The 72089-nt window shown below is 37.0% G+C and overlaps 2 protein-coding genes across 2 annotated transcripts; both read left to right on the forward strand.

The window, feature by feature from the left end:
* The first annotated feature begins 2207 nt into the window (after positions 1 to 2207).
* Positions 2208 to 58413, forward strand: LOC116166175 (probable G-protein coupled receptor CG31760). The gene is made up of 9 exons (XM_031481037.1): positions 2208 to 2332; positions 12157 to 12357; positions 44563 to 44631; positions 44993 to 45102; positions 45532 to 45746; positions 52963 to 53101; positions 56968 to 57073; positions 57121 to 57217; positions 57281 to 58413. Exons 1-9 carry the CDS (start codon positions 2327 to 2329, stop codon positions 57817 to 57819), a joined length of 1482 nt encoding a protein of 493 aa, XP_031336897.1. The 5' UTR covers positions 2208 to 2326; the 3' UTR covers positions 57820 to 58413.
* A 7490-nt stretch (positions 58414 to 65903) lies between these two features.
* Positions 65904 to 68067, forward strand: LOC116166080 (monocarboxylate transporter 12-like). Its single transcript, XM_031480912.1, has 8 exons — positions 65904 to 66081; positions 66126 to 66215; positions 66317 to 66587; positions 66646 to 66872; positions 66918 to 67059; positions 67106 to 67414; positions 67464 to 67658; positions 67708 to 68067. The coding sequence occupies exons 2-8, from the start codon at positions 66129 to 66131 to the stop codon at positions 67836 to 67838; spliced, it is 1362 nt and encodes a 453-aa protein (XP_031336772.1). The 5' UTR covers positions 65904 to 66081; positions 66126 to 66128; the 3' UTR covers positions 67839 to 68067.
* The last annotated feature ends 4022 nt before the right edge of the window (positions 68068 to 72089 follow it).

A 72089-nucleotide genomic window follows, 5' to 3' on the forward strand; every position in this document is an offset into this window, starting at 1 on the left:
TCCTTCTCTGCATTGCTCTCTTCGGATACTGTGTAATATGTAGAGACGAAAAGGACTGTATAGCCGTGGAAAAGCACTACCGGGTGATAATAAGCACCAGAGAAAGGAAGGATCAGGTAAATCTATAAATAGAGAATGATAGCTCGACCAGGGCTAAGGAGAAAGGGTTTAGTGGGTGCAAGCCACACACTGCCACGACTAGGCATTCCCCAATTCCCCAAAAATTGTTTCCAATTTCTTCCAGATCAGATCTTGAAGGGGAAATCTAGTACAAAATTTAGAAAAGCTGAAATGAAAATCCCACGTAAACTCTTTTTGGAAGTTTTGTTCCCGTTGCTTCCACATGAACACACTTATTTGGGAAAAATGTTTGTTTTGGTTCCCTGGGCCACCCAAGGACGTGTGGACTACAGCCGTGCATTCAAAGATATTTGAGACAAGCGTCACATATTTAAACGCTTCTTATGCTTTTGATAGTACTCCAGAGAGTACTGGAACGTTCTTGTAATGGGACGTCTACCAAACTGTGAAAGATCTAGGAAGCTTTCAGATGAGACCATTTCTGGAAAGGGATCTTCTGTTCTCAGTTCTAAAGGATAGTTCCATAGTTCTGGAAAGCTTAAACAAAATTCCAAGAACTTACTGGAAATGTCGGAGCTCGGTCAACGACTGTTCTAAAAAAGATCTAAGTGAGTTCTAAATGAGAAGAGTAAATTCCGAAAAGAGTTTTGCCTTCCGTTTTGAAAGAAATGCTCGCGAACGTAAATTTCGAAAGCATGACAGACTCAGCCGACGTTTCCTGTATCTTTTACGTTGACTATAAACGACACCCCTAAAGATAGGGAATCCTTACATCTCTCTTTGTTATACCGGGATATTCACCCACAAAACCAGGAAGTTGGCCGCAGGGAGCGAAGTAGCGCTAAAATACTAGAGGTACGATTTTCAACCCATGTGATAAAAGGGCACGTTTTAATTATTTCAAAGGGGTAATGTTTAATCTTTAAACAATTAAAATGTTAAAATAATATTTGGAAAAATAAATCTCATAAGATAATTAAAGGAATCAACAAGTGTTCTGTACAAGGTTCGGTCGTATGACTGCTAAGGGCTGCTGTGTAGGAAAATCAAACTAATTTGGGTGGTCCAGTTAACTTCATTTGAAATTGTATGATCCCATTTGGGAACAATGGCGTGTGTGATAAGCTCCGAATTTATAAAGATTCGCATTGGGGAATTGTTTAACCGGTCATAACTTGTTAATTGTACAGTTTAAATGCGGCTTTTTTTATTTATTGCGCTATTAAGCCAAACAATAAACAAAATCCTCCCATTGCGATTGTATTGTGTACGTTTGTAGACCAACAAAAGGAAATAAATAAATCTTATCACACGTGACTCTCTTAAATTCGAAGCACTGCATCAAGTAATTGTTTTGTTTATTTTTTGGCTGAGATTGCAGGGCGGTTTATGTTGATTCAAGTTTTGATACAATATCACCTTTCGGTATGCTTGGAAAACGCGCCAATGGCACTATTTATGAGTCGTTGGGTTTTGTTTTATGTGACTGTGTACTTGGTGCTACAGTTGCGACAATTAAACTGATAAAATCTCTTTTCAAATGCACTAATAAAACGGTGTTTGCCGTACAAGGAATGTTTCTTTTATAGATATGCACTACATATTCCTTGCTCAGGTCCCATTTAACAAATAATGCCAAAAAATTGTTGTGAAAATTAAAACGCAGAGACACCAAAAATATTTGGGCTTCAGCTGAAAGGTGGTTACTTGGTTCTCTATCACCCAATTCCTTTGAAATACCCACTTAATTGACACACCTGTACCTATGACTTTTTAATATCGCTTTATCTTTTTCGCTAAATAAATATTTATTGAAACGCAGTATAATATAATAAATTAAATTACATTAAAATTAATTAAAACGAGTCTATACCCACCTAAGTAATTACAACGATTTCACTAAATCCGTCCCGACGGTTTTGTTTGTCATTCCTTTCGATCAGCCAGTTTTGTGGTATATATAACTTCTAACAGTGGAATATATTCCCATATTTTTTGTAACGCAACACAAGGAAGTAAATAAACAGACGAGAGGTCTTTGTGTTATTTTCCTACGAATCACGTTTTTAGACTAAGAGCATTCACTAAAAAATAATTTTATTTCAAGTGTGTTCCGGTCTCCGGCTTGGGATTTCGAAGGGGAAGTTACAAGTGTGTGTGTCGGCTTGGTTTCTACTTTCCTGACACCAAAGCTGAGCGAAGATACTACAATGGAACCGTTATCGAAGAGGAGTATGAGAAACTAATGCTGGTAAATATTTCAAATGTATTATTTTGCGTCGAGCTTTGCGCGTACAGTGAATAAGGGAAATTTTGCTATACGGTTGTTGTTATAATATACGGTGATTGAGTTGAACTAACCTTCATAGCCGTACATTTGGGCCATACTTAATGAGAAAAGGAATTATATATCAAATTACTTTAAATTTGGAGGGTCATTTACGTGATATGAAAATGCATCCCCTTTTCCTTCATAATTAATAATCATGGCGGTCTCATTTCCTCTCACATTTAGCGAAATGGAATTTTTAGTTTCACCATCCCTATGCTTCAAGAAAACGCAATTAACCTAATAATAAACAAGTTTAAACTTAGTTTAGAAAGATTCCATTAATTATCCACTTTGAACTATACATCAAGTTTTAGACGTTCCAACCACACTTATGCGTATATAAGTGGAAACCATTCGTTAAAGACAATGTGCTATCATCCATCACTATACACTATTGCGCAAAATATTGTAAAGTTTTTAAAAGAGAAACTTCTCCAGCTATTAGCATCGTAGATTGCATATATTGTAAACCCGGTAGTAAGTAGCCCATCAGAGCAGTTCCTTGGGTTTTTACACTGATAAGATTTGTACCAAATACCAATCTCTCCAGTAGGGTAATTAACGAATAGCATAACCACTGGTTTTAGAGAAATCAAGTACGCTCAAGGTTATAATTAAACTAGAAACTCATATGTCCTATTTAACCTTCGTGATACGAGTTCAATTTTAGAATGTCTAGAGAAAAGATTAATTTTTGTATTTAGCTATTACCAGAAATAGTATAAATGACATTACACATAGTCATTTCATTTAAACTTATTAAAATTTTAATCTAACCCCTTGGGGACACTAAGGATTTTATAGTTATGGTGTGTTGAGGTCAATGATTTGATAACAAAATCCTCTTGTTGACACTCCATATACCACCCTCAAAACTGGAATCATTATCGCCAACTCCTCGTGCAGGAAGAACTTGGTGACCGCACTCCTTCCCAGTTTCTCCGCCATTTGCGCTCTCTGGTGGACAGCGCCACTGTTTAAGGCAGCCTTCTCCGCACCAAGGAATCTTGCAGGTCTAATCTGGTCAAACTGGCCTTAGTCCAGATACTCTTGCAGCCGACAAGATTATGGAGATCCGGTCTGTTACACCAGCTCTTGCGTTATCCACACTTACTGATATAAACACCAATCCGCCATCAGCTGTATCAAACCAGCTTACTCAACGACTGGATGAATTTTCAAGGCAGTTTTCGTGCGATGCAAATCTAACCTTCCACGAAGCCGTAATGTTTCTGCTGACCGTAGTCGTGACCGTTACCGATCTACAAATTCCAATGGTGTTTGTTGGTACCATCGCCGTTTTGGAAATCAAGCAACCAAATCTTGTCTTATTGTTCGTTTCAATCATACTCCACTGGCAGTCAGTAATGGCGGCAGCTGATTGCCCTACAAGAGGGCACAAGTTTTTGTTAGACACCGACTTGTTGTTTTCCTCGGAAATTATTCCCCGAGCGTCGATGCCGTGTCAATTATTAGACCCTGTGGAATTTACCAGACCCTTAACATTTTTCAAGGCCTACCTAAAAGTGTAAGGTCCTTTTCCAAACAATCTTTCGCGCCATCGACAAATACCGGAAATCCGTCAAATAAGATACAATTAAAGCATTTTTATTAATTAATTAATTAATTAATCTCATTTTCCCAATATTTGAGGTTAGGATCGAGAGTTTGAAAAACGTTTTCACTGGCCTCTTTGGATGTTATTTGGATACTTTTTTTTCATAAAGAAAAAGTTACATTCTATTTGATTTGTTTGATTTTTTTAGGATTTTGAGTTATAGTGTCAAAACTAGCCCTCTGGCGGAGAGGGATTCAACTAAATTAACTATATTTTGGTTCATTCTCATTGCCCAAGGAATGCCCTTTTCAACCATACCAAATTTGTTAAAATCGGTCAAACGGTTAAGAAGTTAAAGCAGGTTATTGCAAAAACAATTGAACGCCTCACACCATCTTTGTTTTTGAAATGACTAAGTTTTTGTTTTTACGAAAATTATAGATAAACTGGTTCTGTTTAAAAATTTTTAGCTTATTATGCGAAATTTAAAGAAAATGCAATTTTAAAATTTAAGAATGGCAGTTGGTAATTTTTAGAACTTGAAAGTATTTTCCAGCGATTCTTCATGACCGATTTACCTAATAATTTTTTACCTCTAAGTCATATGACGAACGGTTCTCAAGATATGGCCGAGGAACGATCTTATTGGGTCACCCGGTACTACAGACAGTCGACATATTCATGGAACTGCCAATATCGTTCTATCTATTCTATCTATGCACAGAGGAGCTCGACCGGCAAGCACCAAAGGCCCAGTGTGCGTATACCCCCTTTCTTGCGCAACTAGATTCAGAGCCCAGTCCTCTCAATAAAGGATAGGACCCTGTTTAGCCTAAGTTGCTATACCCTCACCGGTTCCAGATACCTGTCCCCAAGAAGTTGATGTCTGTCTCTTTACTTTCGAGTGTATTGTTTTTTTTCGTTTTTTTATTTTTTTTTTCGTTTGTCAAGGTCAATGGTAGAACGCTTGATGCAGACCTTTCTGCATTTAGGCGAATTGATCTTTTTGGCTGAGATTGTTTACTTACACATTATATATACGTCTTTTTTTTGTATTCTACATATATTCAGTCAATAAAGTGCTATTATTATTATTATATGAAGGCGTCACAGTGACAGATCACATGCACCGTAGTTTCATTTGCCTCGCCACAGAACCTGCACGTGGGCTCCTCTACAAGCCCAATGTTACGCAGGTTGACCATCCAGAACACCGGCGATCTTCTTAATCTGATTCTATTCAGTTTTAGAGGCTTAGAAGACCCAGTTTTGGCAAAGAGCCCTGTTAAAAAGAACCTGGACTGTCTGAGTCCGGTTGCTTGGTGCCACTGAACTTGGAGTTGACCCAGTCTTTACCCCTGACATAACGGAGGGAGCAATTCCTAGGGTAGGCTCGGGTCCGATGAAGACCCCACCACTGTTTTCACGAGTGCCGTAGCCGATCGGAACCTGTCTGCTGACAAAACGTTCAGCGCCACGTGACTGTCACTGCATATGTATAATTATACACTGCTTACGGTAATCTCTGCGGAGGTTCTCCTGTGCAAGGTCATGATGGCTAACATCTCAGCCTGAAACACGGCGCTATGCTGACAAGGGAGAAGCTGACGTCAGCTCTCGGTCGATCACCGTCTGTAAACCACACGAGTCCCTCAGATTTGAGGAACGGGCGACTACAGCCCAAGCTCTGTGTCGGGGAGAAACAGTTTATAACTCCTTGGTCTTAATAAGACAGCCCGGATCACATCCCTTCTTGCGAGGAAGGGTTCCGACCTGAGGGTTTTCCCTCAAATCCACTCATGCCCGAGGCTGTCCTGTTCCAACCACTTGTCCCAATCGTTTAGCCGTATGTAAGCCTTCCGAGCCTCTGCCTCCACAGCTATGTATAAAGGCTTTAGTCCCAAAAGTTCCTCCATGGCCAAAGTTGGCGTGGTTTTCAGGGCTCCAGTGACTTTCAGATAGGCGAGTCTCTGAATTTTTTCCTGTAGGATGACCTGCGCATAGGAGCGTACCATACAAGTGCACCATACAGCATACAGTAGAGGGCTCAAGCCCCATGTATAACCAAAATCCATTCTACATGCCCACAGACATACAGTGGCTTTTTTGCTGATTCGCTCAATGTGCCCTTTCCAGGTCAAGAGGGAGTCTATGATGACTCCCAAATATTTCACTGACCTGGTCAGAACCAGTTGACTTCCCCGAAGAATTCCGTTCTCTTTCTATTTGTAAATGGAACAACCTGCTTCTTTTCCGGGTTAATGAAAAGACCGTGGCTACCGCACCAACTAACCACCTGCTTTCACAGTGTTTGGAGTAAGTTTGGAGCAATAGGTGGCCTGAAGTTTACTCTCAACAAACGATTACTGCAGAAGAAGGCGCGGGACCGATTGTAACATGCTGCTGTCACCACAGATCAAGGTTGCCAGTTTGAGTCTGATTTGTTCACAACCCTGAATAATATTTTTGGAGTCCTGATCCTGCAGATACCATCCCTGTGCCAATGGTATGGTTGAACGTGTCCATACAGTTGAAAGCAGCAGTGAATCTTGGCTCGAAGCTCTTCCAATTGTATTGCTGCATAACTCGTATACGGACAGACTGTCGTTACCTGGTGAAGTGTGAACTCCCCAGACCGAAGCTATACGACAAGAGGCGTAACTAGCTTCGTAGTGTGTCTGAGACGGTATATGAGGCTGACCTTCGCCCAGTTTCTGCTTTCCACCATTCTACATCCAAAGTTTTTGTTTTTCAAGATCTTGCAACATGTTCCCATGTTTTTCTGAGGGATTGGAAAATAGAGAAAAAATGTTTCAAAACCCACTCGTGAGTGTTGCCGCGTAACACAGCTGTAGAATGATGAGGAACGGGCAAATGTTGACCATAGTAGCTATCAATTAGCGAAAACCCGAAGTCTCTAGGTGGCCCAGGGGCAGAGATCTCGATGGAACAGACATACAGACAGACAGACGACGGAAAATCGAGCACATAAGCATCAACTTCGTTGTGTTACGTAATACAAGAGTTGTAAGTAGGGAATGCAATACCGGGATGGCCCGAAATACTGGAATCCCGCCGCTTTTGTGCGGATTAATCCGCAGGTACCGTTATTCTCACAAACTATGGAAATATTGCAGCGAATATTCTAGAAATCCAGATAGACATGGAGGAGCCATAAAGGATGACTCACCGGCGACAAGAAACTAAGGCGGATGTGACGCATTCTTTCTGGGAAATACAGAAAATTCGAGAATATTCGGTTAACCGCACAAAATTGCTTATTTCTCAATGTCTTTAAAAATCGCACTTAATTTTTTTAACCTCAAACTATGTGCAATAATTTCAAATGGAAGTGTCTTGAGCGTGAATATTTTGGTATCTTTAATAGCTACCCTGTATATCTCCTTGCTAAATGTGGTCATTAGTACCTACTGTTGAGAGAGTAATACCTACTTATATTAACAAAATATTTTTTTCTTGTAACTTTTTAATTAAAGAGTCATATCTTTCGGCATCTTTCGCGTCAAGGTCCCAGAAATGCATTTAAATATTAATCCCTAAGCCTTCATAAGCCTCCTCATGGGATGAGGTAAAATTTCATTAATAAAAATTAGGCTTTTAAAAGAATTTCAGGAATTATTTGAATACCGAGGGTTTTTACTAACTAAATCTGAAAAGCTATTCGCTTTAATGTTTAAATTGTTGGTTTCCGAGATAACGGAATTTAGATCATAATAAACAGATGATGGAGCGCGTGTCTTGTGCTATTTTTGCTGTTCGTAATTTTACGGGTATCACCCTAGATTATCGTTAAGATTGCACGTATTCTTATAATCTCTGGAAGTCCGTAGATTGCTTCTCATCTGTAATTGTAAGAAAAGAAGCTTAATATTAAACTTATTATCAAGGGAATACGTCACATATTCAACGACGAGATCGTATTTTTGTCCACGTGAACGTTACTTTGCGTATCAGTTGATATAGTTTTTCGTTCAATATTGGCCGTTTTTATTTTGGAAAATGTATTAGTGACTTTTTGTCTAATATGCTTTTTAGGGGAATTTTTCGAAAGAAAAAAAAATCCCCCTTATGTGATGGTTTTGCCCGTCTGTCCGTCTGTTCCTCGTCTAACTTGAGAACGAAAAGAAACATGGATGTCAAAAAATCTTCCCCAATCGATTTCTACGAATTGAAGGATCAGTGCTGTTGAATATGAGCCGGATCAAAAGTCTGGTTTTCGAAGACGAGCGGAGCGACAAAAAATTCCTCTACTGAAAGTCATATTCGATTCTTCGTATCTTGTTTACAGATTCAATAATTGGTATCGATACAGTCTTTTAATAAAATTTGGTCCATTTTTAAATCAAATGGTGCATTACAGCATTTTATGTCGAATTGACGTTTTAAAAATCGTCGTGAATTAAGCATAATTTCCATTCGATTCTGGGCCATTGGGAGAAACAAAACGTAACTTGATTTTGTGTGCTTTATAACTGTCGTCACAATAATTTGTTTAGGGATTCCATTGTGGGAAAAGTATTTAATAAGATTATCCTAGAGATTATCAGAGATTTCTGTGCTCGAAAGTGAGATTAAATTATAAACTTGCGCATATTTAGAAAAGCTATCGATTATTGTTACGAGTTTTTATTGTTCAAAAGTAAACTAGGAAGGACCGAGTGGCTTCTTTCGTACTTACATTTTTGTATAATTCACATCATTAATATACGTTTGACTTGAGATTTTTATTGCGGGTCAATAATATTCTTCTTTTATTCGATTTACGGTTTCGTCAATGCCGCGATGGTTTGATTTTCCTTCGTGATAATTTTGGATGATTTCCTTTACTCAGTTCTTATCGGTTACTTACATTTATTAATCATCCTGCATTCATTTTTAATTTTACGGGAATGTATTTGTCAGCGTTCAGTTGAACTACTGAAAATCTTTCATCCAAATTCATTATTAAAGTTAATTAAGTACGTCAAGATCAAAATTATTTTCTGAAAATTAAACTTTTATTCTTTGTTTGCTTTCGAATAAGACTGTGGTTACTGGTGTCGAGAGGGAATATAATGGCAGATTAATGAAAATTCGGTTTTTGGCGTAGTTGCGGATAATCAAATCGTACGTTTAAAATGACTGAATTCTAAAAGGAATCGGTTTCTTTGGTGTGAATTTCATGAGAAAGGGCATCGCCATTTGTGTTAAATTTCGGGCAATAAAATGCAGTCTGAAATATTTTGTCCCCCATACTGTGGCTCAGAATTTTTTTTCGATTACTGAATACTTTTGTTCTGAGTCGTTGAATGTCCTTTTGGAACAATTTCACCTAAGGCTTACTGTACTCAAATTAAAAGGTTTGGAAATGGAAATGGAAGAATATTTGTCGTTCAGTTCGATTTCAGCACCTTTTTTCAAATATTTTGGTCTCCACGACTCTCTATCCTCTGCTCTTCTCTTTATCCTTTTTCTCCCTCCTTCTGGTCGTCAACCAATTTCTTTCTTCTTCCTCTTTTCCTTTCACCCTGAACACCTCCCTCCATTACTTCCTTCAACAAACAGTTCTTTCTTAGTAAATGTTCAATCCAGTTCATTTTCTTTCGCTTTATGATCTTTAACATACATCTTTCTTTACCAATTCTACTTAATACTTACCTTAACAGTCCATTTGATGTCCATCATTTTTTTCCCTATACACATTTCAAAATCCTCCTTTTACTACTATGCGATCAAAAATGAGTTGCTGTCACCTTTGGAATTTTTGTTTCCATGGGAAATCGTACTTAATTTGAACTTCCAAAGGCGACTCGACAGCAACTCGTTTTTGATCGCCCGTTATTAAATGCCTATCCTGACGCTATCCTGGTCTTAATTTCTCTTTCGCTTTTCCAACTTTGTGTTATCTTTGTACCTAAATACCTATATCTTTCAACAATATCTCAAGTTCTTTTTCACTCTCGACAAGTACAATCATGTGATCTGCAAATCGTATACTAACAATCCTTCTCCCTCGGATGTTCTTACCATATTTTCCCCTTTTCCAACGTATTTCCGCCATATCTTCTACATATAAATTAATCATAGTTAGTGATAAATAGCATCCCCATCTAACACCTCTTTCCATCATAAACCAATCCGTCTTTGTACAGGGTGTCCTATTAATAATGGCCACAGGCCATATCTATGGAACTGTTAGTTGGACAGCTTCGGGAAAAAAAGACTCTCTTCATATAAAATGTGATTCCACGAAGAGAGCTCTTTCCAACAAGACCTATTATGTGAAAATCTGTTAACCTAATCCGAAGTTACATTCAATTCCTTAAAGAGATGTTCCTCTTTCCCCATATTTTATGAGCTAGAGCAATATGTGCTGGATCAAAATGATGCGAAATTGATACAAGATTGCATGCATGTATTTTTATGCATGTTTGTTGGGTATATTTTAGGGAAAAATCATTTTTCTACTTAACCATGAATCGTACGCCCCCTAGCGGCGAAGCTAGAAACTTGAAAATAATTTCCAGCGATTTCTCTTGGCCCCTTTTGTTAACAAATTTTTTTTCCCGAAGTTGTGCAATATTAACGGTTCCATAGATATGGCCTGTGACCATTATTAATGGGACATCCTGTATAGCCAAGCCCGATTTTTACTTTCTGTTTCATATATGTTACCGCTAATGTTAGAAAAACGTTAATGTGCACATGAACGGATTAATCTACAGATTAACGGTTGTGATTCGTTAACGTGTGAAATTTCTCGGCTTCTTCCAGGTCTTGGTAAATTCTCTCTCAGCCTCGAGAGTTTCTTCTCCCAGGTCTTCTTCCGTAGCTTCGTCTATCATCAGTAAATCAAAAATCTTTTCATCCAACCTTGCTAATTCTTCAAGTAAACAATTTAATCTTACGTGTCTCTCCATTGTCCAATTCCTTGGCTATTTTTGCATCATTTATGGTTTGCATGACGATGGATCCCGACATTCCTCTTTTCTTGCATAGCAGATTCTTATCTTCACTTCAATCTAGGTAAATGAAATTACCTGAAACGTAATGAGGTGGTGTCATGATCAATCCTTTGTTAGTGTTAACGTTTTCTTTCTTTCAATAAAATAAATAACTTATCTTCAAGAAATCTAAGTTTAATCAATATTTTTACAATGTATTATGTGCCAAGCTTTTTTTCTATTACTTGATTCCAAAGAGGGAATTGCAATATTTACCAGCAATACCGAAACTGCATCGGCGTTCTCAAAAGAAGACGTGGGTGACGTCTGCACAAGAAATAATAAAATCGTCACAACTAGGAATGGACTTTCAGTGGATGCATAACTGTCCGCGTAAACCTATTGTTTTGGTGCCGCTCAGCACTTTACTTGGATCGTTACGCTTACGCTTAAAATACAAAACAAATTTGTTCAAAAAATTATTCGATAAATAAATTGCAAATTTTCAATTCATTGTTTTTTTTTATCAGACTTTACTGGGGGTCATAGATTTTCTGCTCCGATACAAGATCAATAAACGTAATCAAACGTGCTTCTAGATGCAATCTGTAATTGGCAGTTTGTCGTATTTCTAGGAATGATTTATAAAAAACTTTGATATCTAAGTTTTTTATGTCGAAGAAATTTTCTTTTATTACTTTCGCTACATGCTTTCGGCAAGTTCGTTCTCTGTAGACATAAACGAAAAAAATCTTTAATTATGCTCAACATCACTTTTGTAAAAAAACGATACCTTTGAAAATGAATATTTGTGTTTTTGTAGGCGATCTTTATGCGTAGGTACCATATACAAGACGCGCGCACTTCTTAAAACAATAAAAGCGTTTTTATCAATAGGCCTGACTCGTTTTCCCTAGACTAAGAAGACATTATCGACCTTACCTATGAAAACTTATTTGCAATATACAGGGTGGTTTATTTATCGTGGACAGCATGAGGATATATTTCATTTCGTCGTTATTACATAGTGTGCGCTCATTGCAACGATTGGTGTGTTTGTTTTTAAAATTGTGCAGAAATTTTCCAAAAACGATATGCCATGAAAACAAATCCAACCTTTGTGTTAGTTCTCAAAAGACCGTAGTAGATATGAAAATTATTTCTACGCGAAACTTCCTACAATGTTTTTATGTTACGCCCGAGAAGTATGTCTGAAATTACATTTACATTACTTTTTTCAGGGACAAGAAAGCCAGTATGGTGAACCAGGGGTGTTTGAGTGCTTACCCTGTGCAGAGGGGTGCGAAAGCTGCGAAGACGATCGCCCTTGTGTCGTGTCGCTTAATTGGGTGATGCGAACCGTTATACTCATCTTGTCGTTTGCAATTATATGCTGCTTGCCAATTGTCGTCCTTTTCACGTGGAAATATGGTAATGTAAAGGTACGTGTCAAACATTACATTAATTAATTAATTAATTAATTAATTAATTTATTTATTTATTTATTTATTTATTTATTTATTTATTTATTTATTCATTTATTGTTCTGTTCTGGATTTTATCTCGTTACGTAACTTTAAATAATGGTAATGCTTATATACCTAATAGTAAAATTGCGTAGTTAGTGAGCGAGCTTCCTACTGTTATTTGTCTGTATGGATTTTGAAACAAAATGCACACAGAGCCACAGAATTAAACAATTTGTTATACAAGCGTTGAATGATACGTATCTACAAGATATTTCATATTTCTTATTTTTCTTATTTTATAACAGTTGATAAAGAACGTTCTGTCAAACAATTTTTGGAGACAACGCGCCATAAAATTACTGAAAAATAAACCTATGATAAACTTTATTAATTGCACATTTATTTTGATAAATATTATCTATAAGCCACAGGTCTAAATTGCACACCTTGTTTGCCCCCCCCCCACCCCGAAAGTGGTGCCCTGCGTTATATCCCAGTTAGCCCATTTCCATTCCAATTGGAAGCAGGAGGAAGTGTGCAGTCTGCGTTTTTATGCTACTAATTAATATCGAATGAGTTTTTTTGCTGTAATAGTATATTGAAAGACAAGTGTTACAATGCGACCTATTGTAATACGACTATCTTGTGGCACGAGTGGCGACGCGAAGCGTTTTCGGCCGAAAACAGTTGTACAAAATCATCATTGAGACACCGAAATAGAAAAAATTGATTTAATTGCTCTAAAACGACTTTAGTGTATCAGTCAAGCTTTAATTGAGTACGGTCACACACACCTTAAACGCTACGTTTCAGGATTAAGACAGATCACTTAAGAAATGTTTACAGTTAATCATTTAATCATGGCCTGCGGGTACTTAAGCAAATTTTATTTTCATTTAGAACCTAAAAGGATCGATCAGGAAACAAACGATGCTTCCTGGATAGTAGAATAATGGTAGCTTTCAAGGAAAGTAGAATAATGTGCGGTGTATTTCAAGTTTTTTGCTAAATTGCCTTGTGTAACGTTTAGCAGTATTTTCACTGAGGTTTTCTAAGCGCGTAAAGGGCTAGTTACAAGTATCACTTCCCTTAATTGTTATTATTCGTACTATACACTGAGATGCAAATTTTTACCAATGAACCTCCTAATAAATTAATGTATTCAAGTCATAGTCTATATGATATGTATGGTTTTAAGCATCAGTTTGAGAAGTTTACTAGGATAAGAGTCTATACAGTTGATATTCGGACAGAAAATTAAATTAAAGGAATTTCAAGATCAAGATATTAATGTAAATGGAGAAAAGTGAAAGAGCAATATTGAAGGAATGCAACACTATATATAGTCTTTACTATATTTTTGGTAGTTTCTCCACTTTACCTCCAAATATATGCAAAGTAGCGTAAATGCTTTTCGTAGTTTGTTTACTGTACCTCTTAAGCCACACTAATATTCTCAACATGTGGACGTTTGCCAAAGGCAACATCAAGACACGGGCCATGGATAGGGTCGCGTTCAATTTGCACAGTAACCGTCCTAGTAATAGAACAAAACGCGGTTCGGGTGGCTATAGTGAGTGGACCTTTAAATGTGCTCTGCAATTAACCTCGATTTCCCGGAAAATAGCGAGCGAACGCAAGGAGTGTACCGCGGATTTCTTTTTGTGTAATTCTATTAATGCACAATAGATGAATATAAAAGGGACATGATTTGAAATTTTCAAAAAAATTATTTCACCATGTTCTCTATAATGTTCATTGGTTTCTTGGACCATTTCCCATCTCATTTAATTTTTTGTGGAACCAAAAATCGGGGGTTTTATATTGTTTCTTTTTAGAGGAAAATGAACTGAAATTAATGACTGACAAGTGTATACCAAATTGTTTGACAGAGAGTTGGAGTTTCTACCAGCGTCCCAAGTAAGTCAGGTTTAAAATTACTTCTGCTATTTGTAGTCTTAACCGTGCAGGGTAATGCTAGACCTGATTTCCTTGAAAAATTAATATTAAATATAATTACATTAATCGTTGCTGTCCAGTTCTATTAGGTAGTTAAAGTTTTCCAGAAGTGAGGAGGAGTGCTGTTTAAATACGAAAGCCTTTTGCCAATTTGGAAACCAGGTTACGGTCCGTTTGAATTTTGCTTTTTGCCAGTTCCAAGGTCGAACCGGGGTCCGTCATTAGCCACATTTTCGTCGTATTAGTTTTCGAATCCCAGTTTTCTGTTCGGTTTGTTAATAAGTTTGTTTGCCAGTGTCCAGTTTCGTTCGTTGGCAGAGTAAAGGAGTTTTGATTTCGCCCAGTTGCTAGGCCGATTACGTATTGGTTTGAGGAGAACGCTGTTGAAGTTCGAGTTTGTATCATTTAAAGACTGTCTACCTAGATTTAAATTTATTTAAACAGAGTTTTACCCTAACCACCAGGTGAACCTCAAATAGTGAGGATGAACATTCCCGTATAGGTACACGGATAGATCAAACATTTCCCTAATGAGTGTGTTACATGCAATAAGTACTAGTATGCAAAAATATCTAAGGAGGAAAATTTGTCCCAAAAAATTCACCTCTTCTGTGGAAGGGCCGTGCCCAAGAAAGTTTACTGTTATTACTGTGTGTGGCTGCAAAAGAGTCTGCGATACTAAGCAGTGTGGGTGCGGGAAAGATTCCTGGGTCGCTTGCATAAAGTTGTGCAAATGTAAAGCGAAGTGCATGAATAGGACAGGTGAAGATCATGAATAACGAAAGTCAATTTACTCTACTAAATAAATATCCTAAATACCTGTTCAAAATGTGTTTGAGCATTTAAACGTGGTCTGAATCCCCTCATAGCAAAGCATTTAGTACACTTTTTGAATTTTGTAGAATTTTCGTTAAAATATGGCCTTCTCATGGTATTTTCATGCACCAAATTTATTTTTAAGCGTTTAATCGTATTCTACGGCCCCGAAAACATAGGCATAGGCACCTAGATCGCATATATAGGGTGTAGGATTGGTTTACGCACCATAGCGATTTCAATAGTAATTTCTTTAGGTATATTATTTTATCCCCTAATTATTTGACACCAAAGTTGTAGATAAATTTTTTGTAAATTGTAAAATTCTGCATCTATTCATGTGCCCATTTGTAGTTTTTTTATTGTATGCATAAACCAGTTCTAAACCATGTATATGACCGAAAGCAGAAAAACATCTAAATTTGGCGCTATTTTGGACACCATCTCTCTTCCTGTTGGAATTTCAAGTTGCTAAATGGAATTTTCGGATTCAGCGAGGTCGAATTATGGGGGTAACCCAATTGTTACATGAAATGCTTCGTGCATTTGGATTTTTGCAAAACAAGACCCGACTATAACTTTATACCAAGCAAACTTTCACGCTATCATAAGCTACAACATTGGCATCTGGGGTGCTACTGCGCACGTGGAACGAATCCTTAAATTACAAAAACGTGCGGTGAGAATAATGTGTCAACTTACATCAACAACATCGGGTAAAATATACTTCAAAAAATTAAAAATCTTGACAGTCTTTGACCTTTACCATAGTGTAAGAATAGAACTTTACACTAAGCCTTTACATCCTGGAAACATGTTTATACGCTTTCAAAAATAAAAAAAACAGTTTATTAAATTAACACATGTCTATAGTACACGTAACAAGTTTGTACTAAATGCTGACCAGCATAGAACAGCACTTTTTCAAAATAATTTAAACTACTTAAACTGTAAGATTTTCAATGTCCTTCCAAATTACATACAAACTCTAATCAAAAAAGAACTCAAAACAGAGTTACTAAACAAAAATTATTATAACCTAAAAGAATATTTTGAATATTGAGTTATATAGGTCAACCCTACATACATCATGGTTTTTATTATGTACTTTTGTTCTATTGTATTGTTTTTAAGCATGACAATTACTACCTACTATTGTTGTTCTGCCGCAACGTTGTTGTAGTAAAATAAACATTGTTATTATATTATTATTATACAATATATTTAAAAAAATATATCGAAGTATCCTATAGACTTCAAATTTTCTACGAAAAATCAAAATTTAAAGCGGCACTTTGACCAAAACATTCCATTGAAAATACGTAATTCTTTAGATTATCCATCCGATGATATATTCAAAGCGACCAGGAAATGTAGATTGTAGATAAATCGTTTGCTGATGGACCTCAATTTAGGCCAGAGAAAATAATTAATTTATGTTTGCATTTTTGTTTTTTTGTGTGTGTGTAGTAGGGTGAGGGTGAGGGTGTGTTATGTCAATTGTAACATAAATTGTTATCTTGTATTGGATCAAAATAAACAGCTCGATTCCAGCGTTTGCCTTGTTTGGTTGTATGTACGTACATTACAGTTTTTATGAGTTTGCTGTTTCAATTATTAAAAATTTCAGATCCTCGTAAATATAACTGGGCACATTCTGCGGGGGGTTATTTTCTCAATCAGATTCAAGCTGAGTTGCTGTTCATCCACAGCGATTACGATTACTTCTTGTTCTTGTTTACAATTTATTAGTTTGTCTATTGCACATTACCCCTCGTGTTTGTCTGATTTGAGTTTTAACTTCAGTAATTACTATCAAATTTCGTATAGATACAAAGAGACATAATACAAAAGTAAATCGAATTTGTGGAACGCTAATTAGCAATTATAGACGCCACATAGCCGGTGGTTAATAGGCTAACCCACTATTGTATAATTAGACATCATGTCTATATCTCGGTATAATTCGAACAATCACGCTGTTTCATATAGTAGACTTGTTTATTTGAGAAAACTACAATCTCCAACTGATATAATTATGGAAAAGAGATGTGTATTCTTGGGTGAAAACTGCGGTATTATAAAATGGAAATTTTCACTTTTACGCGTAGGATATATCATATTTTTGTTTACAAGAACTTTTTAAGGTTTTTCGTGTCGTAAAGTTCATTGCAATAAAAACTTTGATATATGCCTCATTTTATAAACGCGTCCTGTTATTAATAGCGGTTCGCCGCATATCAAGTTTAGCGTCGCCGGCGATCAGTACTGTTAACCTACCCTTCTGTTATACTTTACATTTAATTTACGCCAAAAATGGTCGGCAGTTATCGTTCATCTTATTCATAAATGAGATTCTTATCTCCTGGCTCGCCCCAATGAACATAAGCAGGCCTTCATATTATCATTCCCTTGCTCTAAGTATACCGAAACCTTTATCCTATACTTTCACTAACCTAGATATAGCAGATGTCTCACATACGCGAAATAAAAGAAGCGCTCGTGTAGACTGAGCCTAGATGAAAATACGACACAAAGAGAGGCTTCGTAACTGTCTACCGTATTAATAAGAATGTAACACAGCACAACTATCGGATTCATCTTGGTCCATAACGGAATAATCGAGATTTATAAGTATAATAGAAATCCGACTGAGATCTACGTAAAGACAGTACAAATCTATGTTGCCATGTTTCTTCAAAATCGATTTTGTGTCTTTTCATTGTTCTCCTCGTCTTAGTTCAGGTCTTCGCGTCCTTCCTCCTTGGACCTGTAAAGTCACTGTACGGTGCTATATTGGGCATCTATATGGTAGAATGCAGCTCTTTAGGACTCGACACTTGCATTACTCTCTGGTAACTCCTTTAAATAAAATAACAAATGTCCCATTTTATTAGTTGCATTGAACCGTGGTTTATAGTTTAGTTAGAGGTTTTCGATTTCTATGTTTTGGTAGTTCTCTTGTATATCTTTGAGTTTCTTCTCCATGCATTTTCTTTTTGTTCTTAATATCTTTTTCGTCCTCTTCCTTTGTTTTTTGGTATGTGTCTTTTGCTTTTGTTGTTTCTTTTGTCAGCATCTCAAATCGAGTTTACTTCTTTTTTCTATCTCCGTTTGGAATTCGTTATTAAACCACTCTTTTTTTCCTTTTGTTACATTCTTTTGATGCGTTACTTAACAGTTGTTTATTATTTTCCCAGTCTTCTGTTTTTTGTCTTTCTAAGTGTAATTGATTGCTCGGAATTTTACCCGCTCTCTGTCTCGTACCGGAAGCGAGGTGTTGTGGGCGCGCCAACTCTGAGGCCGCTTTTGTCGAAGAGGTTTTTATAGTTGTATTAGTTTAATTTTAGTTTTTTATCGTTTACTCACTACTAATAATAGATAATAGTTAGATGACCATTTCAGTATCTGATTTGCATATATGATAATTACTTATACCTGGACCTCAAAAGGTAGTTTTAAAATGTGACAAGAATTTGAATTCTTTTTGTTGACTGGTAGAGGTTTATGGTATAAAACTTCTTTTTTAATGTCGGTTGTAACAAAATTAATGCGAATATTGCACAAGTTTAAAAGCTATTATCTAAATCTACCTCACTTTCTTCTGAATCAGGATCACCAATATTGATGATAAGGGGTTGCACCTCAGCTACAACTTCGGTTGGATGATTTTTCTCCCAATAATGGTTTTAAATTTTTTGGGCGTGCTTAATGCAGCTTTTCCACAATTCGGGGGTTACTGACCATAGTGTGTCTTTACAAATGCATACTATTTCCATTTGTGGAGGCAGTTTCTTTATTAATTTTTGATTTACTACACATACGCCCATATCAACTCAATGGCAAGGGCTGGTAACCATATTAATTTTACGTCTGGACGCATTTCCTTGCGAATACAACGTCTAACCTTTTTTACGGGGTAGTAAAAAAATGTTTTCCAAGAGAACAGCTTTAGTTAAACATTGAAAATCAGTGGCATACGATGGAAGTGGGACTTGTTTTCTTTCGAGTCAAGCCATCATGGTTTTTTTTGTAGAAAGTATGATATGGGACTTGATCTGTAACCATTGCAGACTTTTCTGAACCATTCTTCAAAATGTTGCGCGTTCATTTCATTGCGGTATTCTGACGTTCCTTTCTAATCAACAAAACATAGTTTACCGTCTTGCAAAAACCCATCTTCTCTTCCTATATGCAAAATGATAACTCGTTTTCTTGCTCCAGATAGTGTTTTAAATGCACCAAATTGCTTGCAAATGGAATCTATAATAATCATAGTTCTCGTGAAGAGACTCAATAGATTCCATGCCTTTTTTTGCCATCCATGATTTTGGCTACGCCAGGTAAATTCCAATAAAACAGGTTTTCTCTGAAGCCTTTTGAAGCGGAATCCTAAATGATGCACTAATTTTCGTAAAATGTTGAGGCACATCATTTAGATTCTCTTCCAGTTTATTCTTTAGGACTTATATTGTAGGCAATTGTTTATTTATATAAAAATTGTGAAGAGTTCTTCGAATAACCCCACAAGTAAATTCATCGAGTTGGATTAATAGGCGTTCATTTTGCACACGTGGTCTTTCTGCAATTTCATCGTTTGTAGAACTGGAACCATACGTTTTCACTGATCTTAGTGACACTCCTAAACTTCTTGATGCACTGAATAACGTTTATCCTCGCACTTTTCTCTCCCAATCTTGAAAAACGCAACTGCACTCAAAATCTTTGCAATTGCACCTTCTGTAAAACGTGATCTGGGAGGCATTTTTTAAAACGGCTACTATCACGATCTTAATAAAAGTGTAACTAATGATACTATATGGTAGACCATATATACAGGGTGGAGCCTTGTGTGACGCAGCAATGGTAATTTCTTTATAATCAATTACTAGGTCCCCTAATAAATTATTTTAGAGCAAAAGTTTAATTACGTTTTTTTCGAGAAAAAAATACTGCTTCTATTACTTATAATTTTCCGTTTTTCAAAACCGTAGCAATCGACAAATTAAAAAATTACATTTCTTTAAATGAGTGATGCTTTGGAATCTTTAACAAACTACAAGCGCATCGCATCTACCATTAAGTTAACGATTTTCATATTTAATTCTGTTTCAACTAACTGACTCAAGAAAAAGCTTCTATGGGGTAATGTTTTTTAGAGAATGTAATGTTGCATTTGCATCGTATACTATTTGTTTATAACTTTCCGGAACCAGTGTACATAATCGAAGAAAAAAAAGTTGATTTGAGGAAGAATTGTTATTAATAACATTATAACGAAACAAGCATAAAATAAATTAACGAATACTATTAACGATTAAATGACAGAAAAAAATCATTGGGAAAAAGCTTGGGGGTTCTTGCAGACCAGTCAATTGTATAATTAGGACTTTATTGGACGAAGTGTGATTTAACAAGTTAAAAAGTAATCGTAAACGATTTACATAAAGCGCATTTCCACTTGCATTCATTTCCCATTTGTAAGATGCAACTTCTGTTAAAATCGTAAAAATCGGGCCACAAATATGAAAGATAGCGTTGCACATGGGCAATCCATTGTTGACGTGCTACTTCAATTTCAGTTTATGCGAAGAATTTCATTTCAATGCTTTTCTAAATAAGAAAGTTGGAACTGCGCATGCGCAAACCTAAATTTTAAAACTAATGTTAGATTTTCCTTTGTTCCAAGCGCCTAAGTATCAAATTTCACTTAAATGATAATAATAATAATAATAATAATAATAAACAAAAGCCTAAACAGCACTTTAGACTCACAACATGACACACAACATACTGTAATATCTCCACCCTTAACTCAACCAACCACACAAACACAACTTCCTGAACAAACAAACGCAATAAATACAAGTAACGCAACTTGCACTACAAAGACGCCCTCACCCAATAAAGTTACACGGCCTAGCACAGCTAAAAAACACAATACTCTTTCTTCTCAGAAACACACCACGTTATCACAACCCACTCGTACTCAACCCAAACGCAACAACCTTAACAGCACTACAGGCTCACAAAATACTGTAACGTCTCCACCAATAACCCAAGCAACCACACAAATACAACCTCAAGAACAAAGAAACAGAAGAAATACAAGTAACGCAACATGCACTACAAAGACAGGTCCACCCAATAAAGTTACACGTCTTAGCACAGTTAAAAAACATAAAACTCATTCTTCACAGAAACACACCACGTTATCACAACCCACTCGTATACAACCCAAACGCAAAAACCTAAACAGCACTACTAGCTCACAAAATACTGTAATATCTCCACGAATAACCCAAGCAACCACACAAATACAACCTCAAGAACAAAGAAACACAATAAATGTACAAGTAACGCAACATGCACTACAAAAACAGGTCCACCCAATAAAATTACACGTCTTAGCACAGTTAAAAAACACAATACTCCTCTTTCTCAGAAACAACCCACTCGTATTCAACCGAAACGCAAAAACCTTAAAAGCACTACAGGCTCACAAAATACTGTAATGTCTCCACCAATAACCCAAGCAACAACACAAATACAACCTCAAGAACAAAGAAACACCATAAATACAAGTAAGGCAACATGTACCACAAAGACAGGTCCACCCAATAAAGTTACACGTCCTAGCACAGTTAAAAACACAAAACTCCATCCTCACCGAAGAACACCACGTTATCACAACCCACTCGTATTCAACCCAAACGCAAAGCCAAAGAAACACTTACACAATAAACTCCATTTAATAAAATTACAGGAATTATTATAATGATTTTTGTTTTGTTTTGTTTTCCTCTTTCCTGATAGCGTTGGCTTATTGTGCCCATGTGTGATTTTTTTTTTTTTTTAGGACCCTACATAACTTCACCAGACACAGACACAGACACTGATCGTTACTTGATTTTAATCCGTGCGATTAGTTAACCAGGCTAGACCTGAGTTCTCACAAGAAACACCGACCATAATAATGGTATATTTTGTTAGTGTACATGAGTACTTAACAATTGTCAAATTAATGATAAAACCATTTTCAGCTCTGTTAACATGTCATGTAAATAAATATTTATGTGTCTGTAAATAACTAATCTTTAAAATAAACAGAACAAACAGAAAAAATATATAAAACAAACATCACAAAAAATTGTTTAGCCCACCAACAGCAGTTACAAATTCATCGTGACTATATACCGCCGCGTCTGTTAAAAACGACTTGATTGTAGTCCTGAAATTCTTCGGGGGTAATGCTCGAATTGTCGTTGGAAGTTTGTTGTACAAGAGTGGGGACTGATATTTTTGCCCATTTTGTGATTTTTTCAATCTGCAAAAATTGATTCTAACATCTTCCTTGTATCTTGTATTATGAGTATGGTAGTCGGATTGATGTTGGTATTCTTGTATGTGCTTTTTTGCGAAGCAAACGCTTTCAAGGATATACATTCCAGGAAAGGTTAATATATGCAGAGCCTTGAAGGCATCTCGACAGTCGTCCCGGTACCCTAGTCCGGCAATCACTCGAACAGCACGACGCTGCATCTTGAATACGTGTGACCAAGATGATGAGTGACCCCAAATTAAAATCCCGTACATCATAATGCTGTGGATTAAGGCGTAATAAGCATTCATGAGCACAATTTTTGAGGTGTTTTGCACTAAGCGCCGGAGGAGAAAAATCGATCGATTCATTCGGCCTATGATCCAGTTACAGTGCGGTTTATATGTCAAATGACTATCTAATATGCAGCCAAGGAACTTTACTTGCTTTAAGGAAGACTCAGTGTTTAGAGGTTTGAAGGAAAATATTACGTTTTCCGTTTTTTGTTCGTTCAAGAGTAGTTCATTTGACGTACACCACTCCTTTATGGCACTGACTGCGATTTGTGCTTGATTGATGGCAACGCTTAAGTCTCGATTTGAGCAAAATACTGTTGTGTCGTCAGCATATAGAACATACCCCATATCTAGGTGAAGATTTTTCGGTAGATCATTTGCGTATATAAGAAATAACAGAGGTCCGAGTATAGAACCCTGCGGTACACCATTCCATAGATAAAAAAGTTGGCACTGCGCATGCGCAAAACCAAATTTTGAAATTGGCGTTTGATTTTCCTTTCTTCGAAGTGCCTATGTATCAAATTTCGTTTAAATTCTTCCATAAATAAAAAAGTTGGCACTGCGCAAGCGCAAAACCAAAATTTGAAATTGGCGTTTGATTTTCCTTTATTCGAAGTGCCTATGTATCAAATTTCGTTTAAATTCTTCCATAAATAAAAAAGTTGGCACTGCGCATGCGCAAAACCAAATTTTGAAATTGGCGTTTGATTTTCATTTATTCCAAGTGCCTATGTATCAAATTTCATTCAAATACTTTTATAAGTTAAAAAGTTTGCAATTCGGTTTATAAATGGTCGAGATGCGAAAAGGGCACTGTAAATTTTGAATCGATTCGATTCAACTTTTGGCATTGCGTATTATATGGCTAAAGCTATGCCCATATTGAATTTCATGCAATTCAGTTCATAACTAACGGAGATGTAAAAGCGATCGAACATTTCTAAAAAAAGTTATCGTTCACACGGACAGATAGATGGACAGACAGACAAAGGAACAGACGGAGAGACCAACCGGCAGGCGACAGATAGCAATGCAAAATTATAAACGATCCTAAACGATCTCTAGGATCGTTAATAAACGGCAAAAGTGTAAAATTATGGAACATGTAAAAAACGGTTTTTTGTTTTTTTTACAATAACTTTTTTTGTAAGCGGTACAGAAAAATTCCTTCCTTGGTACAAGACTCGACACCATAACGAACCAAATAGCGAAAAAAGTAGAACAATAGCTCTTAAGATAAAGAACTAGTAGGGTCGCAAAACGAGCGGACGGACGGACGGACGGACGGACAAAGTGGCCACAATAGCGCATTTTTTTTTATTTTTGTGGAAATGCGCTAAAAATTGGTACACATCGCGACTGCTGTGTGCAGAACATTCTTCCATTTGGAATCAAACCTTTTGATTGTCCCTAGAAACTTCAGCCACAATCTTCTATGCAAACTGGTCCTATAAAGTGATGATTAAGCATTCCCGCCCCAACATTAACTTTTTGGAGATATTGGGTTCTGGTTTTTAAAATCCTATGTGGATTTTCAGTAACCGATTCTCTGCAATTTTGCACGTTCATAGTGTAGTGCGAATGTGCATTCATCCGTGAATAAAATGTTATTCAAAAACTCCCTTTCTTGGTGACATTTTTTCATCATTAGCAAACAAAATGTACTTCTCTCCTTGTCTTGTGGATGCCATCGTATTTATAGGAGCGAAACTTGGGCCTTTTTAAAGTTCGCAGCACCCGAGTTTGGTGCATGCCCAAGTTCTTTGCTAGCGTCCTTAAACTTATATTTTCCGCTACTGCAGTCAAAACGTTAAATGTATTATCGTTTTCATGATGGTTTTAACGGACATTTTGAACGTTGTTGCACTTGCAGTTATTGAACACTGTGCCTTTTCTTTCAAACTTGCGCACCATTCTGTGGTACTGCTTGAAATCGACCGCTGGTGGGGTACTTCACACTAAATAAAGCTTGATGCTTAACCAAATGTAGTTTTTTAAATGAAAAAATTCCCACTACTTCCGGAGATATCCGTAAAAAAATGAAATTTTGCAAAATCGTTTTTATTTTTTTATTGGTCATTAAAAAAAGTTTTTCAAAATAAATAACTCATTATTATGGCCACTGTTTTTCCTCTACAAGTTGCTAGTTTTAAATTTTAAATCCGACGTTTCGTCTCCTGTTAACCATATCATCAACTTTGTTTTTTCTGATGGGAGTAGTTTTTATTTTTTGTGTCATTTCATAGAGAATTGTTTTCTGATTTCAAAAATGCAATCACAATTTTTTAAATATTGCTAAAATATCTTCTTTTTTGCCTTTTTGCCTTGGGTACTGTACGTACGTAATTTCTTGCGTTTTCACGAATTAATAGCGCTATTTCATATTAAAAGATACATATTTACATTTTTGAAATCAGAAAAAAATTCTCTATCAAATGACACAAACAGTATAAATGGCTTCCAGAAGAAAAAACAAAGTTAATGATGGTTAACTGGAGACGAAACGCAAACTTAAAATATAAAAGTAGCATTTTGTAGAGGGAAAAAAGTGGCCATAATAATGTGTCATTTATTTCGAAATATCTTTCTAAGTAACTTCAGTAAAAAATAAATTTCGATTTTTTCCGGAAAGTAGTTGGAAGTTTTTCAGTTTCAAAACTGCATTTCGTTAAGCATACGCAACTTTGCCAAATTAAGCTACCTACGAATTGTTTCGAATGCCTTCGAATTTGAATTGGATATCAGATAGCTTAGTAACATCATTTGAAACGACCTACGACTGCAGATGGAATTTTGGAAAAAGGACATGATTTCCTCCTCACATAATTGCATATTTATGGTTAATCACACTCATGCTCGGAATGGAAATTTTCGGGAACCTTTTTTTAAGTTGGTGGTTTGGTATGCCTTGACATCCTCATCTATTAATTTAGGATTTTTTAATCAGACTAGCTATTGAATTTAGTTGAACCTTTACACGATTTAAAATGCTGATTTAAAGTCTCAAATTGTCAATGCACTTATACCTCAAAAGGCAGTTTGCAGTGAAATTATACAAACCGATTTCCATGCTAAACATAGTTTTCATATTTGCTTTAATATATAAAAAAGGAACCACAATTGTTCTTTATATATTAAAGCAAATTCTCAACGAACCCCAAAAATGGAGAATTACATTACAAATAGTTTTCATAATCCGCTCCACATGATTACACTTAAGGAAATTAAAATAAAAACTTTTTGTAAACGCCATTTCACGTTCGGTTGTAGGTGTAACACGCGGTTAATTGTTAGAGAAGTTACAAAAGTTGGTGAAGTGTAGTTCATTATCTACGTAAAGGGAGTTTCAACGAAAGGGCAATTAATTCCTATTTAATTTTGGCAATCAGTCTCATTAAACGAACAACTTAACCTCTCAAAGTGATCACAGCTTTACTCATCAAATCCTTTCTTGCAATCCCAATTCTATTCGTTTACAAACCTTCTATAATTTTTAATCTTCCTTATCTTCCAGTTCAGTTTCTTAACATAATTGGCGTGCATTTAATACAATTAGAAGTTAGATTAAATCCTTTGAATGTCGAGGAATGTGTGACAAATTGTTAATATAATAGAACCATACATTGTTCATTTTCACAGCTTTGTTCATTCCTTAATTGTACTGTAAGAGCATTTCAGTGTGTTGGGAAATGTGAGTTTTGTTATAACCAACTCAAAATAATGTACATGCTCGATAGGTTCAATTCTACCCCTCCTTCATTTGTATTCCTTTGTAGTTCAGAAACCTTTTCAAATCGTTTCATGCACCGGTTTCAGTTTATTAATATTTTTTTCTGTTCCGGAATTGGAAAACTGATCTCCTTTCAGTTTTTTTAAACTGTTAATATTATATCATGATGTTGGAAAGGTAAATTAAATTCCATCTTTTACGGGTCATAGGGTAGGTGTGTTAAGTTAACGTTGTTCTCCCGCGGTGTCATCTCTTATTCACCCTCAGTATTGATTTGTCTTATATTTCATTGTTATTATGCATACCTTTCGTATTTGCGTTTGCAGTTCCAATGTTGATTTTGTTACGTCTCTTGACATTTTCAATATTTACTGCATACAGCTCGAAAATGTATATAAACACCAAAATTTAAATCGTAACAAAACCTCTGTTTGAATTTCATTTTGAGGGACATTGGAAAGCACGCAATAATATACAGACGATTTTCTTTCCTTCATTGGCATATTCCGACTTTAAATTTTCCCCAAATGTTACAGTCCAATAGTTTGAGAAATACACGATATTGAATCTCAGAGTACAAGTCTTAATATCCCTTTAAGCTGATAGTACACCTCACATCTTCATTTTAGTATTTCCTGGTCGTATACATTCTAGAGTAATTTTCATTTAATCTGTTAAAGAGCTGTAAGGTCTGGCTCAATGCCCGAGGTCACTGTGGGCCAGCAATCTTACCCTTGCAGGAAATATTTCGACCCCTTTTCAATGAGATGGTGCACCTTGCGCCCATGCAACTTGCCTCCAGGCTAATTGAGCTGGTTCAAAATGTTTTTCATAATAGTGACGTCACATCCGAAATTTGAAAAACGTTTTATTGTAGTTGCGGTTTTGAGGTAATTTCGAAAGAAGAAAAAAATACATAAGCCATTTATTTCAAAGACAGGCATATACAATAGGTATGTAAATATGTAAAGATGTAGAGGACTTTAGGGTCGATCATCTCCTAATTTAAGCAAAACATCGAATTTATTAGATGAAAGAAGCTGGGAGGACCCATCGAGCAGCTCGGGACGATAGGGAGGATGTCATCAAAAGAAAAAGAAGTGAAGAAGAAGCGCCGCTCAGAGATCCAGGCCATGACTACTGCTCATAGACTACAATGAGTACTTCAACACTCTGTCAACGGAGGCTCTGGTTGAAAAAACGGCCAAGGAGTAACAAGTGTAAGGTCCAGAGAGACAGCGATAGAGACAGATGTACGCGCCACCGCTACCATGCCTTCACTAGCGATAATTACACCTGGAGGGCGAGGATCCCAAGAGATACCTCCCCTACTCAGCCTACTCAATTTCGGAGGCAACAAATAAGGTTAGATGGGCTGACGAAACTTATCACCCGGGCAGAACTAGATGAGGAACACTCCAAGAGTTATTGGAAGTTTAAACAGATGGAGATTACGAAAATCTTGTCATTCAAGGAGCCCACGAGGATATGGTGGTAAGCGGCGAATTATTATCCGAGACGTTAGTGGTCCACTACGAGACGGAAAGCAGCAGCAGCAGTTCAACGCATCATAGTATCGCTATGTTACAAAGAATTACAAGGAGAAAAGGAATACGAAAGATCCACGGATAAGGATCCCACAAGTTGAGGGCGACTAGACGACATACACCTGCTTCCACGACCCCACGTGGAAAAACGCAACATTTGAAGACAAATTTAAGAGGTGGGGCCAGTAACCTACTACAGCATCTGCCGGTACGCGAAGCCAACCACAAGAACACTAAGCAACATCTTCAACATCCCAAAAATGAGTCCAAACTCTCCAGATGGACTTAAAACCATCCATGACACTATTTCTGACAGCCTCCGCGCAATTAACAACATGGGTGTACAAACCGAGTCGTGGGGGACCCATGGTGATGTACATCGTATGAGAAAACGTGGATCCTGATCGCCTTCGAAAACATCCCGCAAGCGGTACCACCGTTCGAGAAGTTCTTGAGCTTCCTAGAGGCCAGACTTCAATCATTGTACTGTACGGATGTACAACCGCTTCTGGTCAAACAAGTGCTAAAGAAACTGCAAGAAAGATGCATCTTGAAAAATACGGAACTAGGTTGGATTGTTTCGGGGAAGACAATGATTGCTCCGAAAGGGGTAAACCCATACAAAGCTTGGTGTTCATCACGGATGAGAGGACGCTGACGAAGTTTTGAGAAATAGAAGTAGTCCAAACCCAAGAGGCAGTACTATCGCAGGAAGAAGAACAATGCGATAGAAGGTATCAAGAGACTACAACAAGAAGTGGAGATAATCTTCGAAGCCAGTTACAAATCTTTCATGCGCAAGTATGAAGAGCTAGCGCATATGGTACTTGGAAATGCAGGAGAGGCAGCAGCACATCATGCAGTATTAAAAGAAGAAAGCTCCATCACCAAACGAGTGGTGTTTGACGTATCTGCCACCCCCAGTTCAAATAAAAACCTGAACGAAATTATGTTGACGGACTACGAGAAGAGTGGTCGCAGTTGCTGCTCAAATGGAGATAGTATGCTATGGTAATGACCGCTGACATCGAGAAAATGTCCAGGCAAATCAAGGGACGAGAAATCAGACCGTACTGTGGCGCTACTCCCTTCGTGAACCTATCAAAGAGTGCAGGTTAACCACAATCACTTATGACACGACTTCCGCACCGTACCTAGCAGTACCCACTGCAACAATTAGAAAAAGACGAAGCTGATGGACAGTTCTCAGAAGCATCGACAATAACGAAACGGGATTTCTATATGGAAGACTTAATACCGGGGTCCTACAACGAAGAAGTTGCGAAAGTCCATGTTGATCGAGTTGTTGAAACTGAGGAAGTGAAAAGCAATTGCAAGGAACTTATCGCCCGAGGATCTCCAGGAAAAGGGGTTCATTGATCTTGGGCCAGAAGATAAAGGCGTACAATGGGCGCCGATCCAAGATGTCTTTCGGTTCAAAGTAGATCTACTCTCGGAGAACACATCTACCAAACGAAGCGTCCTATCCCAGATTGCAAGATTATACGACCCACTAGGCTGGCTGGCCCTTATGGTTAATACGGGCTAAACTGTTCATGCAGGAACTTTGGACAGAGGTCATTCACTAGAATGAGAAACTTTCAACCCGGTTGATGGATAGACAGACTACCTTCCAAGAAGATCTCACGCAAGTAGGACTCAAGATGGATCCCACCGCGACGGGAAAGTAACCATCGAGCTTCATTCAGAAACAGCTACGGCCCCGTGATATGCAACGGGGTCAAATAAAAACATTGATGTTAACAACAGCTAAATCTAAGGTGGTCCCGATCAAATTGAAGAAGACCCTACTGCGGTTGGAGCTATGTGGAGCAGTACCTGGCGGTCAAGTTGTTAACAGGAACAAAGAACAAACTCTGAACCTGGGAAACATTCAGACATTCGAATGGTCAGACTCCATGGTTTCATTAGCATGGATCAAGGATAGCCCCGAAAATTTCGTGGGGAACGGACAAGCGAGTTGTGATGGCACTGACCACGATGGCTCCAAAAGCACCCAGTCTAGAGACACCACACATGTCTCAGAGACACAGGAAGAAGCAAGATGAAATGTAACAGCACTCAGCATACAGAAACAGAACTCCATCCCGAGTAGGTTTTCCTCCCTTGACAAAATGATAAGGGTGAAGCATACTGCCAAAGATTTGTTGCGAAATGAAAGAAGACAGGTTGCCCAAATGAGGTTCTAGGAACACGAGAACTACAGGCAGCTCACAGAACTATGTGAAACTGTATGAAAAATGTTCATTTAGAACAGGTCTAAGGGGACCGCCGAAAATTAAGCAAATCTAAGAAAATTCTGAACAAGGAAATGTGTAGATCGGGATACGATAGTAATTAAGCACATTGTTAGCAAAGTTGTGATATACAGCATTTCATAAATAGCATGTCTGCAATACATATTATCAGTCAACATTTCGAACTGTCGGTAACGTGCCCGGTTTGTGTTAGAAGATAATCCCCGACTAAATTTACGTTTGTCTAAGTTTGCTTGGACGTACGTTAGGATTTGCGACCATAATTTTGCAATGATTTTCTTAAAGATTCAGACCTTTAAGTAGAAGATTAATATAGGATTAATGTACCTTATAAGTTTTTCCGAAAATAAAATAGATTGGCGCGTTTAATTAGTTTGTCCTTGACCGCGTACGGCTCTCTAAGGAAAGCGGTTCTTCGACGTCAACAGTTTATTACTTCCTCTTAAATTCCCAATAATTCCAAATTGCTTTACTCTTAGAAACATCAAAATCTTCAACTTCATAACGAAATTTCGAACAAATGTAAATGCAAATGTAGAGCTACAGTTATATATGGTACATTGTATTTAATCTCAAGTAGTCAAGCACTACTAGTAGGTAGTGAGAAAAAGAAAAATAGAGATTTTGGCAAAGTTGAGGCCGTTATATCACCCAATGTCGGCGCGGAATAAATTAAATTATGTTTCCTTTGTGAATAAAAGGAAAAACGTCTCGGTCTATTCAAGTGTTAATAGCAAAATCGTGAAATGTAAACAATAACTAGTTATATACAATAGTCATATATCATTAATGGTTAATGCAAATTAAGATTTTAAGTGGTACTAATGCAATTATTAAAGATCGCAAAATTCTAGAGGGAAACTTAACATTCTTCTGAGATAATGAACTTGGTAAATACGCCATCACTGCCTAATGGTTAATTGAAAGTTAATGTTATTACAGTATCAAGTTGATGGCATAATTGTAGTAGTCGTCATAGTTATGACAGCAAGGTGTGAGATTGCATCTATATAGCATAACAAACATTAAGGGGACCCTTCTCGTAAATGGCAATGGTTAAGAAATGCTGCAGTGAACAAATAAATTTTAACGGACACTGTTTGCCTTTATGATAAATTGCTGATATCACTTTAGAGGTCTTCTCTTGTACACAAGATTGACTAACATTGGAACACAACGCAAAGTAGAAAAGTCGACAGTTGTAATAAATTATCTCAGTATATCATTTCATTTACTATATCAATAGTTTCTCTCAATGGGTTCCGGGATTAGCGTTTTTATTTTTCCTACTCGCAGTAATTGAAAGGAATCAATCGATGTTATTTACGCCTGCGAATAATCTATCAAACATATCTTTATGTCATGTAAAAATACGTTAAAAATAGCATCGGTCCCATATTAATAGATCGATGCAGCCATTTATCATGTGGCATCGGTTTGGGTGGAAGTTGCTACTTATCACGTTCCAAAATCAAGTTCAGGCCATAATCATAAAATCACGTACGGCACGCGAACGGGATACAGTCTCCCAATACGGAGGAAAAAGATATTTAACATAAATTTGATAAAAAAAATGTATACAGTTTCCACCGAATCGTATACCTTTTAATAAAGTACGTCGAAACGGTTAGGTTTTCTGTCAGATCAGCTTATAACCTTTTATTTCCGCTATTGGATACATTTCAATAATCTCCACGCATTTTTCTCCTTTGTCATATTTGAGGGTATAGTATCCATTGGAATGCCACGCAAAGATTGTCTTACTGCTAAAAACCTACTCATCACGAAGGTCGGGTTAGGAAGGTGGAGACTAAAATCATATCTATATAACATCTCTGACATATCAATGAAAGATTCGCGTGCGTGATCTTGTTTGGCGCAATCGGAAAAGTGTTATTTATTTGCCATCTTGATACATATGTAATATTGGTTTACGTAGTGCAGATTTTAGATTTAGACAGCTGTCTGATTTCTTTTGTAAATAGATCATAGGTACATTTTTGTTGGTCAACAAAAAACAAATCTAATCAAGATCGCCTCACTGAGATAAAAAGTTTTTCTGTCCCTACATCAATCTTTAATTGTCTGTATACCATAATTAGTGTTTGACACGTCAATAAATATACTAGATAAATAAAAGAATAATGCACGATTTAAAACCAGTTTAAAATATAAACAAATACAAAACATACGATATAAATTAAAGAAGTGAAAGTAATTGACTAAAGATGGAGTATACTACTACACGGGTACACGAAACTAGAATAAACAAACAATGAAATAAATAAAATAAGAAACATCATTAAAATTATTGGATAGTTCTCCAGGGCGTATGTAAATATTCAGTGCACCTTTTGATTAGGCTCATTTGATAGATTTTTTTCTTTTTTCGATGCTGTAACATGTTAGTAACCTAATACAAGAAAATTTTTCAAAAAACTTGTAATCACTTCAATAACATTAATCAAGATATTCTACATCAAAATAAAACAAATGCCGCGTACCGGGAACGCTGCGCAAAATGTGAGTTGCACATTCCCGTAATGTAAAGTGTTATTTCTCCTTCGAAACGCTGTGATTAGTGAGTCATTTTAATTTAGGAAATAATTTATCTTCCATTCTAGGTTGCTTGTAATTTCTACAGTAAGTTTATGGTTGCAACTGTATCGCTACGATTACATGTCGGATATATAGCGTGTTTTATAGGTTTGTAATTCGAAATCGTAAAAACGTTGCCATAAAGTAAATTGGAAATTATGTGTACTTCTGATACATAACATTATTTGAACTGTGCTCACATCTGTTCTAGAGCTTCCTTCACGTTCACTATAATATTTTATGAATACTGATTTCCGACTAGAGGGAATATATACTTTGTGGACTTGAAAATAGCCCAAAGTGGATAACACCGCTCCGCCCGTTTTTTATTACATTCTTCTTCTTATCGTCCTTACATTTGTATTAAGAACATAAAACTTCCAAACTTTTTATAGATCATAACGTTATTATTTTATTGGATAAACTTCAGATCTAATATAGACAATTTAAATTCAGAACAGCAGCCACTCATTACTTTTTGGCAATCTTTTCATTAGCTATCAAACCGTGCTCAACGACGGTCATATAATATTTTCGGGATTTCCCCATCAAAGGAGGACTAATAACTTACATCCTATATACGAGAACAATTTTTAACTTTACCCATAAATTCCTTCGCAGTAATAATTTCCTTACAATCGACGTTTCACTTGACACTACCACAACAGTGGAAGCTACAATAAATACGTGACAATTTGTTTATTTTAAATAAACCGCTTATACAGGGTGACAATTTGAAAACTTACCACCCCCCATATCTTAGTAAATAAACGAGATATTTAAAAAAATCAAAATCCGTGTCGGTAATTTGGAGGGGGAATCACAATGACATAGTTGGCGACGCACCCCCTCACACCCCCTGCGCCCTAGCCACCCCAACTTTTAAATCATAAATAGGGACTCCCCATGTGTGATACGTCATTGGAAAGCTCTGAAAAAATGCTTTCCAACCATACCAAATAGCATTACATTTAGGTTAGTAATTATTGTGCAAATCAAAAAATAAACATGGAAAATCGTATTTAACTTGAACTTCCAAAGCCGACTCGACAGCAACTCATTTTTGATGGCCAGTTCTAATCTATTCTCAAACTCTTGTCGAACCTTTTCAAATGTTGGTTTTGCAATATTTTGACATTCTTGAATTATTATCTGTCTTGGTTCGTCTATGTTCGCCGGTTGCGTTTTAAATACGACAGATTTCAAATGTATCATATTAGTTTATTTTTTTATTTGCACGATAATTACTAACCTAAATGTAATACTATTTGGTATGGTTGGAAAGCATTTTTTCAGAGCTTTCGAACGACGTATCACACATGGGGGGTCACTATTTAAGATTTAAAAGTTGGGGTGGCTGGGGCGCAGGGGGTTGGAGGGGGTGCGTCGCCAACTATGTCATTGTGATTCCCCCTCCGAATTACCGAAACGGATTTTGATTTTTTTAAATATCTCGTTTATTTACTAAGATATGAGGGGTGGTAAGTTTTCAAATTGTCACCCTGTATGTAACCACTGCTCGAACGTGTTTTTATTGAACCTACCTCGTAATTTGTAAAACATAAGCTATCCGACGGCAAACAATAATTCATTTTATTTTAGTACAATTTTAGTGCAGAATTTTGAAACTTTGTACAACGAAGGGAACCATTTATTTTAACACATGCCGTCGCAGTAGGTAAAACGTAAAAATTGTACAAACATGGAAAGTAATGAAAAATTAAAGCTACACGTTAATCTTTCGTAAAGTTTCTCCCGTGCCGGTTGGAACTGTTGGAAAGTATTTATTTGCTTCACATGAACTGAAGAAACATTGAAAGTTTGACATTTTTACAAACACTGTACTGTAACACCTAAGGAGTGTTTATCGTTAAACCAAAGAGTATACAACGAAACTCTTTGGTTAAACTGAGTAGTTTTGCAGATCCCGAGCAAGGGATGTTGGCAATAGCCGCAACGAGTGTATTTCTGTCTTTTTACCTACTAACAAGAATTATTATATTGACTTTTCGGTATCATTAATATTTCGACCCACTGTACCCATTTGGGTACACACCACAAAATGCTGTCCATTGCGCTATCTATAAGATAAACTCCGTACATTATTACTTTTACTTGAATTACAGACTTCTATTATACTAATGAAATTTTGAATTGGATCGGTTCCTGCGTTATTTTTCAGTTCGCCTTCTCCAATCGTTCTTGTTGCGTGATGCCGTATTAGTGGAAATTAGAATTGCAATAACTCTAGATATAAACATTGTTTCTGACTACAGTTTTGTTTATGTTATAAGGTAAGCTTTCGTTATCATTATACCATAAAGCTTGAAATGTTGCTGTTTTGTAAAATTTCATATTGTTATGTTTATCTGGATGTACTCGTTTGGGTACAATGGGCATGACGCAAGTCTATTGAAATTTTTGTACATTTGATATTGTTTATTATAAATTTTTCCCTACGCTGCTAATTTCCAGTGTTTTCCACTATTTTCAAAATGGACTCGGATGCTATTAACACTATTACATTTTATGGGAGGAGGTATGACCGATTGGACGCTGCAATTAAAGATATTGTAAATAGAAATAATTCTTACAACCCAGATATTGTGTTACTCCCTCCGGCGGTTGATTATGTCACGGACGAAGAGGATATAGATGAAGACGTAATCCAAACATGAGCTACCTATTGATGTACCGGGCGAAATTGAGGTTCAATTTTACGAGGACGAAGTTTCTGAAGATGACCTACCCTTATCAAGATTGCAAGATATACTTTTGTCTAATACATCTTCAAGTAGGACAACTTCTAACCCGAAATGGACCAATGACGTACTTGATATAAGTATGAAAGCATCAACAGAATGGAAACTACGAGAGGAGGTTGTAAAGAATGGTGTGGCTGGCCTGAATCCAATCCAAATATTTGAAAAATTCATTGATGCTGACGTTATAAATCACATTGTTGAACAAACAATGTTATATTCTCATCAAAAGAATAATCACAACTTTCAAGTTAGCAGTAATGATTTAAAGACATTCATAGGTATTCTTTTGTTCAGTGGATATCACCAACTTCCCCGAGAACGTCTTTATTGGAGTGTCGATGAAGACGTTCATACGCCGATAGTTTCCAATGCGATGTCTCGCAATAGATATATGGATATAAAGAGATGTTTACACTTAGCTAGACAATTCTGCCATTGATAAGAATGATAAACTTTTTAAATTGCGGCCTCTAATGAATAAACTAAATCAAAACTTTATGCAATGGGGTATTTTTCATGATACTCTTTCCATTGATGAAGCCATGATCAAGTATTATGGTCATCATTCCGCAAAACAGTTCATTAGAGGAAAGCCGATTAGATTCGGATATAAGGATTGGATGGTATGCAGTTCTAATGGATATTGCTATCATTTCAACACCTACTGCGGAGCTGAGGCCACAAAAAATCCACCGATAAACAAAGTGCCTCTAGGATCGAAAGTTGTGTTAGACCTTCTGCAAATTGTTACAGTACCATCTGACCACCCTGTCTTTTTTGACAATTATTTTACGAGTTATGATCTACTGAGAACCCTGAAAGAACGTGATATTAGAGCGTCTGGAACTCTTCGTAGTAACCGTTTGAAAGTCTGTCCATTTCCAGACCAAAAAGAGTGGAAAAAAAAAGGATAAGGGATATTTTTGCAAAAAGTATGATGAAGAAAACAAACTGCTATTTGTTCAATGGAAGGACAACAACATCGTAAGCATGGGTACTAATTACGATGCTGTTGAACCTCTTGCTAAAGTTAAACGTTGGAGCAAAGAAAAAAAAGAAAAAATCGATGTATCACAACCTAGGGTAATTTACAACTACAATAAGGGCATGGGCGGCGTAGATCAGTTGGATCAAGGGGTTAACAACTACAGGATCAGTATCCAAGGCAAGAAATGGTGGTGGTCGCTATTTACCCACATGCTAAATGTGACGGTTGTTAACGCATGGAAATTACACGTATTTATTAATGGGAAGTCGGAACTGCTTCCATTTGTTAGAGAATTAGCTACATATTATCTAAAAAGCAGTGAAAAGGCTATATACAGTCGTAAAAGGCCGGGAAGCGTTCCATCCAGCGTTTCAAAGAGTGAGGGTGGACATTTTCCTAGAAAAATGGAGTCACAGTTAAGATGTCGGCAGTGCCATATGCGTGCGAGATGGCAATGTATCAAATGTAATGTAGCTTTATGCCTAGAACGTGATTGCTTTATAAAATTCCATTCTTAAAATAAAAAAACAGTCACATTAAAATTTTGCCTTCATTTTCCTGCGTTGATCCCATTGTACTCATTTGGGTACGCCCAATTTATCATGGCCCTATTATCAAAAAAATTAAAAAAATATTTTTTTCTTGATTATTTTGATATATATATTTGCGATACAAAAAAGATTTTGATAAAATTCGTTCAAAAGTGCCCGTGGGACGATATGGTGGGGCTAATTATTGGTTAGAACTCATTATTAAAATGCAGCAAATCTACTGTAAACTCGCCTTTCATTAGAAACATCCCTCTGCAATCTACTGTATAATGTATAATGTATATTTTGTCGTAATATCACATTCAGTGCTTGCGACAGGTCAAATTACAGCATAAATAAGTAGTATACAATAAAAAGTACAAACAGACAAAGAAATTCATAAAAAACTAACAATATTAAGAATAAAAATACAAGTTAAAATCACAAATTAAAAACAATAGGTGTACTGAGGTATTCCTCTATGGAGTAGAAACAATAAGCTAAAAAATGATTTTTTATAAAATTTTTAACTTAACGAAAGGTAACTGCTTCACAGCCAGTGGTAGTACATTATACAAATCTATGCGGGGGCTATTATTTTTGGATTTGGGAAGTATGGAATCCTCAGATTTTTGCGTTCCTAGTGTTGTAGCTGTGTGTAGTGTCATTAGTTGGGAATGTAGATAACTTTTTGTGAATTTCTAAAAGAGCAGTATACATGAATATTGATGGCAGCGGCATAATTCGAAGTTGACGGAAATATCGCTGGCAGTGTGCTCTAAACTGGGCACCTACAATAACCCTTATCGCTTTCTTCTGCATAATAAAAGCTTTGTTCGATTTGGGAGCATTTCCCCACAAAGTTACTCCATACAGGAGATGAGAATGAAAAAGTGAGAAGTAGCAGGATATAAGGGTTTTAATAGATATTGCCCGTTTTAGAGTTCTCAAAACAAACAAAGACTTAGATAGCTTCGATACAACATAGTCAATGTGATTGATCCACGTCAACCTATCGTCGACACAAATACCTAACACTTTGGCGCAAAGGCCTGACGAAATCTTGTTGCTGGCAGAGAATGTCAGTATATGCGTCTTATCCTTATTAAGCATTAAGTTATTATTTGCAAATCAATTAGTCGCTTCTTGCAACGTGATTTTGGCTTTATTGCATAATGATTTAAAAGTTTTATCTTTAACAATTATGGAAGTATCGTCAGCAAAGGCTATACAAGTACTGGGGTATACAAATTGAAAAAAATCGTTTACATAAATAATAAAAAATAGAGGCCCTAAAATAGAGCCTTGTGGAACACCATGTTTCGTAGGAAGTAGCCTTGAATACTCTCCATTAACAACAACGCATTGCTTACGATTGTAGAGATAAGCCGAGAAGAATGTAGCCGCTAAGCCTCTGATACCACATTGAATCATTTTATTTAATAAAATTTCAAAAGAAACGCAGTCAAATGCTTTTGAAAGGTCGCATAATATCAATGCAGCTAGTTCACCCTCCTCCAGAGCATTGATGATTGTAGAAGTAAGTTTAGTAACAGCTTGAATAGTGGAGTGTTTTTTCCGGAAACCATACTGAAAACAGCTTAAGATATTGTGATTATGCAAATAACTATATAGCCTCTTGTTTAAAATGATTTCAAAGATCTTAGCAAACATTGGTATTATCGTAATGGGTCTGTAATTTCCCAGATCTCCACAATCTCCTTTTTTAAATAATGGCAGTACCACGCTGACCTTAAATGACTCTGGGAAGTTACCTTCACATATGCAAAGGTTAAACAGGTTGACCAAATAAATAAGATATATGTCAACTGTTGCTTTAATGATTCTCGCATTAATTCCGTAATAATCGGCACAGAGGGAATTTCTAAGCTTACTGACTGCTTGAAGAACATCTATTTCGGTAATTGGATGCAAGAAAAAGGAGCCGTTTTTAGAGTTTAATTGAGCGGTAACAGTTAAATTGTTAATGTTGCCAGACAAGTTTTGAATTATGTCATTAGCAACATTCACAAAGTAATTATTAAAATTCTCAGCAGCGAATGGGGGCTGTATTGTTTTAGAATGGGCCTTGTTTCTTTCAAAGTTAACTAAATTCCACATATCCTTAATTTTATTATTTGAGTTAATTAAGAAATCATCGTAAGCTTTCTTTTTTTGAACAGAAATTGCACTACGATATCGCTTCTTATAGATATTGTATGCATGGTAGTCTTTATTGACATCACAAATAGTTTTGATGCATCGGAGAGTGTTACGCATATCTTTTAATTTTTTAGTAAACCAGTTAACCGGATTTTTCTTTCGACTACATTTTAGGAAGCGAAAGGGAAAATGCACATGAATTAAAGACTGGAATGTGGTTACTAAATAATTTGCTAAAAAATTAGAATCTTTTTGACTATTCTCACGAATGTGCCAATCAACCTTAGACAAATCGCGTTTGAAATTTTCAATGCTGTAAGATGGGTATAATCTGACCGTGCGGAGGATTTTATTAATTGAGTTTTGCGTTTTAAATATTAAGTACTGGCCTTTGTGATCTGATAAACATGGATCGATCACACCTGATCGATATGAGTGTTTCGGTAAATTCACAAAAATATTATCAAGACATGTAGCTGAACTTGCGGTAACTCTAGTATAATCGTCAATTAAAATTTCCATGCCAAAAGAATAAGCCACGGACTTAAGATTCGCTACAAAATCTGATTTTACCATAAAATTTATATTAAAATCGCCTGTTACAATAATCGACTTTGCCTTGGTGTAACAAAAAGCTAATACTTCCTCTAAATGCTCTAAGAATACACTTGGTACGCCATTAGGTGATCTGTATAAAGTAATAATAGCAAGCATACTACTAGGAAGCAATACCCCACAGAATTCTGCATTAATTTCAGAACAGAACTGATCTAAACAAATTGATTCACATTCAATTGTGTCTTTTCTGTAAATACAAACTCCACCATGCGAACGTGAAGATCTGCAAAATTTTGCTGATAATAAAAAACCAGGTAAATTAACAGTTCCTATATTATCAACGTTCAACCAATGTTCAGTTAAGCATAGGAATTGAATATTAGAGTCGATTAAAAAAAGTGAAAGTTGATCAATTTTGTTCCGTAGAGATTGAATGTTAATATGGAAGAGGACATTATGACCAACTGGACTGTTAGGAATTAAACCGTAGTGCGAGAAACTTGTATGAGCGACATTCATTTGATCAATGTTGACTTTATGTTTTTTCCTAAAAAAGGAACATTTTCGTCATTAGAGGTTAGTACAATTAAGTTAGAATTATGTCCTATAGGCGTAGAGTCAATAATATAAGATATAAAATATTTAGTAATGTAGTGAATTATAAATGATTTACATTTATTGCTTAGATGAATACCTTTGTGAAAAATCCTGCGCGAACCTAGGATAGCATTCACATCTATGTAACTAACGTGTTCAAAATTGTTACTGTATGAGTGCAGTTGGTAATTAATCCGGTGTGCGTAATAATTGAAAGAATAATTGTCTTTATCGTATGGGACATTAACACAGATACAGTTTGTGTTTGACAAAGAAGTAAATGCGTTCTCAATAACAGACTTACTGATCAGAGTATGCTTGGCGGCGTTGTTTGAACCGGCAAACAGTATCACGAAGTCATTTTTGTCGTAATCGGTAAATAGACCCTGCGAGTTAAAAACTACATCTTCAAATCTTGCATTCGGTTTAAAAACACATAAAATTGAAAACTTGTTAGGTGGCAATGAGTCGCGAAATTTTAACGCGGTATTTCTGCCCTGGCTATCTGATAAAATTAACACTTGGCGTTTACGCTTTGAAGAAGTCACAGAAGGGCGATATTTCAAACTTTGAGGAGTTTCAACAAGTTCCATAGCTACCTTGGAGTTTTCTGCAGCGTCGCGGAGTTCATCAGCAAGTGACAATACTGGTTTAACACATTTGTTGTTAGGTTACTTGTACGACAATAAGGGGTGGTATGGCTGTATTCGGTCTGACTGGAAGTCATTGACCACCAATTAATTAGGTAACTCACCGGGAGGCCTCCCTCCCCGAGCTGGACCTCCCTCTCAACACTTCGATTGGCGATTGGGGTTGAATGCGTCGGTGCAGATTACCTCCTGAAGGGTTAGGGACTACGCCGCGCCCATGTGTTATTTAGGATATACATCCAGCCTCGGATCTTTAACTAGGACCCTCGGCCAATACATCAACAACCATCTGCCTCTCATTATACTCCCTGCGAACACACCTGTAAGTCAAATTCGTCCCCTAACCGTTTTTGTTAGCGTTGAGGCCTTAGATTTTTCGTATTATTAGGTCGACATCATGACCTACTTGAGCGAATAGGTCACTCAGGGGTACAATCATCGGGAGTTACCCGGGACCACGTCATAGACTCATGCACTCTTGGACCCTACGAATGTATCCGGATATCTGCCAGGGGCTTTACATAACAATAACCCAACGATGGCCTGCACAATTCACTCGCCACCAACACGTGGGGGACACTCACATTCCAGAGCATTTCTTACGATTGTGGCCAAAGAGTAACTGCCTTAGACCCCTGCACACATCTATGCTGAATTGCCCACACTTGACCATTGAACTTGCCACATTTATCAAATATCGTTTTTACTAAATATTACAATGGCATCATTTACGGGGAGTAGTTAAGATTCTATGCATTTCAATCGAAATGCCGTAATCGTGTCGGATTTGAAGACAATATTTGGGTCGTCTGCATACGAAGTCATAAGAATAGTACCGTTATCACTGTTGCCTAATATGCATAAATGAGTTCGTTTGAATAAAGCAAGTGGGATCTAGAATTGGATCTCTGAGGGAGCCCAGTGTTTGCTGACATTTTTTTAATGAAGCCGTGTTGAGACTTGTATGTATAATTTCGAATTTTTTTGGTGAGTTAATAGTAGGCTAGCAGGCCTATAGTTACAAATCTCCTTTTAGGAAGATCGTTCAACTCATTCTTAATAGTAATCGTCGTAATTAAATCGTATATTGTAATCGACACTAAAATGCCAACTATAATTACGAAAATTACCGTCAATTATACTGTAGGTAGTAACGGATAGCCGTATATTGCAAATGACAAAAGGAGAAAACTTGTGCAAAATAAACGAAGCATTTCTGATGAGCTTCAATTTCATGATTGGGGATTGATGTTTACGGTATACCTTAACCACCAATCAGTTGGCCTATTCACTAGCACCACTCACTTCGTTGGTTTTCGCGTTCCGTCCATTTTCCATTAGCCTTACCGTTTCAGGGCGACTTTCGGATTTCTCCGGTTACGTTACTATGGTGTGACCTGGGATTTTGACCCAAGGTCTTGGATTTGGCCAAAGTCATTCAAAACGAGAAAAAGGTTATTGCAATTAGATAAATTCAATTGTAAAGGCATAAGCAATTTCTTCTTTGTATTGCGCATGTATTTATGCCAAAACTTTGCATCCAATAAAGCGGGCGAAATGGAAAAATACGACTAACCTTAGTTTAGAATTCTTCTCTTTCATCATGGGTTCGATAGATTCTTACTGCTAATTTTCTACGAGTCAATTTGGGGTTGATATCAGATGGTTTCTAAAGACCGGCCGGTATGAAAATCGTCCGCCAACAATTTTCGGAGTGGAATGTGAAGATTACTATAGGCGTTCCCTAATCTTATATGAATCGTACTTTTTTTATCAGGTTGAATCGACAAATGCGAATGTTTTAAAATTTCTTTCTAGCTCGACCACAAGGCCGCTAACAATCTGGACTGTCTTCAGACCAAGTCGACGAATAACACGCTAATCTTTTTCTAACCTTCTCCAAATCCGTTACCCAAACGCGAATGAATCAATTTAGTGCTAAATAATCCCTTGTCTGAATTACTCACTAATTTTTTAATGCCAAACAATGGTTAAAGCGGCGGTCTCTAATTAATTTCCATTGGTTCAAATGGTTTTTGGGGCTGTATTTGACATTCAGGTTTGTGCAAACTCGACACTTTTCACACACAAGTAACAGAAGACTCAAACGTGCAACTCAAAACCATATCCAGACAATGATTTGAAACAATTAACCCATTGATAAATGTAGGAAGATGGCGAACTCTTGTTAGAATCAACAAACTTGAAACTACCATGAAAAGTGTTTGTTTGGGGGAGTGTTTTCAGGAACTGACTCTTTTACAACTTTCGCGTATCTCGACGGGAAAAATCGCAAAAAATTTAACTCAATAAAATGTCTCATTCCATTGTTAATGGTGGAATCTTAACAAAAAGGAAGAAGAAAAATAAAAAGCACTAACGTTTTCCTAGTAGTTGTTGAAAATCCTTATTTTTTACCTACAGTATTCACTATATTGACATTGGTGTGGGATTTCTCCGGCAAAAAATTTGTGATCTTAGCCAATGGGATTTCCCGGTTGTTGACCTGGTTTTGTGGTGTAAGTTCGTGTCTTGGGATTTTCCCGGAAAAAAACCGATCACGTGATTGATGATTAAGAACTTACACTTGCAAGATTGCCTATCACGCATTCGTAAAACGTACAAATGGAAAAGTCGACAGTTTCTTTGGGATAGTCAACAATCTCGTTTTGCAAGTAGATACTTCTAATGGGTAGAATTTATCATGTTCTGGGAAGTGTATGTGAGGGAAGGAGATCAGCTCCTCATTATCCATGACCCCAAACCTTTACAGTTAGTGATGGGAGCGATACCAGGCATGCGCATTTAGACCGGGAGGGCAATTTTGTCATACGTACTTGAAAGAACATTCAAAATTCAGTGCTCAAAGGTGAGAATGATTGTTCATTTTTTTAATGCAACGGGTGCCTGGATCGGGAATGTATTACTTGCTTCGGATTCCTAGGCACAGATAAGATGTGAAATAATGAGGCAGAACCTCTAATAAATCTTATGAAACCCTTCGGCACCGAGATATCTATACGTGGGTTGTGAGACGTTGGTCAGAACTTGTTGTACTAAACCTGTTTTTATTTTATTCAATCCGTTTTCGGAAAAATCGATCTTCCGAATGAATAATGAATGTTTCCAAAATAAAACATGTATTTATTTCGACTACTTATCCCCGTTCTTTTAAACCGCTTACCCATTTTACCTTTGAACGCTTTTTTGAGAAAGTAACCTTATAGCAATCCTCTTTAATAGATAATTAAATGACCTTTAAATTAACCTCTTACGTGTATGTGTTCATTCATGTTGTAAACAGGACCCTACCCTGAAAGCATCACGTTGATTGCCCAAATTTCGACGTAACAATTTCTGATCTATTTTTTGTTTCAGGTGGTGCGTGCAGCGAGCCCAGTTCTCTTGAGAGTCATAACATTAGGAGCATTTTTTATTTATTGCACGGTAGGTCGCTTAATGTGTAACAATTCGAAAGTGTAGTTTAGTTCATTCTTTTGTATTAAGCTCTGAATACTAATAGGGTGCACTACTTACGCTTTTCAGAAGTCATTTACTCTACATGTGAGTCAGTCAACAAAACTTTAGGGTTGCTTGAATATACTACGTAACTGTAGTTAATCTAAGCAATACTCTCCTCCTTTTACGCCTATACAAACAACAACCATCTTTCCTTTTGCGTTTTAAGACTAAGTATTTACGAACAACAACTTCCATTAGAAAAGTATCTTCTTAGAACGATGTAGCATTAATTATATACTATGTTTTGAACGCAGGATTTACAGTTTTCGTGTTTGTTCCCTTTTAGACGATTGTCATGTATCCCCAGCCAAGCGTCTATACATGCACTGCAAGAGTATGGCTTCGGGAAATAGGATTTTCTCTTACATATGGAGCGCTTATGCTTAAAACTTGGCGGTGAGTCTTAATTCCATTTCATTTAACAATAACTATTTTGCGACGGACTAGGAATACCACTAGGATCGTTAACAGAACATTGAGTTACCTAGTTATATCCGTCATGCCAATAAAGACAATCAATCACTGATCTTATTTAATAATTGTACGTAGCTTGCTCAGTATTAGACCAAACTTTAACGAAAATTTGCACGGCAAAGCTTTGTTTGGGAAATTACAAACTAACTTTAACTTTATTGTCTCACTCAGAAAAAAAAAATACATTAAATTAGTAGAAAATTTGAGGCGAAGTTCAGCTTCGAAGTAATTCTTCTTAGCTGCTCTTACACTTAACGCTTCTTAGCATTCTTCACAAAGCAATCACAATGAATTGTTAAAATAACTGAGGTTTATATGGTTTTTCTTGTCTAAAGGTGCATATTTTTTCAGGATATCTGTTATCTTTCGCGTACGTTCAGCAAAAGCAGTCAAGATCACCGATGTGAATCTTTTGAAACGTCTAGGGATCATCGTGTCAATCTTCAGCATGTTCCTAATAATTCGTACTCTTGTTGCACCGCCCGTTGTTATTGTCGGGAGAACAGCAGATGATTTGAAAGCATATTTGTGCCGTACAGATTGGTGGGATCACTCCTTTACTACAAGTAAGTGTCGCTTTGCAACTTTTCAATATTTTATTGGAGATTAAATTTAATGTTAGCGTCGACATTTTCACTTTACATAGGTATGCACAAATTGTAAATATAGTTCAAAGTAAAACGTAAATGTCCACGCATGCTTATGGCATTCAATAAAGCATGCTCGCAATACAAATTGCTGGTATGTATGAAAACGGTTTCATTCCTTATTGACGTTTATTGCATTTTTTACGATTTGAACAAACAGAGCTTTTAGCACGCGAACAGCCGTCGTTATAGGTGTACGGAAATAACAGTTTAATAAAATTTGTAAGCAGGTAGACATTTTCTTTCAAGAAGAAACTGTACAAAGCTTCTAAACGACACGGTTTCCTATTATTATGTAGATTATTTCTTTTTGCAAGTGTTAATACACCGTCAATACGTAACTGTCCCTATAGCAACCTTTCCGGTTCCGTTTACAATTCATTGGGGATGATTTATAAAGATCAAAGACTAATTTTGTAAACAATCTTTTGAAAGAACAAAGTCAGTGGACAAGAACCTGCTCTTCGTTACCTGATAATGAGGTAGATAATTAGTGGAACAACTATTACTTCTTAAGATCGTCTTAATATATTTTTGATGGCGGACACTGATTGTCACTAGTACGACTGCGATCAAAAGATCCTCTCGAACTGCCGAAATAAATCTCTTTAATACAAAAATACGTTTCAATATATCATTTATGTTGAAAAAATCTGCTATAACTTTTGGAACATGAGAGGTTCTGAACCAATTTTTAAATACACGGCGATTTGTAAAACATGTTCCTAAATTTGCAGAAGGTAGAGCATCTATCCGTGCACTAGATTCATCTTCAGATTTGGAAGTAAAATGGCTCTGTGTGGTAATCCAAGATGAGACAAAAGTTGTTGGTGTTTATCGGTCATAAGTTATATATCTCAATTAGAAAGCTGATTTATCTGGAAACATCTAAAGCTTCCATTTTGTACTGGATCTGAAAGTCTGTAAAAGACGAAGAGAATTGTACCCACAAGATTCGACGTAAAAATGAATGGAAGCAAGAAAAGGAGGTTTCATAGTTAAACTTTGGTTTATTGTGACCAATGTTCCGCAATAGGGAAATCTCAAAAAAATAATTAACTAACTAAGTTTGGTAGTTAGGAAAAGCACGAATTAATTGTCGTTAAACTTGTTTACCGGTTGCCGTTTAATGTAAAAATCTATGAACACTTCGTATACACAACATTTTACTACTCCAAATATAAACGCAATGAACGTGGACCACTATGCTTTACCAGTGTGAAAGTGTTCTTAAAACGGGGAAAAAAATACGAGTTTTATCGTTAAAAAACCTATCGTTGCCATGGAATTTAAGTTACTCTTAAGCTAAGCTCCGCTTAAATTTGTCGATGCAAACGGCCAAGTGAAACAAGATGGAAGGGATAAGGACAGGAAAATTGTGATGACGCAAAGTTCTTTTAGAGTGGTAAAAAAGAGGGAAAAACGGAGTAGGATTTATTGTCAGCAAGGAACTTCCCATGTGTGTAACCAAAGTAATCTATGGCTGTGGTAAGTCATAGGGCTAAAGCATATTCTACTTATGGCAGACAGAATTATACTTAAAATCGTGAAAAGAGCACGGAACGAAAGATAAGGGACTTAGACAAATGTTTTTGGACAGAGCGAAGTGGGGACATTAATGGATGAAGAAAAAATGAATTTAAAGTCGTAATGTACAGTGTAAGTAATAGAATCAAGCCGAGAATAATCAAAGCAGCTGAAGAGAAAGTGGGATATAAGAGAGGAATAAGATCAAAGAAGCCTTGGATCAATCAGGAAATGATAGCCAAGATGGAAGAAGGTACAAAATCAACAAGGAGGAGGAAGACAATATCGGAGAATAAATACGGAGATGAGAAAAGTAACTAATGAAGCTAGGGAAAGGTGGGTGGAAAATCAATGTAATGAAATAGAAAAGCTTGATACGATAGGAAGGCGCGGTATTACTTACGACAGGATTAAAGAGGTTACTTGGAACAGATCATCAAGAGCTGTCTGTTGAGGTGGAAGACAGTGTTACGTTCACTTTGGGCCAACGTGACGAAATTACCTTAGATAAGCACACGGTAAGCTCAGGCAAAGTAGAGGTGGGTCGGGGTGAAAATGGGGTTCTTCTATACACACACAAATAAGCCAAAAAGGGAAGGAAACAGTAAAAGTAATCCGGATAGGCGCCACTTAGTCTTTGATGAATTTAGAGAGAGAGAGGAATACTAAAGGGATGAACAATGCAGACCAAGAGATCCTTGTTCTCGCCTTACTAAACTCAAAGGAATACACAATTATGGGGAAAACAAACAGTATTTGATGTATAAATGCGGGTAGTTTAATAACAAAGATCTCAAAATATCACAAATCTGACACTGTAATATATCGATCTAGTATATCAAACTGGGAATTTAAAATAATCTCTAATAAAACAAATGAGAAGCCAACTCGTAGCCTGGGGAAATATTTATCCAAAAGGCTTCCGCAGAAACAACGGAGCTATAATCATTAAGTGACTTTCAAACAAAGTAATAATCACAACTCGTTAGTATCAACAACCAAAATGTAATCAAACGTTAAAAGGGAAAAACGACGAAAATAACTAAATTTACCTTGAACTCCGGTCGCAACCTTCCGAGCTCAGAGGACGCGAAACTGCAAATCTGAAAACAGTCAGACACAAAAACAAAAAAATATATGAAGGGTAGTGATTCGCGTTGCACAATATATCGCATAAGCAATGGTTAACGTAAGACACGAATGGTTATTCTTGTACGTAGAATTGCAATCAATACTAAAAAGAATCAAAAATTCGAATGACTTTACAACAAAACAAAATTTGGTTCGACTAAGGGTTGGTTTTCACAATCGGTATGAGATATCAAAAAAATGACATGAAATTTTAAGAGAAAAATACGATAAAAATGTACAAATAAAATAACTGAATCTATCTTCAATGACAAAGCAATCTTATCAATTCAAAAGAAATTACACGAGCAAGTTCTTCAAAGTAAAATACATAACGTTAATTAAAAAATTTACACAGTACCAACTCCACACGTCTCGTTAATTAAGTACTTGCGTTTCGGAGGAATGAATCGTAGGTCAACGAACTTCGTAAAATTGGGTCAGCAGTTCAAATATCGGTTTCACATGAAATGGAGGTGATTCTTCAGTCAATTCTTCAGTCGGTAAGGTAGAAATATGTAGAGCGTTTTTGATTGTAATGGCGTCGAAACTTCAATGGAATTCTATTGCACCATATGGAAAATCGGGTATTCGCGTTTCCACGTCAAAATATCAATGTACAGTCAGGAAGCAATTGGTAAAACCAAAATAATAAGTAAGAAAACTTAGGGAGTACGAAAGTAGCCGCAAAACGGCCTTAAACTTGTAAGATAAATCCGCAGCAATGCGTCATCAGCGAAATTGGAAGTAAGATGATAAGAGAAAACTTCACTAATTTTAATACAACACCACTAATTAAATCCCAATAAAGGTAGACGAATATGTCAAGTAAGTGTAATGGGCGTGTAGTTCAAATACAAGTCAAGATCGAATCGAGTTCTTCAACAAGGACTGCGCGCGTCGACAGTGAGTGGGAGAAGAATAATCGCGCCAATCAACAGAACACTAGACAAAAGCTTTTTAAAAGAAAACTATATCGCAAATAAAGGATCGGGTTATAATGTGAACACCTAGATGGCATAAGGATTGCTATATAAAGGTAAGAGTTCGCATAATGTTATTCGAGAAGGATTCCACATAGTAATTCAAATATAAGCCAAAGCAAAGATTACACGGTAAAGAAAATAACGTCACAACAGGAATGGAAAAATAGTGAAAGAAAAGAATGAAATTATAAGTCGATGGTAGATCTTTATAAAACACATGAAAAATCAAGGCAATTGCAAGGGGAAATCGAATTACTGTGATTTAACTTTTTCTGCTTTGTTGGCAGCTCCTCCGGCAGTTTTGGAGGAAGATGGGATGCGCATAGGGTATCCACACATGTAATATCCCATACAAGTTGCTTTCCGTGTGTCCATGGGATCAATCCATCTGGTCGTTTTCCATCATCTCTAAAGATGCCGTGGGGTTTGAGAGTAGAATGGGTTCCAGCAGAAATGAAAACTCTTACATCGTTGAGTGTGATATGACGAGGGATAAGACCTTGAAGGGAGCATCTTAGACCTCGAGGACGATTTATTTTCCGCATATACGAGGATGATAAATTTTGCTCCGATCTTGAGATTAAGACAAGTCTGTAGTTGTGTCCATTACATTCGGGATTCCGAGAGCGTTTTTAATAAAAACAAGTTGTAAATCAACATATGCATGATTAAAGCGCATTTTTGGTAATGCAGGTCAGTATTTTATTAGCGAAGTTTAAAATTATCGATCTCACGAGTAATTTTGGCTGCGTTAAATAATTAATTTTATTTAATTTCAATTGAGGGTACGTCTTCATTTTGTAAAACAAATCACAAAGTAAATAATAAGTTTTTATACTGGTAGCACCTCCGAAACCCATATCGAAATTATTTTCTTCAATTATCGATCTCATAAGTAATCTAACTCAAAATAGACTAGTGCCTGCACATCTACACTATAGCAGAAAGCTTTTTGTGAAAATTTGAATTCTCTAGCTATTGTAGTTGCGGAGAACTCACGCGGACAGCCGGCCTGCCAGCAATAACGAATATAATAGCGTATTTTTTTCAAAAATGCGCTAAAAATGCGGGGTGGGAGTCCAGTAGTTCCAGTCTCTCTCTCAGCAGTTTTAGCTTGTTTTTCTTATTTAAAAGTATTTTTGGGATTCCTTCAGGAAGGATATCAGTACCAAGAAGTTCTAAATCATCATTTCCAGTGATGACAAATTCTCCTGAGAAGAAATCGAATTTTCTTTTATCTAATTTAGAAATTTTGCCTAGATTGTGTATTTCACAATTAGAGAAATTCAGATCCAATTCAAGAGTATTAGCAGATTTCTGAATTGTTAATATATCTTCTAATACCATTGATGTTGATCCATCAATAGTCACGTCATCTAAGTAAATCACAATAAATTCCGCATATAGAGTGGTACGGAGAGGATGGATGGAAGATTCAAGGACACAAAGGGTCTCCTTGATGGGCACCTTCAGCGGATGAGAGGGTGTATTTTCCGAAGCATAAGGAAGATGGTCTTGAGTAGCACTGAAATAGGAAGTTTCATTACTTTCCAACATCTACTTTCACACGAATACAACAAACTCTAGCAATGAGTTCTCGAAGGGTTAGTCCAATGGTAATTGGTCCGATTCCTCCGCATTTTTTTTTATTAAAAACGAGTATACGAGCTGCGCACGATTTCTTTAGGAATTTGACCGGAAAGGATGATGTCACTCAAATTCCTTAAGTTTAAACCGAATGGCTCCGTTCACTTTTTGGCATAGGTCCTGGGGTCGTAATCCATCCATTCCACCAGATGACCCGTTTGGGAAAGATGATAGAAAGTTTCTTCTGCTGTTATTTTGACTGGATTTTGGAAGATTTCAAGTATTTGGCAGTGTTTTGCCATCGGGATGTTGTGGAGGATGAAGAGTTATCTGAAGCTTGTAGTAGAGGACAGGGGCGTTTTCAGAGGTGAGAAGGCGGAAGGATCCTTAATATCACCATCTCGGATTTTGCCTTCAACTGCTTTCACCGGATCAAAACTGTTTCCTTTTTTATTATTTTCTACGACGGGAATTTTTGAATTTTTATCAAAATTATATATTGATTATTCATGTGAGCCTCAATTCTGGTCTGGGAGGAAGATTTAAGGTAGCAGAAGGGAACATTTCTCCTTGCTATTGTTTTTAATAATGTTTGAGATTAGTGAGTTCCATTTTTTCAGCTACCGACTGTTCTGGCACCGTTAGTGAAGTAATGGAGTAGAATTTCATTTTGGTATTCGTCTAGGGTTTGATATGGTGTTTCTAATTTGTTATTGATCATATTGAAATCTCCTAGTAATTCCTTTTTACAATTTTGGTCTTTATTTCAGGATGCAAATGAATTTTAAATCCTAATGAGGTAGGGTTCTTACATTGTGACATTCTGTTCTGAAATACATTGTGCTGCTAGCAGTTCTATAGGGTTAGTATGTGTGCCGGTTTTATTCCCTTCATCGTCACTGTCACCAGGAATATGTGTAGGTATGTGGGTCGGATATATTTTTTCTACAAGGGGCGTCTGTGGAAGATTCCGGATCCAAATTAGAATTTTTTTCTATCGCCGTGGTCCGTTCCTTTATGGCAGCTTTGAAAGAAGATTAGACCGCAATATTTCTTTTATTTGATTTTATGTGGGTTTCTAAAGAATCGAAAAGAATAGTCTATGATGTAATAGAATAGGCCAAGATAAAAATGGAACAGTGAAAACGTAATGTTAAAAGCCCTTTTAAACGAAGGGTAAATCGAGAGATCCGAAAACAGTCGAAATGAACAAGAATACTGCTGCGGGCACTTATTCCTGCATCGTTCTAGATCCAGGTGCGAAGTAGGTGGAAATTGCTGCAATTGAAAGCGGAGGCACCAAATAATGTACAAAGTAAATTGAAATGTCCTGCTTCGTTTTCCTAGCATCCTTTAAAATTTCACTTGCGCCTAACACTTAAATCATGTTAATCATCATCTTACGTATAAACCAGCGGCTGTTTACAGTAGGTAATTGAAAATTTATGAAAATAGTTGGTTGAAGTTTGCGACAGACTAACGAGAATTTTAAAGTCACGTGACAGGAATTACGAGTGACAACATCAAAGCAACATCTACTAATTTATACATCTGAAAACATACCTTCTTTAATTAACTTGCAGTAATTAAACCCTATACTTTGTGTTTTCAAAACCAATCTCATGCTCGAGCACTTTAAACGTTCTACTGGAACCATTTAAACCTCATATAAATCTACCTTGATGTACAAAAGCGATTTTAAAGCAACGGCTATTGTAGCAGTGCAGAATTTCTTTGTACCCACATAAGTTACTATGGTTGGGACATATTTCCCACTATTTCAAATGTCATGAAATGACAAAGCGCAAAATCCCTAAAGCTTCACAATCTGCTGTAGCGATCGTGTTAGTGGATAGTTTTTAGAAATAGTAAAGCATATTTATTACGATTTGTTTCTTTTCTTTTAGTGGAAGTCGTATTCCTGATGTGGGGAATACGCCTGTGCATCGTAGTTCGCAAAGCTCCATCAGAATTCAACGAAAGTCGATTTATCTCAATGGCTATTTACAACGAATTTTTATTGTCCGTTTTTCTGAACATCTCAATGTAAGTAGTAGTTACTCACTTAATATGTATGATTTTGGTTTTGGATTAACTTTTCAGTTGAAAATTAGGCATTATTTCTTTACTATCGATTAATTATTTTATTCCTGCACAGTGCACAATATATAAAAATGAACTTTTTTCCTTTTCAAATCGAATGGGTAGTTTTTGATGCGCTTTGGAGATTTTTGAGTTAAGGTGACCGGCCTATCCTATCAAATCTGATCTCTTGTCTGCTTTTTCTTATATTCGAAGATGTTGTTCTACCAGCACTTTTTGGAAGCGCACAACACTTTTTAAATATATTTGCGCAGTATTTGCGATAGAGGGCTGAAATATTGTTGACTAAAATATCGTCCAGGAACAGAGTGCTCAGTACCACGTTACATTGCGAATTTAAATTCTGCATTTCCCCACATTTTCATTGATGCGATCTACAAGACCCATAATCCAATTTGCGCCTTTGTCTCGCTTCTTCAACCCTTTCTTCTACCCTTCCCCACACTTAATGCTCGCTTTAAACCTTTATTTTGCGCGCATCAAACCTACTTAATGTATTCTTCACCATTCATTAAACACCATTTCACAGACCATCCTCATTACCTCTTTACATCCCCTTTCACGTTTCTTGAAAATATACTCACATTTTATTATATTATCCTAAAATTTCCCTAGTGGTGTTCTGTGGTTTTTTAAGAATCCCCCTGAAATTCCACTGGGATGCTCATATTCTGAAGTTCTTAAAATTCAAATTCTCTTGACATTCCCTGAAAAACTTTCTGCCAATTTCCCCCTTTCTGTTAAATTCCTCCAATTATTCCTTTGAAGATATCCTAGAATTTCTCTGTACATAATTGAAATTCTTTTTTTAAATTTATTTATTTATTATTCCTCTCTTGTTCTGGGCCCTCAACAGGCTTGCGCCCAATTACAGAGTGACCCGCATAATGCTTTTTCTCTTTGATATGTCTCCAAAATATTGTTCTGGTACTCTAAAATTCCCATGCGACTCTTGTGAAATTCTTCTAAACGTTTCCATTTATTTGAAAACCGAAATTTTTACTCCTAAAATCTATAGAAATTTGCCTCGAAAAGCTGAACGTATTCCAAATTCATGCAAAGGTTCGCTTGAAATTCTAATGGAATTCCAATGAAAATCTCGTAAAATTACTTTGAGATCATCCTAAAAGATCCCTAGAATCTCCCTAGTCTTTCCTGGAAATCCTTGCAACTTTGAACTTCTTCCGAGGCTCTCTTAAAATATGTATCTTAGAATTAAAATCCTCCTCAAAGTATCGTGAGATTCCTTTCAATTGTCTTGATGTGCTCCTACAACTTTCCTAGCACTGTTTTTTTTATGTTGAAGACCCCTTGAGTTTCCTGGGATCTCCTGAACGTTGCGTTATAACTTCTTTTAAAAATTCTCTAAAAACGTATTTTTAGTAAGTTTTACAACCTCCATAAAATGTTTCATGTGTTGTTTCCATACGTAATAGATTCTTACTCAAAATTAACTACTCTCTGTTGGATGGGAGGCCCTTATTCACAATAAAATTCTGCAAGGATATGCTAATTCAATAGAACCCGTAATTAAATTGTAAACTTAACAGATTTTAATTCTAAAAAATATACACCACCGGGGGAGGGAGGGGGGGATGGGTTAACTGTGGGTAACTACACCCACATATCTAATCTGGTTTTCTCGTGCAGGTTGAACACCTATGGATTAAGGAAATAATAGCACAAATATAATTTTTGATTCTAAAAATCAGCGATTTGCAACTCCACGGAGTCCGACACCAATCTAGTGTGCAGGGGTGGCTAGTCCCTGGGGCTCCCACTACCCTGAATACATCACCTTTAACGAGTCACATTTAAGACCGATTTCTCGAAACTCCTGTAACGTATGGAATGCTCCCCAGCGAAAAGAAGAGGGTTTTATCAACTGCATTGGGAGCAGTTCAACTTTCTTGCTCAAATTGAATTTAACTGCTGGCATTTCACTTTATCAATTGCAAAAGTCAATCTAATTCCAGATAGACCATATAGGCTTCAGATGAAGCGTTTCAGCCCATCGTGTAAAAATGCCTTATCTACATTGATACGAATTAGTCCATCCGCTTGGTCATGGTCTATAAGTTCGGTTTCGGCGGCTTCGCCGCCTTACCTCGCTCCCATACTTGATGGGTAATTACTCAAAAATAAACTATTATCTCTCCCTTCCTTGCCTCTTGATGAACTTATTTTGAAACTAATTTGCAGCTTTTTGGAGCTTTCAGAAGAAGGAAACTTTTCACTTTTGGTGATACCTCGTAAAATAGAGGGAACGTGTTTCCTCTGATTCCATTCCACTTCGGGTTCCCTACTTGATGCGGTCTATCGGCGACTACCGATCCTACAGATCCTGTGGTGATTACTATGAAACAGAAATCATGTACACTGCGCACTTTTGGTTTATGGTTTTTTGTAAATGGATTTTTGAATCTCCATTGAATTGTCTTCAATTTTTTTGAAATTGACTTAAACATTTTCGAAAATTCCTGACACAAATTTTCTGAAATCTTCTTGAAAATTTGCATTATTTCGGAAATTGTCTTAAAATTTGGCTCGAAATTTACCCTTTTGCAATTTGCAATGTTACTTACTTACCCCCCCCCCCTACATTTTCCCAAAATTCCTCTGGAATGCTCCTAACGTTGCTCCTAAAATATATATGTATGAGGCAGTATTGCAAAACATGTTGGAAGTTCTCCTAGAATTAGCTAATGTCTTTTCTTGAAATATTCTGGCGTTCTTAAAATATTTTTTTAATCCTAGTTGAATGACTCTTGTAATTGCATTGATCTAATTGAAATTGCGTGAAAATTGCCTGAAAAGTTTTCTGCAAATCTCCCAAAATTTCTTTTCAGCTCCCCAATTTATTCCCTGTAATTAAAATTTTCTTTGATATGTTTTCTGAAATTTTTACTCCTGAGGTTCTTTTAGAAATTGTGCAAAATCTATAGAAGTCTCCCTAAAAGGCTGAACATGGTCCAAATTAATATAAGACTTCCCTTAATAAACCGCTTGCAAATTGTTCCGAGGTTTCTTTTAAAATATCTTACAATAAAAATTCTTCTCAATGTATCCTGAGATTCCTCTCAAATGCCATGATCTAAAATTTTATTGGTACTGCTTTTTTTTACCTTGAGGACCCTCTAATTATCCCCTTCAATCTCCTGAGGGTTGCGTTAAAATATCCTGCAATCCTTCTCTGGTTCTTCTAAAAATTCTATTAAATTTTTCCTGCAAACCCTTTACCTCGCTTCCATACGTGACAGGTAATTACTCAAAATTAACTCCTCATTCACAATAAAGATCTATAACGTTGTGCTAAATCAATAGAACCTATAATTGATAATGATTTTTATTCTGAATAAAGGTCATACACCACCGAGGGGTTTGGGGGGGTCACAACTTGGGTTATTACTCAAAATTAAACTAGTGTCTATTGGTAGGGTTCGATCCCATTCCACATTCCACTTCTATGAACCGAAGCGCCTCTTTTAAGCGTAACTCGCCATTCTCGTACCTATTTTTAACCCCTTTTGAACGCTTTCTATTTACCTCGTGGTGCTTCCGGTTCATTTCTGTGCCTTTCAGAAACCCTTTCGAACACTTCGAGTTCGTTCTTTCAAGGGCGATATTCTACCAAGAGTTTCATTTCTAAAGTTTTTTTTAGCCCACTTCCAGAGCTTTTCAAAGTTTCATGTACTTTTCAGTAAACCTTTTCTAGTGTTTTAAAACCAGCTTTGTTTCTGGAATTCAAAGTTATATTTTAAACACAAGACGAAAGCGGGAACTGTATAACTGTAACTGTATAATTTCAGGTTTTTCCTGCAGAAACCGGCAAATCCAGATTTGCTCTACATAATCTTCTTTTGCCACACCCAACTGACCGTCACTCTTCTACTGTGTCTCATTTTTGGCAGCAAGGTATGTAGCGCAAGAGGTTAACGTTCATTGTAGTCTTGTTGCTTCAGGCATACATGGTGTTCAAAGGGCAAGATAAAAATGAAAATGGCTCAGGTGCATTGCCAAAAACCCAAACCTCAAAGTTTTTGGGTAAAACACGTTCAGGTAATTCACAGTACACTAGTACTAACTCGTCGATGGGCGGAATAGAACACTTAAAAATTACAGATGAGGACATTCAGGAGGAATTTATACGATTATACACTCAATTGGAATTGCTCAAAGAAAAAAATATTCGTGTAGGTAATCGGCACCTTGCATCCAAAATTGGTGCTATGCAATCAGCTGCCACACGCTTTGACTGTGATCAATCCGGAAGTTCGGCGCGAAGTAATTGTAAACTCAATAGTATGTTAAGTGTAGTGACTGATAAATTTGTTTGCGCTACAGTATCATCCCCTGACTCCACCGAAGACAATACCGCTGTAGCAAAGACTAAAAGACAGAGTGTATCTTTTTCCGAAACTATTGATAATAATCCCAGCGGAAGTGCAATAAGGGAATCGACAAAATCTCTGAAGGATGTAACTGCAGACAGCGTTTCTTCTGGAGATTCTCCAATAGAATTGAAGAACCGCGACGATCAATCGGAGGCCAATAGCACCGATCGCAACGGCCGCCTTCTTAAGTCCGGTCATGCAAGAACCCACGCCATTGTGATTAATTTAGATGATAAGAGCCGATTTACTGAAGAAGTAACGGTTTAGTGAGTTTTTTTTACTGATTGTACGTATTTAGGGAACGTTGCATCTTCAAACTCAAAATTGTCACAATCGAGCTCCATTGACAGATTTGGGTTTATTTAGCAATGTTTACGTTAAACAATGTCGTTTAAATGTAGTTGAGGTGTTTTCCGTCAAACCTATAGGCATATCAGCATTCCGTAAGTATAGCCAGTTTTTTGATTTTTATACCCGTGTCTTTCCGATATTTACCATCTGTATGCTACTCTTGTAATAAAGACGCCGTTAATGTAAACCTCTACCTATACAACTATAATGTTAATTATTGTTTACCTGAATGCACCTTACCTCTACCAAACCTAAGAGACGAGTATTGAGGTAACTTGATGCATATCATTTTATGCTGAACAAATGGATAATAAATACTTTTGTTTATGTAAATAGAAAAGCTTTGAAAATGTTATCTGTTAACGCATTGTCCCTTGCAATATTGTTAATATATGGAATATTGAGGTGTCAAGTTGAGCCTTTACGTTACTTATTGTAATAATATGTTATATGTTAACTGATTTAAGTGAATCCATATCCTTGTTGTAAGACACAAATAAAAAAAGTTCATCTAAATGCTATTATAATTTGTCTTCTGATAAACAAAATATATATTATGATAAGAGGTGGAGAAATAAACTAACCATAGAACAGTTTATTTTCTTGTAGCATGTAATGTCGGATATTTTAGGAGCAGCGCGTGTAACTTCTGATGTCCAGGATTTGAAGTATTTGCTCTGAACAAAATGGTTTAGTATGCCAAAGTAGACCGATAAAGAAGTCTCTCGCACTAAATAGCGCTAAATGTACTAACAACCTCATTCGGATAACAACAAAGGCCCATATACAAATCTGCGCACGAGGAAAGAACCAAGCCGTATTGGGAGAAAAAAAAATTAATCAACGGTAGCAGCCTCGAGAGTAGTTCAAAATATCCTCTGCCATCCGGACGAAACCCAAGCCAACATGCAGGTGGATATAGTACACGTAGCCAGCTACATAATTTCCCCAAGACGTATTTAGTTAAACCGGTTAAACTGGTGAAAGCAAGTTTCTATATCTTGTCTTCGTCAAGAGTTGCATTATTTTAAATAAACAACATTTACTTACGGATATGTTAATCATGAACGAAAAGGATAAAAATGTTCTAAGGAAATGAAGTAATCGATGACTTCGGAGATAATGCATTCTCTAAGGTTATCCTAATTTTTATGACCTACAACTAATTCCAAAACATTCACGTGCTGATTAACATCTCCCACCAAAACACTCTATGTCACAGCGAAGTTGTTTTTATCGTCTAGATCCTTGTACCATAGCAACCTTGGCGACCGTTAACAACATAAAATAAGATAAACAGATTTGTAATTTTGTTATACATTAAACCACACTTTTTACTATGGAAGAGAAGCAACGATTTTGTTTTCGTTTTTCGGAAGCAAATTGCAAGAGTTTATGACTGATTCGTCCTTTCAGTTGCATTTTACTTTGTTACACGGAGTTGGTCTGCACTTCTTCATTATACTCAACGGGAAGGAATATCTTGTGTTCATTCTAGGTTTAAACACATATTTACCCGTGTAGAGGCGGATAAGAATACCTCTACCGCAGAAGGCACTGCGTGTCGTAAGAGGCGACTAAACAACTGCACGTCGGCCAGCAAGGCCGAACGATTTTAAAAAAGCATGTTTTGGGTTATGTATGTTGAACGACATTCCATGTGTGAGGATTTTGTGGAGTATCCGGGAACCGGTCTTCTCTCCTACCAACCACTAAATGTGCTAGTCTAGATACCAGATGCACCAATTTTGGATGGTGGTTAGGGTAAAAGGATAGACCTCCACCAACTTTTGTTTACATTGTTGTTAGTGGAAGGAGTTCGAGTAGTGTTCTAGTAATTCTATTGGTAGACCCATGCAGGTGCTTTACCACACAGCAAATTTGCTTTCTTCCTAGCAAACGCACTCTATGTAAGTGTTATATAACGCGGTTACTTAGCAAATGTCGTGAGATACATACATGTAATGCCACTTACAATTTCCCGCTACATAACAACACTGTGTTGCCTTGGGATGATATATCAAAACATACATAGAGGTAATATAACATTATGGATGTATACATAAGATACATAAGTAATCGTTTGATAACTGTTATGTAACGTATATGGTTTTCATGTTACGTATTGCACTTGTTGCAACAGAATGTTCGCTTGCATCTTGTTCTCCCAAGTTGTAAACTTCTTGGCGTTTTATTAGATCTCTTGTTACAACCAAACTTAATTAAAGTTTAAAAAAATTTCATAACTTACATTTCAACAAAATGACATATGTCAAGACAGGTTGATTTCTAATATTATATTCGTACTCACTGAAAGACTGATTTTGCGGCTCTGTTGGCCTATACATACAAGCCTTTAATATGATGAAACACCGCCATCCCGACATCTACAAAGAAAATCTCACACGCTTTATACGAGAAAACTGTAGATGCGGAATTTTCTCCTATACAAAAAGTGTAAGATTTTAGCTACTGCCTTTCCTTTGTAGATGCCGGTATGCTGGTGTTTTCTAGTGTATAACACGAATAAGATTTTATATACTGAATTTTCTGCGTAGATGCGGAATGAGGTTGTTTTCTCCTATATCAAACGTGTAAAATTTGAAATGCTACATTTTCTATGTAGATGCCCGGATGGCGGTTCATTTTATAATTTAGATGAATTCTTCCATTTCCAATGTACCGGCAACACCTAGAAACAGTTCCGTATGTAATAACGTAACATTGTTGTCCTATTTATACCTTGTGATTTTTAGTTCGTTCAGTCGATTCTGTGACGAATCTTTATCTACACATGTTTGTTGACAATAAAATTATATTGTATTAGTATATTAAGACAATATTTACATTTCTAATTTCCTTATTATTACCTACACATAAATATTCTTTCCCAATGACATATCAAAAGTTTTTGTTACCCGCAATCAAAAAGTTACTATATTATTGTTACTGGAGTACTTATCATTGTCATATGCATGATTTTATGAAAGCTGAAATTTTCCACTAACCCTCTATTGGTCAAAATTTTTGACCTGTATATCGTAGTTCACACGGTTTATCCAACCTTAACACACAAGTGTTTCTAGATTTCCGTAGAAAGTTTCATTTCTTATCATTTTGGTATCCATTGTAATTTTTTTGCTGCTTCAGAACGAAGAGTTTTGTTCATTTTAGGAATTAAACTAGAAAATAGGATAGAAAAATGCCCTTTCGAATCCAATACCAATATTTTACTAATTAAACAAGAAAATCGACTTTTTTCATTATTATGAAGGTTATATGTGTTAAAATGCACAGGTAAAGCTGTGCTACATTTTATTAGAACCTCACCAAGCGCTTAGGATCTTTGTCCGGAGACAGCCTCACACCAGCAGATGATGTGTTACGCTACTCCGATTTTATGATATGATATCTCATGGAGCAGTGACCAGGAACCAGGCCTATGTATGACCTTGGTCCACAGGCTATGAAGGGAAGTCTCCGTCTCCTCCGGTGGATTTATAAGGCTTGTGACCGCCGATTGCGCAACCAAACACCGTAGTCAAGTTTGTCGGCAAGATGAAGGTCTTCTGATGTCCTCTCAACAGAATTCGCACCAAGAGCTGCAAAGTCTCTCTGGTTGAGCCGGCGCGTTCCCCGTCTGGTCCACCATCATTTCCCACGGGTTGTTTTTCACTTTCGAGTTAATCTTCCGTAGGCGAGAGGCTATGGGAAATTTTACAAAATTTTTCCCAAGACATTTTTTTTTGCCTTTCTGTCCCCGACGAGGCGCGTTCAATAATCATACCAACACCCAGTACGCTTGTCTTCTGGCGGATTTTCTGAGCTTTCATAGTAAGATGTTCTACATGCTTTTGAATATGTCCTCGTACAGTGCCCAAACTGGTGTACAACGGTCTATGAATATTCGATTTGTCTCTACCTTTATACTAAAACAGATTTGTCTGTAGTCTGCTAGAGAGGGCTCGTCGAAAACCCCCCATCCCACTATGTTACCTGCCAGAAAGGAGGAAAGATAAAGTAATCTCTCAGACTTCTTTCCTATTTCTGGTTACAAATGTTCACTCACTATCCTGATTTAGTACCTCTAGTTCTTCTGACAATACAAGATCTACAAGGTACTCACCTTTACGGTACTTTCTTGGCTTGTAAGGCGTCCCGGAAAGTTTTTTTAGAGTTGTAGAACCACCACGTCCTTCCTCTTTGGAAAGTTGAGGAGATGGGGCGGGTTTTTTAGGGCATTTTCTGTGCTCCCATCTGAGGACAGAGTTGCACGGTCTCTTTTCCTGATTTTCTCCCCTTAAGCATGCTGACCCTCCTGAGTCTTGTTTGACTTTGCAGCCATGATTCTAGCTTGATCGATGTGCCCACCAGCTATTGGTTTTTTGAACCACTCTACAAAGCTCTTTATTTGTGGGGTGGGCTTTAATGGCATGCCCTAAACGGCTTCGTCTAATTCACTTTGTCTCCCCTGAAGTTTCGTTGCCCGAATCATCGGAGTTATCAAATGTTCCTTCAGAGGGAGGGTCGATAGCACTGGTCTAGACTATTGTCTTCATTAGAGGTCAAATATGGTCTTCTCGATTTCGGACAAGCCTTGATCAGTGGTGGTGGTTAGAGGAAGTGACTCCTCCGTTACAGCTAGGATGGTTGTTATATTTTTATCGCACATGAATGTCTCGCGAGTATTCGTCCTTTAAACGGTCACTGACAGCTTGCCTTTACCAGGGGACTAATTGCAGACCAGTACACAAACAGGCCATGCTGTCCTCAACACCAACTGTTCTCTTTATTCCTGCCACAATTTCGTTTTATTATCATGATTTATGATCGTGGGCCCGAATTTCGTAACACTCTGTATGTTTTACACCCAGTACGCTTGGCTTTGTTAAAAACTCTTCTGGTGGATTTCTTGAGCTTTCCGAGCAGAGAAGAACGTCAGTGGGCAGCGTCACCAAGTCGTTCAGGATCAATTTGATCCGCCACCCTGTTTTTCAGTATCTCTTCGTACAATGCCCAATCTGTTGTATGTACGAGGATCTGTATATGAATATTCGGTTTGGCTCATTGGAGAACCTCCATAGTGCGATTCTACCTATACGAGAAAGGAGGGAAAAAGGTAATATCCAGGATTTCTCTCCTGTTCCTGATGGTTACAAATGTTGGTTCACACTAGAAAATCTAAAAGGTTCTTGCCTCTATGTTTTGTGTCAGTGCGACCCCAGTGGAGGTGGTTCGAGCAACGGCGGTGCTCATTGGCCCTTCTACCACCACAACCACCAGGTCTTTCCTAATGAACTCTAAAAGAGGGAATGGTTGTTAGTTTCGGCTTTACGAGAAGCGCGGCTCTGGGGCAATTTTTGCCGCTTTCGTAAATCAGTCCCTGCAGAATTAGGATAACCTTTGATTTGCCGAAGAACCTCCCAAAACCAGTAAGGGCACCTTCGTCAATAATAGACGAAGGAAGGTAATTGATATAACGTTTGGAACTGTAGCTGTGCAGGCTCAGTACACAAACGGCATGTGTCGGAAGAGCCATCGCTATCTGACCATAGGTATATTCGTTTCGACATTGTATCAAGCGAAGCGGCTGTTGACGTTTATAGAAATCTGAGAACTGCCCCGCAGGAGTCAGTAACTCGGCGGATCTAGAGATCAAGGAATCAAACCTTCGCTTGACCATCATGCTATCCCACAAATGAAACCTCAAATAAAGTGCTCTGGTGGCACGAGTAACTCTCTCGATTGCGGACAGTCTAGGAAGCTATAGAGAAAAAGACGGCGAAATGGGGATCATACCGCACTACACTCACCAAATACAATATATATAATATCGGTATAAACTCCCAACTATGGATGAAATCTTTCCCACTCTACTACAACAACGTTACGTTACGTTACGTTACTAAGGGCAAGGTTTGCCCTGGAGTCGACTCATCAGTCGAACGTAGTTTCTCCTAAAGCTAATGAAGAAACTTAGTGAGAGGCACATAATGGATGAGGTGCTGGGGCCTGAACCCATCAGTAAACACTAATGCTATCCGCAGAGTAGTGGATGTGGCCGAAGGGGCTCTAGGGTCGTTTTTAAATATAGATATACCACTCTAGAATTCTAACGTGTGTAGATGAATGCATAGATTGCATACCATGCTAAAACATACAACCGCTTTGTAGTGGTTCGGGCTACACGAGGCTACCCACAGGAGAGAGTTCTCTCTCCCCCGCGCTGCGGTGTGTGGTGCTAGACGAACTGCTGAGGAGATTAAATGAGGTTGGCTACGTCACAGTTGTCTATTATACCGATGACATAGTGACTGTGGTACGTGACAGATTTGAGGAGACCGTATTAGGTGTGATGCAGGGAGCTTTAAATAATTAAACCTCATTCTCTTCTCATGTAGAAAAGGGCCGACAAAGCTAAAAGTCATTGCAATGTAGGACACCAAGCCATAGGTAGTGAGAGAAGGTAAATCACATCTGGAAAAAATAGCGAACAAACTACAAGGTCTCTGCAGGCGAGCGTTCGGGAGCAAGTGGGGTCGAAGTGGCTCGACCGAGTACTCGATAGGTGTAAAGCTAAGGAGGATGAAGATAAAACTCGCGACAGCAATGGTCACAGGTTATTCTCATTTGAACAAACACCTACACAAATTGGAACCCGGATCCCCCGTTATGCAGGGGCGAGAAGAAGAAACACCACGTCATTTACCAATGTGAACCATACACAAAGACAAGGGAACACGTACTTGGAAATTAAAAAATTAGACAAAAGGAGGTAACGAGGGTTCGCCCTATCAAAATCCTGGACTTGTTAAAGATACAAGTATTCTTGAAGGGTAGATAATACCGGGGAGCACAATAAACCAAAAGGTCACTGTGCAGGAACCGACTGGGAGCACCCTTACTAGTATAATAATAACAATAATAATGAGCGTTTGAAGAAATTAGTCGATTTTAATTTTTCGTTAATATGCAGAAGGCCATCCAAACAAAACAATTAATCTCTGAAATGGACACATTTTTCCCCAACACTAAAAGATTCCGAGATCCCTATGCTGTACAATTTCGGGTAAATCTCCTCTCCAGGATCTGCGTGAATTTTGGTATAATTGCACAACAAGATGGTGAATTGACAATATACTGAAACTGCGGAATTATTTTTCTTTCATCGATTATATTTACATAATTTCATTATATTAGCAAACTTGTTAATACTTCAACTAGGGCTCGTAGTTTGTATCCATTTAAAGGTTAAAGTTCCTTTTGGTAGTCGCGTAACCACCAGAAACAAATATTTACATGATCCTTTGGCATTTTTGCTAGTTGCCCAGATAAACCTCTCTGCGTCGCCGGTTATAATATTAGTTTGACTATAGGGTATTTTCCTCTGCATTCTGGTCCAAATTATAATAAGTGCAATGGCATGCACGCGTACTGTATACGGAAAAGTTTCAGAGATAATAGTCGTTTGGGTAGATTTTCTCTTTAAATAAAGCGGCCTTTGCGAGAGTTATCTTACGTTTACTATGTTAATTATAGCATCAGGAAAGAGTGACCTACAATTAAAAATAAGGAAAGGTTAAAGTTTATAAGGCCATCTTTTTGATATGTTTCCTCCCTTGCTTAGAAGGGAACTAGATATACGGATGGTTTGTATCTTTACTAAACTCTATTGATTAGATAAGGGTGGTGGTGAGACCAAGGGCCTAGAGATGACTCGATATGACCAGCGCGTGTTATTGGCGGGAAGAGATTGCCTAAAAACAACAGTTTTTTTCGCTTTCCACTTAGATTTAACTGCATAAGGAAATAGGAAAAGTTTCCATTGTGCAAGGAGATGACTAATGCGAACCCTGTGTGGTTAATCGAATATGGAATCTTATATCTTTCATTATAAATTACGCTGCGAAAGTTTCATAGTAGGAAATAATGCAGAAACAATGTTTCTGGGAGCATTAATTGACAGATCATTAATAATTTGTGTAGACTCCGTAGCACATAGCACCGTTTTTACGCACCAAACTATTGTTGCCTAATGTTCATTTCCAATTTTTAAATCACGTTAAGTGGTCGGTGAGTTTAAGTATCTTCGCTCATTTTTAAGTATCGATATCGTTCGACTTATCTATGACGCTCGTACTAGGAATACGTCCGAGGCGTTATCAAATTGAGAATAAAGTACGCGTTCTCGAATAGCATTTTATTTTTACACTCCAATGTAGTGAATGTGTTTTAGTGCACCGATGAAGAGTAAAATGACACCGAATGGTGGCTGGGGATGGATGGTGGTACTTGGTGCCGCTATAACAAACGTAATTCCTTTCATATTAGTATTGCTTTATTGATACCATAAAGATTTATATATTCATAACGAATATTTAATGGGATGGCAATAAACAGTGTGTGCTTTTAGATGACTAATCAGTCGATATTTTCCCAATTTGGACTGATCTTCGGTGAGAAACTAACTGAAATGGGATGTGGAACTGGCGGTGCGGCGCTTGTCATTAACATAAACAGTATGATCACAAATTTTTCTGGATTGGTCACCGGTCCTATTTTAAAGCACTACTCGGCGCGAAAGGTAACTTTGTTAGGAATATTCTTAACTGCATCAGGAATGGTACTGTCAAGTGTTGCAACGAACCTAATTGAACTCATAATAAGTTATAGTGTTTTTACGGGTACTTACGAGGAATTACTGTCTACAAAGATCGAGCAATAAAGTACAAATTATTCTAGGACTAGGGTTGGGATTAATAATGCCCGCGACTTTTGTAGCTGTCAATGAGTACTTTACGTCAAGAAAAAGTCAAGCCGTCGGCTTATCTATGGCCGGAACGGGTGTAGGGCAAATGATAATGCCACAAGTAGTTCGGTTTTTGCTGGACGAATATGGTTACCGAGGCACCACTCTTATACTAGGCGCACTTTGCCTCAACGGATTACCAGGAGCACTACTTTTCCACGTAAGATCTCTTAGAATTAGGCATAAATTAAAGGCACCATTTCAGCCGGTTAAATGGCATATGATCGAAACCAACACAATCGACGAAGAAAAACAACCACTACTAGTCAAGCATATACAAATTCCACAAACTACGACGAGATACGGGGTGGTAGAAGAACCGGGTACATCTTCAAATGAGGATAAAGGTAAAGCTTCCCGGGATGTCTAAATCAAGCTTACACTTCTGTTTAGGAAAAACCTTATTGCGCAAAGTAATCGAGTTTTTCAACTTCGAGCTTTTAAAGGATTGGGTTTTTCTTCACCTCATAAACGGACTGGCGCTCGTTTATACTTGTACCGTGGCGTTCAATATGATATATCCGTTCTTTTTGCAAAATAGCGTCGGGTTAAGTCGTGGAGACACCGCCTTGTGCATGTCATTATTGTCCGGAGCCGATATAGTGGCTCGCGTGACAATACCAATGATTACAAAACATTTTCGAATCTCAAACCGTATGACATTCCTTTTAGGCACGGTTTGTTGGGCCGTTTGTCGCTCTGGTAATTGCGATCTTGTTAAACCGGTTTTACTTACCTACAGTCCGTTTAGTTTTAGCAGAGCAGCATCGGTTCTCCATAATTATATTACTGTCACTTTTGTGCGGTTATATTCGCGCGGCAGCCGTTGTCAACCAAAATTTAGCTATCACCGAGTACTGCAAGGACGAGTCTAAAATACCCTCCGCAATTGGACTCAACATGGTGGCTAAAGGGTTGCTGGTTTTAGGTGTCGGCCAGTTTTTCGGTGAGCGAACCCCGAAAAATCTCGGACTCTCTGACAGATTACTTTCTAGGCTGGGTTAGGGACTACACAAAAAGCTTTGTGATTTGCTTACATGTGCAAAGTGTGGTGATGATGTTCGTGGCGTTGACATGGAGTGCGGAAATGCTTGCAAGAAAATTATACCAGAGGTACAAATCCTAAAGCCAAAAAGTGCAAACTCCTATAATACTCATTTTAATTTACTATAACTGTGTTAACAAGTAACTCAGTATTTTTGGATTTCTTCACGTAGAATAAGTAACTTATTAATTAGTATATTAGATTATTCAGATGTAATACAGTATTATTAGAACTAAAGCTGGTGTTGTTAGAAGTGTGTATTTCCAAGCATGTATAAAGTTCATGTAGATACATAAAAATATAGGTTACATCGAAGCCTTTCTAAAAATGGTTGTGTAACGACCGAAATTTAATTATAGATGAAACCGAAATTATTTGAAAGCCAGGTATAGCATTTGATTATCCGGTGAATAGTTGGGAATGACTCCTCGCATACACAATTAACTTTATTTTGAGGTTTATTGAGGGCTTAATTAAAAACGCCTACCTCATGTAATGGGATTGCGTAATTTCTGTCCTTAATCAGTACATAACTTCAACCGTAAGCCACGTGCAATTTTGAAGTTAACATAAAAAAGCTAACAATTAAGTTGAATTTACCGCATGAGAGATAACAAAAGTCTTTGTCCATTTAGAATATCTTCTGCGAGTATATTGTCGCGACAACATTGTAACAGCAAGAATATGCACCAGAAAAGCAATAATGCTACTAGATAAACGTCTTAATGAGGTTGTATTTAGTAAGTGCCTTGCTAAATAACAGTAACTATCACCATGGGAACGCCAATTTTAGAACTGTGCAAGTGAGGCTTATCGAGGTACGAAATACAATTCTTGAAAATATGTACACCATGCCTTACAACACTTTTTAACTACCTACCTTCAGTGTATTATATCGAAGTGAATTATAACTTTTCGAATTAGTTGGCAATAATAACGTATGGAGCAGATAAAAATTATAATTTATTAATTGTGGTGTTATGCAGTAAAATCACCGCCGATAGTACAATTACATCGCAACGAGAGGTGTTGTTTCAGCCTATTTTTTTCACGAAAATATGATAAAAGCTTTTGATCACTATGTCACACAAGTACATTGATTATACGTTATAAATATAGGTTTAGCAACAGCGATTTCCCACAAACCCACGATTTGCTCTGCACGTTTATTATCAAGATTTAATGTCCATTACCTAGCTCAAAAGGGCTAAAATCCGCTATTAGAAGTGTACCAATGTTCGCTGTGACAAGAGGTTTAATAATTATTAACATAATGACCATACGTTAATCTTTTCTCAGTACGGTTCCGAAAAAGTCCGTCTAGAAAGTATCTGGAAAAAGTAAAGTTCAATTGTAACTATTTAGTATATATTTCTAATAATATCATTTATTGAGATGTAAAATAACACAATTTTAATACATATATCTCAAAACGCGATTAATACTTGAATTTTGCAACAAATAATTAATCTTATTTACTTATATGAAAATACTTAACTAAACGTCAACGTACACCTGAAACTAGGTCACCACCATAATGTTCGGTGATGGTGGTCCAAAATCTAAAACGGACCGAATCAAGTCTTCATTATTTCGTGGCGCTTCTCGTTCAAATTCAATGTTCATTTGTCCCTATATTTTTTCACTGGGACTAAGATCTGGTGAAGTTGCTGGTCATGGAATTGTTGTCATTTGGTGTTTCTGCGTCCAAGATAGGCCAAAGTATGGCATCTTGCATTATCCTGCTGAAAACGCCCCCCCCCCCTCTTTGGATCGCCGGCATGCTCAGTTTTAACAAGAAAATCGTTTAGAATGCCACAATATTTTTCACTATTAACGGTGCCATCAATTATACAGAGGGGTGTAGCAGCACGCTGAGATATTTCTCCCCAAACCATCACCATTTTGATGGGAAGTTTGGACATTCTAACGGTAACAGGTTCTCTTGATAGGCGATTTGCACGAATTTGGAAAGAACTTTTTCAGATATAAAGACTATTAGAAATAGTTTCTCGAAAACTTTGACAAAAATCTATCCTTCGTTGCTTTACGCTATATTGTCTCATATACAAACAGAGTTCAGTCAATTGCACTAATTTTTTTAACGTTTCGAAACCCTTTTTCATACAAATATTCCACCTGTTTTATTTTTTCTACTTGCAATATTATTTCGTAAATAGTAAGCCTGTTAACAACCAACAATATTTGACAAATAGTGTTGTCATGCAACTTTAGCCTAGCCTACTATCGGCACAACCTACTTTATACATTACCTTTTGAGGCCTCTAGTTTTTATCATTAATGTAAATGATTTTTTTTTAATTTCTGTATCCCAGTAGCCTATCCTGAGGATACCTCCAAAGATAAAACATTTAAATCATTAAACACAAAAACCAAAAACAAGCTAGTTGTCCTCTCTCCTGAGTGAAATAACTAACTAAAGGCGTGTTATTGCATCAATGGCAACAGGTTGCCTAAAGTAAACTGTCTTGAAGTAGTGTGTGTTTCACTAATAATGGCCAGTATTTTAAACATCTGATGTAATTATTTTCATTGTTTTGTTGCTTCGAATAAATTTTGTTTTGTTTTTTTTAATTCATCACAGACTCTTTGATTAAAATATGAAAAGCGTTGATATAACTGGTATCTTATTTTCAATCTTATGGTATGATGGCTCGTTGAAGACAGAATTAAAAAATCTATCAAGTAATCCAATATGGCGCCTATTTAACTTTAGAAAGTTGGTAAATGTTCCTCAAAAGTAGCCATCTTGAATTTTGTTGACATCAATTTTAAATTAAGCGTATCAAAGACAGTAACTTTTATATAAAACTTTTTTTTTATATCTCTTAGGTATACTTTCGATGATCCACGTTTAAGAACTCAAAACCTTCCCCATAAAATTCAATTTATTCAAAAAATTGAACAATAAGGCTAAGGCGACATGTTTCGGATAACAAGCCATCATTAGGCCCTAAAAGTTCGGCTTTAACAAATTTGATAGCCGAACTTTTAAGGCCTGATGATGGCTTGTTAACCGAAACATGTCGCCTTAGACTTATTTTTCAACATCAAATTTTTTGAATAAATTGAATTTTATGGGGAAGGTTTTGAGTTCTTAAACGTGGATTATCATTGAACCCCATTTCGAGTTGTATAAAGAGAAAATGGATACCCAACGAAATACTTTCGATGATATAAGACATTCAAGGAAATGACCAATTTTAGTTTTTTTAATTTACGTCGAACCTATTCGACATTTTGAATTAAGTTTAAATAAGCCTGCAAAACATTGTCCATTTAACCACTTCTGTATCTTTAATAACAAGAAAGTTATCCATGCAATCCCACGCGATCTGGGACACACTGTATAGCTGAATACAAAAGATACGTACATAAGGAAACTAAGAATAATAGTATGGATGAATTAGAATCTGCACTTAAAAACACGAAATCCTGCGCTCCCGGTCACGATAGTATCCACAATCAGATGCTTCGTCATTGTAGCAACCCGATGAAACAAGTGATTTTAGATTTCTTTAATTTTTGTTGGGAAAATAGTATCTACCCTGATGAGTGAAACGAGCCATAGTCGTTCCCATACTTAAAACGGGGAAAGATCCGTTGTTGTCGCAGCACTACCGTCCAAAGGCAAACTCTTGGAAAAAATTGTTGATGGGAGATTGCGGGTCTTTCTGGAAGAAAACGAGATCATCGTCCCCTATCAGGCCGGTTTTCGGAGAGGTCGGTCGACGGTCGATCAAATGGTTAAATTAACTGATAACATCCTAAAGTCGTTTGATGGTGGCGAGCATTTGATTGGGGTCTTCTTTGATATCAAGAGCGCATATGACATGACATGGCGGTATGGTATACTTAAAAAATGTTTGAATACAATTTACGCGGAAACATGCCCAAATTTATTAGATCTTTTTTAAGAGACAGAAAGTTTATTGTTAGAATTGGAGAGGCGTATTCAAACGAGCGCGTATTAGAAAACGGGGTCCCGCAGGGCTCGACTTTAAGCTGTTCACTGTTTGCAATTGCCATAAACGGAATAGCCCTGGGTGTTGCCGACACAGTCGATAGATCCCTATACGTCGATGACTTAATGATTCATTGCGCCGGAAAAACCGTTGGTTCCGCTGTGCGTATACTACAAATGGCTATCAATAAAATTTCTGATAATGCGGATGCAGTGGGGTACGTTTTGTCTGAGGAAAAGACGAAGGTGGTTCATTTTTGTCGACTCCGAAGACCACACTATGACCCCGTTCTATTTATGAAAGACCGTATAATAGCTGTGTCCCAAGATATGAAATTTTTGGGACT

Source organism: Photinus pyralis, unplaced genomic scaffold, assembly GCF_008802855.1.
Source record: "Photinus pyralis isolate 1611_PpyrPB1 unplaced genomic scaffold, Ppyr1.3 Ppyr1.4_LG3a, whole genome shotgun sequence".
NCBI lineage: Eukaryota > Metazoa > Arthropoda > Insecta > Coleoptera > Lampyridae > Photinus > Photinus pyralis.

Bases quoted from the DNA above. Each gene is read 5' to 3' on its own strand.
- LOC116166175 (XM_031481037.1), top strand. The intron at 44,632-44,992 runs GTAGGTCGCTTA...GTTCCCTTTTAG, and splicing joins CATTTTTTATTTATTGCACG to ACGATTGTCATGTATCCCCA. The intron at 57,074-57,120 runs GTATGTAGCGCA...TTGTTGCTTCAG, and splicing joins GTCTCATTTTTGGCAGCAAG to GCATACATGGTGTTCAAAGG.
- LOC116166080 (XM_031480912.1), top strand. From the start codon at position 66,129: ATGTGTTTTAGTGCACCGATGAAGAGTAAAATGACACCGAATGGTGGC. The intron at 66,216-66,316 runs GTAATTCCTTTC...GTGTGCTTTTAG, and splicing joins TTGGTGCCGCTATAACAAAC to ATGACTAATCAGTCGATATT. The intron at 67,415-67,463 runs GTAATTGCGATC...CAGTCCGTTTAG, and splicing joins TTGGGCCGTTTGTCGCTCTG to TTTTAGCAGAGCAGCATCGG.